This window comes from Solanum dulcamara, chromosome 11, assembly GCF_947179165.1.
Source record: "Solanum dulcamara chromosome 11, daSolDulc1.2, whole genome shotgun sequence".
Lineage (NCBI taxonomy): Eukaryota > Viridiplantae > Streptophyta > Magnoliopsida > Solanales > Solanaceae > Solanum > Solanum dulcamara.
This window is the reverse complement of record NC_077247.1, coordinates 45,349,907-45,421,995: the sequence shown is the minus strand read 5'-3', so window position 1 is coordinate 45,421,995 and position 72,089 is coordinate 45,349,907. Positions and strand designations below refer to the sequence as shown.

At 33.8% G+C, this 72,089-nt stretch overlaps 3 protein-coding genes and 1 long non-coding RNA gene across 6 annotated transcripts in view; 1 reads left to right on the top strand and 3 right to left on the bottom strand.

Annotated features, from left to right (window-relative positions):
* The window catches only part of LOC129874196 (uncharacterized), a 13,873-nt gene extending 11,959 nt beyond the window's left edge, over window positions 1-1,914 (bottom strand). Inside the window, exon 1 of the long non-coding RNA XR_008762845.1 lies at window positions 1,435-1,914. This is a non-coding gene — a long non-coding RNA (uncharacterized LOC129874196). The remainder of the gene's footprint in view (window positions 1-1,434) is intronic.
* Window positions 1,915-18,139: 16,225 nt separating this feature from the next.
* LOC129872619 (uncharacterized) lies at window positions 18,140-29,694 on the bottom strand. The gene is made up of 10 exons (XM_055947559.1): window positions 29,356-29,694; window positions 28,599-28,723; window positions 28,258-28,503; window positions 27,779-28,034; window positions 27,451-27,671; window positions 20,129-20,405; window positions 19,441-19,565; window positions 19,100-19,345; window positions 18,610-18,865; window positions 18,140-18,521 (listed from the first exon to the last, which is right to left on the bottom strand). Exons 1-10 carry the CDS (start codon window positions 29,612-29,614, stop codon window positions 18,298-18,300), a joined length of 2,235 nt encoding a protein of 744 aa, XP_055803534.1. The 5' UTR covers window positions 29,615-29,694; the 3' UTR covers window positions 18,140-18,297.
* Window positions 29,695-34,596: 4,902 nt separating this feature from the next.
* Window positions 34,597-38,049, bottom strand: LOC129875145 (uncharacterized). Of its 2 annotated transcripts, none has more exons than XM_055950580.1 (2): window positions 37,441-38,049; window positions 34,597-35,727 (listed from the first exon to the last, which is right to left on the bottom strand). In XM_055950580.1, the coding sequence occupies exons 1-2, from the start codon at window positions 37,921-37,923 to the stop codon at window positions 35,557-35,559; spliced, it is 654 nt and encodes a 217-aa protein (XP_055806555.1). In that variant the 5' UTR covers window positions 37,924-38,049; the 3' UTR covers window positions 34,597-35,556. The 2 variants fall into 2 exon arrangements, with proteins under 2 accessions (XP_055806555.1, XP_055806557.1); XM_055950582.1 differs by having other exon boundaries at window positions 34,597-35,724.
* Window positions 38,050-45,060: 7,011 nt separating this feature from the next.
* LOC129873249 (alpha,alpha-trehalose-phosphate synthase [UDP-forming] 1-like) lies at window positions 45,061-71,488 on the top strand. Of its 2 annotated transcripts, XM_055948303.1 has the most exons (20): window positions 45,061-45,204; window positions 45,419-45,460; window positions 46,239-46,626; window positions 46,814-46,911; window positions 47,148-47,536; window positions 48,263-48,377; window positions 48,509-48,610; window positions 49,127-49,277; window positions 50,671-50,759; window positions 56,972-57,020; window positions 57,517-57,617; window positions 59,942-60,129; window positions 60,637-60,754; window positions 62,093-62,269; window positions 62,338-62,460; window positions 62,542-62,629; window positions 62,737-62,867; window positions 62,949-63,047; window positions 69,835-70,255; window positions 71,230-71,488. In XM_055948303.1, the coding sequence occupies exons 2-19, from the start codon at window positions 45,419-45,421 to the stop codon at window positions 70,237-70,239; spliced, it is 2,853 nt and encodes a 950-aa protein (XP_055804278.1). In that variant the 5' UTR covers window positions 45,061-45,204; the 3' UTR covers window positions 70,240-70,255; window positions 71,230-71,488. The 2 variants fall into 2 exon arrangements, with proteins under 2 accessions (XP_055804278.1, XP_055804277.1); XM_055948302.1 differs by having other exon boundaries at window positions 45,061-45,460.
* The last annotated feature ends 601 nt before the right edge of the window (window positions 71,489-72,089 follow it).

Below are 72,089 nucleotides of genomic sequence, written 5' to 3'. Positions count from 1 at the left end.
ATATAGCTATAGGATAATCAAACATGACTACATTACACTCCATCACCTCTAAACACCCTCAGATTCTCCTATTATCAGAACTCCTAGTCTAGTCACATATTAGATATAAACGCAGCAGATTGTCAAGATCAAAGCCTAACATCACCTATGCACCACCAATCAGACGGTCAAGGCCAAAAAAATCTAAAGGCAATGCAGATCAGTCCATCAGTGCTAAACACCTCAGATATTCCATTTTAAGTATCTGTGTCCAATTCTCAGTCCTTACGATAACTTCCAGAGCACAATTCAGAAATACCCCTATATCTCTTCAATTATCAGAATCTCTAGTCTCATCACACCTAAATATATCACAAGCTATTAACAATTATATCATATATGCTTAACATACTTTAAACCTTATATCTAAAAGAAAACAAGAGACAGTTCTTACTGTATATTAACCTAATACACAAAAGCTTAAATCTCTCACATTTATCATTCTAGCCACCACAGTTACACCATCAAGCCAAATCTTCAAGTTTCAAGCCTAAGAAGTGGGTCCTTTTGAGCCCACGAATATAGCTCTAGTATAATCAAACATGACTACATTACATTCCATCACCTCTAAACACCCTCAGATTCTCCTATTATCAGAACTCCTAGTCTAGTCACATATCATACATAATCGGAGTAGATTGTCTAGATCGAAGCCTAACATCATCTATGCACCACCAATCAGACAGTCAAGCCCAAAAAAATCTAAAAGCAATGCAGATCAGTCCATCAGTGTTAAACACCTCAGATATCCTATCTTAAGCATCTGTGTCCAATTCTCAGTCCTTACGATAACTTCCCGAGCATAATTCAGAAATACCCCTATATCTGTTCTATTATCAGAATCCTTAGTCTCATCACACTTCAATATATTTCAAGCTACTAAAAATTAGATCATTCTAAGCCCATAATTAGGATTTAATATCATTGAGAAATACGCCTTATATCTCTTTATATATGCTTAACACACTTTAAAGCTCAAACGTTAAATCTTAAACTTTAAACCCCATATAAACAAAAGTCCCAAGGATGTAGCCTCAAAGCACATTCTAGATCCTATGACATCTAAATCTTTCATTATCTTCAGCCAACCAGACACAACATTATAGCCCAAGAAAACTATCAATCTCTCTCTAGAATCCTAAGAGTAGGGCCCTCAAGTACACAAAAGCCTTCCAGTCCAACAAAAACACCAGAGCTTAGAACCTTTTCTTTTCTTTTCGCAACTTGTTTTTAAAAGAACATGCTGAAGTAAACAACACGAACTAGAAACACAAACGAAACTAGAAAACACACAAAGTGCAAACCACATAGACAAATCAATACGGATACTAATAAGAGTTACTGAAAAAGTGAAGCTGAGTCTTTATATAAGAAAGGAACCTGTGTTTACGATACCTGCAGGGCTCTGGCGGTACCGGTGACGATGCCGGTGCCGGTATCGACAATAGCCCTTTGGATTCGAGTCCAAATCTGGACAGTTGGGGATTGAATCTGTTTCTCCGCGAATCGTTCCTTGGATCATCAATTAGGGCACGTCTCAACAACTCCTTTCGCAGTCTCATCTTGTCGGGGAAAACCTTGAAGAGCTTCGTACCGGGATTTGTGACAGAAGCCAGAAAGGAAGCCTCCGTTTCTTCAGTCCAAAAGTAGCATTCATCGTCTTGACAATATACCTTGTTTTTGTTGAACATGCAACAACAAGTATCCATTGTAATAGTGATGGATTGGATTTGGGGAAAACAAGAAACAATGGGAAAAGTGACCAGAGGAGCAAACGGCGGCGCAACCTAATAAAGACCACTAAAGCAGTGGCTTTAGGCCGCCTAAAAATAAGGAAACCGACGACATACCCAAGATGCTAAAAATAAAAATGGAGCAAAGAGGCAAGATTAAACGAAGCAGACAAAAGATACTTATTTTTGTAACAAATCCTATATAAAGAAACCTAAAGATAACAAACAAACAAAAGTATTTAAATTTTCAAATATTACACTTTTAAAGTAAATTATCCTTTCAAATATTATAAAACGTATTTGAATATATTTAATTTAAATATTATATAAAAATAAAAATATAAAGATAATAAATAAATAAATATAGCATTAGTAATAGCAGCATTAATAACAATTAAAAAAATTGATTAGCTTAAAAGTAGAAATCCTGAAGAGTTCTAAATTAACTCTAACTATTTCATAAACTTATTGTTTTAAATTATTATAAATGTATTTGAATGTATTTACTTTAAATATTAAATAAAATTAAAAGTATAATAATAATAATAATAAATAAATAATTATAGCAATAGAAGTAGTAATAATAGTAGTAACAACAATCAACAGTAATAGTAATAATAATAATAATAATAAATAAAAAGATAACATACAAACAAAGGAGAAAGAAGAAAGAAAATAAAATAAACAGAAAAAAAGGGTAAAAGTAGGGAAAGATTAAAATCTTTTTATGTTTTATTGAGCCGAGGGTCTCCCGAAAATAATCGTCCTATCTTGGTAGGATTAAGGTCTGCGTACCATTTACCCTCCCCAGATCCACGTTGTGGGATCAAACTCTGAATTGTTGTTGTTGTTATTTTAAAAAAATTAAGGATAAAGAAGAGTAATTAAAAATCTTCCTTTAAAAATTAATATGCTCTTTGAATTCGTATTTAAATGAAATTAGAGTTGGAATAGAATTCTAACTTTTTAACTTTTCTTATATATACTCCTACAATTATATATAATGTTAAGCTTTTTTTCTTTTTTTTTTGTTACTAATCATCAACTTTATTGATGAATATATTGAGTTGGAGGTGAGGCTTGCCACACAAACTATTCCAAGAATGAAAATTTTAAATATCTTGGGTCCATACTCCAGGGTAGTGGAGATATTAACAATGATGTCATACACCGCATTGGGACGGCAAGAATGAAACGGAGACTTGCTTCTGGAGTTCTGTGTGAGAAGAAGGTTGGGGTACTAGCCTATCAAGAAATCTCCTGTTCAAAAAATGCATGTTGCGGAGATGAGGATGTTAAGATGGATGTGTGGGCATACTAGGAACGACAAAATCATGAAGGAGTTTATCCGGGAGAAGGTAGGAGTGGCCCCTGTGGCAGACAAGATAAGGAAAGCGAAACTTAGATAGTTTGGGCATGTGTAAAGGAGGTGTGCTGATGCGCTAGTGAGGAGATGCGATAGGCTGGTTCTAGGGGGTACTCGAACGGGTAGAGGTAGGCCGAATAAGTATTGGAGAGAGGTGATTAGACAGGACATGGTGCAGCTTTATATTACCGAAGACATGATTCTAGATAGAAAGGAGTGGAGGTCGCGTATTAGGGTAGAAGGTTAGTAAGAGTGGAGTATTATCTTGGAGTGCGTAAGTTTAAGCTCGTTAGTGTCTATCATAGTACTTTTCATACCCGTGTAGTTCTTTTCATATATTGTGTATTGTGTTTAGATTATCTCATATTTCGCTATTATTATTACTTCCTTCTTGTAGACTTTACATTGTTTTCCTTGTTAGCGACTATGTTTTTTTATTGTTTTCTTCTTCATTTACATAAGTTTGATGCACTTGTTTTTTGCCTCCTCAAAGTAATGGTAAGATCTACATACACCCTACTCCCTCAAATCCCGCTTAGTGAAATTATACTCAATATATTGTTATAAAACTTACTTTATACACAATTTCAATAAGGAAAAATTTAATAACTAAGTTTTAGTTAATTTTAAAATTCTAAATATTAGAAAAATTATTTAATGATTAGTTTATCTAATTTGAAAGTTATTTTTGATAAAAAAGACAAACGACATTTCACTTTTTTTTGGGGGGGGGGGGAACAGACCTTACACGAGGCTCCCACCTCTCGTGCGCGGCCAGGGGTTGAGCCGCTCACCCCCAAGCTGTATTATACATAAAAACAGAAAAATACACGGAGGGGGACATAGACCTAACCTCCAATCCTATGGTGGTTCATAAGCCGACCATCCTACTAAGGGTAGCCAACTCATCCCCGATACAAGCACATGAAAAGAAAACCTAGAAACTATGCACCTAAAGGAAATGACTCCTCTCGATACAAAGAAACTAGAAAAGCATAAATAAGGGAGACTCTCCCTTTACATAAAATAAAGGAAAAATCTAAATAAAAATGGGGATGAATCCTCATAAATGCTATATATACAACAAAATTAGCATAGACGATGAACATCAAATAACATGGCTAAGATATAACATGGAAAATCACAAACACTGCAATTGGGTGCTCAATCCAAAGATGCAACACTAAATAGTAGATCATGGAGGCTTTTTAATCCGTTTAGTCTGAAGCTGGGCAGACCGACTCTATCTAGCATGTAGTAACCTCGAGTACCATGAGGTAGCTGCTGGAGGGTGGTGTAGTGGCCTGGAGTGGTAAGAGTGTGACTGTGCTTGGAGAGAGCATCTGCAGTGAAGTTTGCCTCCCTGTATACATGCCTGCAAGAAAAGCGAACAAATAATTTGGAAATACCAACAAGGTCCTGAGTTACCTGGTGAAGGCTCCACGGAGGTTTAGTCTGATGATTGATCCATTTAGTGAGCAACTCCGAGTCAACTTCTAAGATAACGTGATGAAAACCCTGTTGAATGCACTATTTAAGCCCATAAACTGCCGCCTCTAGTTTAGCTTGATTGTTGGTTCCCTCTCCTAACGGTATGGCGTAGGCGAAGATGAATTTACCCATGTGATCTCTTAAGATTCCACCCCCCCCCCCAATTGCCTCCGGATTACCCAACGCGCTGCCGTCAGTGTTCAGCTTGACGAAATCGAGTTGTGGCTTAATCCACGAGACTTGGGTGATCTTCATCTCATGAGTACACTTATCTATGTAGGAGATGGTGTGGATCCAATTCGAGGGACAATGGATATAGGGGTACGCGACTCTAAGAAGATTTGAGATGTCCTTGAAAACTGCAAATTTCACTCTCGCCAAGCAAGAACTCTTCCCCCCGTATTTGCTCGCGCACCTATTCTTCCACAAATTCCAACATATAAATATTGGGGTGGAATGGAGGATAAGTTTGTGAGCTTCTGTGCGGTACTTGCGAAGCCACCAGCTCATAACAAGAGGTTTGAGGGGTGTGGCTTCATGCCTTATGCCTAGGGAATTTGAGAAGTAGTGCCAAATATTCCTAGCGAAATGGCCAGTGCTGAAAATGTGTTCTATGGTGTCCGGACCTGGACTGCGGCAGCAATAGCATGGTGTGGAAACATAGACAAATGCAGTGATCTTTTCCTCTGTTGGCAGCTTGCCTCTAAAAGCCCCCCACAACAAAAAAGAGCATTTAAAGGGGATGTTTTTGTGCTAAGTGTAATGGTCGGAAAGTGTCTTGGTTCGGTGTTCCCTCATAATCTGCCATGCCGAGGAACATGTGAAGTTCCCATTGGTATTCAGCTTCCAAATGGCCTGATCTGGTGTGTTTCCGTGCAGCTGAAGTGTGGAAGAAGTAATGAGAGGAACGAGCTGCGCTGGTGCCAACTGATTTAGCATATCGATGTTCCATTGGCCATCTATACGAAAATCAGCCACCCTCGCATTGTTTGCTCTTCCCAACTCCTGCCTATAGTTGGCTAAGGGTCCGATACCTAGCCAATCGTCCCACCAAAAATAGCACGAACCCGAGTGAAGCCTCCACTGAATGTGAGGTTCGGCAATGTGTTTGTTGTGCATCATGTGTTTCCACACAAGCGATTGGCCAGTATGGAATTTTTTGATGATGGGATTCGCTCTTTGACAGTATTTGGCTCTAAGGAAATCACCCCACAATGTTGGTTTAGCTCTAAAGATCCACCATTGCTTTAACTGGAGAGATTTGCACACATCTGTAGTTCTCCTCAACCCAATACCTCCTTCGTCATAAGGGTAACAAAGTTTCTTCCATGAAGCCCAATGGTATTTTTTCTTGTTATCCTTCCACCCCCAGAAAAAATCAGCGGTGACTCTCTCAATCTGTTTGAGAGTAGTACGGGGGGGAGTAATGTCCGAAAGAAGGTGAATTGGGAGCGACTGAAGTACGTATTTCACGAGTGTAGCTCTACCGCCGTAGCTGAGGATTTTGGAGTGCCATCCTCTAATTCTGTTGACAACCTTAGAGATCATGTCCGTGTAGTACATGACTCTCTGCCTGCCAATGTACAGAGGGCATCCTAAGTAGGTGATGGGACTATGCTTCTGAGTGAAACCCGTAACCTGTTTCACCGTTTCCACATTGTCTTGGAGTGCATTGGGATGCATCATGAAGTGGCTCTTATTCTTGTTTATAAGCTGCCCTGATGTCTTTTCATACAGAGTCAAGGTCTTCATAATAATCTGGAGAATTTCCTTCCTTCCAGAGGAAAAGATGATAACATCATCCGCAAAACTCAAATGATTAATCTGTAGGCCTCTTTTCTCCATATGAAAACCACGGTAGAAGTGGTAATTATGAAGACTATTCAACATTCTGGACAGAACCTCCGCTCCCAAAATGAATAAGGCGGGAGAAAGAGGATCACCTTGTTTGAGCCATCTGGTGGAGTGGAAAAAACCATGTCTAGACCCATTAACGATAACGGAGTACCAATTGTTAGACATGATTTGCCAAATCATATCAATAAAGGTCTCACCGAAGCCATCCTTCTCAGTACTAGACAAGTATAGGACCAGGAGACTCTATCATATGCTTTGGCCATGTCTAACTTGATAACCACGTTTTCGCCAATAACAGGCTTTCGGATATCGTGGATAATCTCTTGTGCTAGCATGATATTTTCGGAGATGCTTCTTCCTTTTACAAACCCGGACTGATTGAGAGAAATAAGACCGGGGAGAATTGGAGCAAGCCTGAGGCAAATGAATTTTGATATGATCTTATTGGTGAAGTTACTGAGACTAATGGGTCTATAGTCAGAGAGTGTGTTGGGGTGATCTACCTTTGGGAGCAAGACCAAACAAGCATGAGAAAAGAACTTAGGCATAGCATACCCTCCGAAGAAAGAAGTAACCACTGCTAGTAGGTCCTCCGAAATAATCTCCCAGCAAGCTTGGAAGAATTTTCCATTCATACCGTCCGGACCAGCTGCAGAGTTAGGATTCATAGAGAAGACTACCTGTTTCAACTCACATTTCACTTTAAAAGTCCTCTATCATGCACCTCTTGAATAATTTAATATTTGTTACGGAGAAAATGTTAGTTGTATTTTGGAATAGTACCCTTTTCCTCCTGCGCCAAACATAAATAATAACTCCACAATAATAATCATAGTCATTATAAACACTTTAGCCCCAGAAGATTTTCCTTTAACACGTACACTCCTCATAAGACTAATTAACACTAACATCAAAACAATTATACTAAAGAAGAAGGAAAAACATTCTGATTATTTGTTATATGTATAAGGCTAATAGTACGTACGACATACACGATGCTCTTAGACTCCCACCAAGTCTAAATCCGTCGAAAAGTGATTTAAAGTACAACTACCTATTAACCTTATATTCTAATCCGTGATCTTCACACTCTTCTATCTAAGATCATATCCTAGTCAAGTTGAATTGTGTCATGTCTTGTCTAATCACCTTTGTCCAATACTTGTTCGGCCTCCTTTATCTTTCCTCATACCCGCACTATATTAAACCTCTCACATCTCCTTACTGGGACATTTACATGTGCATCTCTTCTTCACATGTTCAAATCATCTCAATCTCGCTTTCTTCAACTTATCAAAACATATTGTCACGATCTACGCTAGGCCCTAGGCACGACACGACATTTAGAATCCTAAAAGATTTCAACCAAGTCCCTTAGCATGTCATACATGAACATACATAAGGTAAGTAAGAACAATACAACTAAATCATAAGTGCGGAATAAAGGTCTAGACACAAATGTCTCGATAAAAAAAAACCAACTTCGAAGGAGCATGATAAAATATACTTCATAACAATCTAGTATGCTTCTACTAGTCTAGATGAGGACATCATACAAGCTCCTAGCTCACCTAAAAATGAGAATATAAAGTCATAGGAATAAAAGAAATCATAAATGTCTCACCCTCAAATCATAAGGGCTCACCAACTATAGCAACTCTTGATAGCACTGGATCTAGCCAGTAGAGGAACGAGAGTGTCATGACCTATATTATGAAACAACATAGGCAAAAGTATATTTTAGTACATAGAAAATACTAAGTATGCGAGAAGTATGAATGAACAATGATAATAGGACATGAACAAGATGAATGTATGATGCATGACCAATATCTTGAAAACATTAGTAAAACTCGGAGTAAAATATTTGAATAACATTATAATCATATGGTCAATGCATCACAAACATCATTAAAACTTTTTATCATAACATATACCTTTGTATGGGATAGGACCTTAACCGACACTTAAAATCATGGAGCTATAACATGTAATCCGATGTAACCCTCACATCGAGAAGAGAGAGGCTACTTGCCAAGGTAGACTCCGTGAGAACATTTTTTTTAACTTTGAACTATTTATGGATCCACTAGCTAGGCCATCTTGGCAAATCAATGTAGTTAGGGACTAAATGTTGCTATTAGGGTTTCCTTGGGAAACTACTTTGGCTTCTAGATTGAACCTCACCTAAAAGTCCTCTCGGTACTTAGTCATTATTCCAACGAAATACATCAACATAATCATTAACATCATTATGAAAATAGTCATAAGAATAGCTCATAAACATGGTATGATTCATATAAGAAAACCTTTACTCTTTATGAATTCGTGAGTCGGTAAGAAAATCATTTACCATCCTTAACATGAATGTGTGAGGAAAACCCTTCACAACCTTTATACCTACTTGAACATTATTGAAGCATCATTAAAATCAAGTCGAGCTATTTTTAAAATTCAAAATTAAAAGTCCTTGAATCTATGTCCATTAGCTCACGAATAGTCCAATGTGCAAAAATTCAGAATATAACACTTATGTCAAATTCAATTCAATTATTCTAGGGTTTGTTCAATTTCATATGGGTCAACTTAATTATGTCTTATTTCAATTATAATGATTCATTCATGCATGATTTCAATTCAATTACATGTTTTAAACATATTTTTCAATGACCCGTGCTTTAAGCTATGCATTTCAAGTATGAATTGTGGATTTATGATCATGAATTTTATGAACTCTCAAATATTTTTATGGAGAGATTTAATCAGTGTAGAAATATTAGTTGATATTAAGGATTAATTAATAATGATTGGATTATTAAGTGGAGATTTGGAATTAATTAAGATGAATTAAGTTAATAGTAGGCTGAAAAATGGCCCCCACTGTCATATGGCCAAATCTGATTGGCCCATGCTTTAGTAGGGGACAAGTAGACATCTTGGACATCACATATAGCCACTTTGTTGACCAAATAATCAGCACAATACACTCCCAACTCCAGAAGGTTCTTCAAGAAGAGAGAAGCTCTCATGTTCATCAAATATAGATAAAGAGAGAGAGAGAGAGAGCCACGGCCAGCCATGGCAGCTCCACCAAGCACGGCCAGATCTTCTACTTTCTTTACACCATTAAATCCCTGAAGTGTTCTACATATTCACCATTATGTTTCAATTGAAGATTAAACCACAAACATGTCATAGATGCTCTTGAAAGCTCACGACCATGGCTGACCATGGAGAGCTCCAAGCTTGGTGATCAAAATTAGTTTTCTTCAAATATTTTAACTAATTGGAAGGTCTACAGTGACGTGAAGCGGCCATTAGAGCAACCAAAATTATTTATCTTTTCAATTCAAAAATTTTAGCAAATTAAGGAGTCAAGGTTTTAAGGTAAGAGTTGATCATTTTCTATACGTTTTAGGGTGAGTTTAGACGTGTTATGAGTGTATAAAGATGAATTGGATGAATGAAATCATGTGTATTGATGCTGAAATATTGGTGAAGCCGTGATGTTGTTTTATGTAAAAATGGTAAACTCATTTTTCTTAGTATTTTGATTGTTATTGTCATGGATTTTATGATGAGAATGAAGGTATTTGATGGTTAAAGTTGAAGTTAAATTGGTTTGTGGGCTATTGTAAGGATTATAGTGATAATAATATAGTTTACTTGCATATGAATAGGTGATACAGTTGTCTTTTGGCTGTTGTTATGTCTTACAAAAATTAGATGAAAAAATAGTACGATATAAGGTGTAAAAATCGTATGTGATTTTCTTGGTGTGTTCACAAGTATTCGCAAGGTTTTTGAGTATCCTTATGTTGTTAGTTAGGGACTGTTTTGATATGTTGTTGTTGTTCTTGTTGAGTTTGAAAGATTAATAATAGTTAAGAATATATGTTGTATTGTATGTTGGTTGGGTTGTTGTAGGGTTGTTTTAATTAAAACCTTAAGAATATGGATTATTAAAGATAACTTGAAGATGTAGTAGTTGTATGCGGATTTGGATTGTTGTCGGATGTTATGAATGAGGGTTGTCTTAATCTAGAAATGATGTTATAATGAAGAGATTAACTTGTATTAAATGGAATTGGAAGTAAGTTCATGATTAGTGTTGGTGTTGAAATAGACAGAATTGGAGTTGCTTGAATTAGATTGGGTTGATTGTTGTTGTTGTTATTATTGCTATGGATTATATGTCACGCCCCGAGAGGGTACCCTAGGCGTGGCCGACACTCAGAAACCATCTCTGGCCTCTGAGAGAACCACTTGGTCTCATCACTTATTCATTCATCAGCGGAAGACTTAATAAAAAAAATTATATGGGCTCTCCATTAACAATATCTAATGAAAGAAGAAATATTTTTTTTAGAAGAAGTAGTTTCAAAGGAGAACTACTCCAATTACATCATTAAACTCTGTCTATGAAGCCTCTAATACTCTTAGATGGTGCCAATGACATATCCATAGCTACCTTAAAAGAAACATAATACTCAACAATACTTAAAGGATAAAAAGTTCCTCCTAATATAAGAAGGACTCACCAAATAGCTGAAAAATAATGATCTTCAATGAAGCGCTTGTTGAGGATCTCTAACACCTATATCTGCATCATAAAACGATGCAGGTCGAATGACGTCAGTACGTGGAATGTACGAGTATGTAAAATGGCAGGAAGATAAGGACAAATATCAAGAAAACTCCTCTCAAGAAAACTCAGCTCAGAACTCAACATCATCTCAACATCAATATGTAATGCAAGTTTAAAATATAATAATAAAAATAATAGTAATAAGCAATGCTTACTCAGTTGGGAGTTTCTCTAACCGACAACCATCACTTATGAGCTAGCGATGATACAACGAAGCGATGTCGTTGCCATATCCATCCAATACCTTGCCAGGGTAAAGGACATCACCATCTTGGATCCACTCATCAAAGTCCTCTTTTTGGGACTTAAGAGGCATAGCCTCCATCCTACGCTGGTTACGTAGTTCTGGGGTTTGAGTCAATTAAACTCTTACCCAACTCGGTGCTCAATACTACTCCCAAAATATGTGCTCATATTAAACTCATCATCTAGTCTCATTGGACTTTAATTTAAATCATCAAACTCATCTCATTTCATGTTCATCAATCATTATACTTCCAAAAAAACATCATTTACATCTCAAAAACATCTTGCTCAAAATATCATTTGCTCAAATTCATTCAAACTCAACTCTTTTGCTCTTTTAAAACTCAATAAAATACATATATAGTATTAATTCATATAACTTTCTTTTTATCAATGAAAATAATAAAAAGCCAACATCTTTACTCAAAACATATGTAAAAATATTCATGAACATCAAATCAATTAGGATTCATGGGAAAGTAGCCATGAATAATAATTCCAATAATATGAGAGATAACAATAATAATATTAATGCATAAATATCAAACTCAATAGAAGAAGAATTAATTTATTTAGAATTCAAGATTTGGATAAAACTCAACTATAACTCAATTATAATGAATTTAAATATTGGGCGCATAGACGAACTTAATCCAATGCTATGAAAGCCTTACATACCTTAAATCAAAAGCTTTACTTCGAATTGGAACACTCTTGGACCCCTAGCCTTTTTTTCTCGCCGGTTTATTTTGTGTACTACCCGGAGTATAAGAATCATTAGAGTAGTATCTTTATACTACTAAAACTAAAACTATATTTGAGAAGGAGTAAAGAAGTATATAGAGAGAAGAGTTGCTTAAGAAAGTTTGGTGAATAAAATGAGGAAATAAGGTGGGTATTTATAGGTGTGGAGGAGGGACTTAATAATAAATAAACATAATCATAAAGGATGATCTTGAAAATTCAATGGAGAATTTTGATGTCATGGATGATGTCAAATGGTTCTAGATCTTTCTATGGTAGGTGAGATGAAATCTCTTTTAACGGAATATCTGTTTTCGAAGCTACGTTTGAATAAGATAAATTCCTTATTAGGATTTGGTGTTTCATAAGAATTGTAGATATAGAATTCTAGTTTCCGTTAGTTCAAGAATCATCCAATTTGGAGCATTGTACATCGAGATATGAATTTTATCCTACAAATACTCCATTCTGTCACAGCACTATGTCTTGCAAAGATCAATTTATTTGATCTACTTACAATCTGAATCCTAAGATATGTTCTTTATGAAAGTTGTAGGTAATGATGTTGTGGTTACTCAGAAATTTGAATCACCTAATTTGGACTATCCTATGAAAAGTTATGTCCAAATTACTTTAGGCATGAGAGAATATAATATAATCAAAATACTTTAGTCATTAGAGAAATAATTATGATCAAAATACTTTTAGAATATGATCAAAATACTTTAGAACATGATCAAAATACTTTAGTCATGAGAGAACATAATATAATCAAAATACTTTAGTCATAAGAGAAATAATTATGATCAAAATACTTTAGACATGAGAGATCATAATATAATCAAAATATTTTAGTCATTAGAGAATATAATTATGATCAAAATACTTTAGTAATGAGAGATCATAATATGATAAAAATATTTTTAGGCATGAGAGATCATAATATAATCAAAATACTTTAGTAATGAGAGAAATAATTATGATCAAAATACTTTAGAACATGATCAAAATACTTTAGTCATGAGAGAACATAATATAATCAAAATACTTTAGTCATGAGAGAAATAATTATGATCAAAATACTTTAGACATGAGAGATCATAATATAATTAAAATACTTTAGTCATTAGAGAATATAATTATGATCAAAATACTTTAGTAATGAGAGATCATAATATGATAAAAATATTTTTAGGCATGAGAGATCATAATATAATCAAAATATTTTAGTAATGAGAGAAATAATTATGATCAAAATACTTTAGGCATGAGAGATCATAATATAATCAAAATACTTTAAAACATTTTTATGTCTTCATATAAGGACCTTTCATTAATCAAAAAAAAAATTAATGCATTTAAGAGCCAACATAAACTAACATAAGATAGGTGATTAAACTTCAAATATTTAATAATCTATGCAATTAGAATCATGATATGAAAATCCATAAAGTTTCATGCTTGAATTAAATAGTTTTTTTGATAATTTATTTGGACTTCAGGAATGAAAGGATCCATGAATCAATAACATTTTAAGGGGTGTTACATTATATGTTAAAGTTGATGGGATTATATGTGTTAATGTTAAATCTCTGTTTGGGCCGTGTTGGAGATGTTCTAATCTAAAAATCGTGGATAAATTTCGATTAATGTGGTGGTTGTTATTGTGGCTGATTATATAATGAAAATGAAAGAATTTGATATGTCAAGTTGGAGTTATAATTGTTCTAAGGGTGGTTGTAATGTGTGGCTGCTTGTGTTGAATTGAAAGATTAAGTGTAGTTACGATTATGTATTGTATGGCTATAATTATTGGGCTATTATAAATCATTTCGATAGAGTGTGATGGCTGCAACCTATTAGGAGTAATTCGATAGTATCCTAATCATCATGTTGATAATTAACGAAAGTTAAATGTTATGAGGGATGTTCGGAGTATTCTCGAATCTCGTCTTGGCTAATCTTAACATGGCATTTGAACGTGTAATTATTGATGTTGCTTAGTGATTGTATGGCTTCTTGAGAGGTGGGGAGAGTGAGCGATATAGGGAAGGTGCTGCCCAATTTTCTAGAAATAACCTACAAACGATAAAGTACATTTTATGCCTTTCCATAACTTAATCATAATGCTTAACATCTTAATATAGGTTGAGACGTTATTGGGAAGCATATACGTGTTGTGTACGAATAAATGCTAAAGGTATGTAAAGCTAACATTTCTTTCTTTTGGCATGATTCATATGAAACAAACGGACGACGAATGTATAAATTTCAAAGAAACTCTTATTCTTAGATATACTAGGATGGCTAATGTTCTGGATTTTGAGAAATTATATCATTATGTTTTGATACATGTGTATGATTTCAGCTGTTCTATTTTGGTATAATTCATATTTCGATAGAATTCATATTTGATATAATTCATAATGACATTTAAAGGGTACTTGAGATGACTATTGTCTTGATTTTCAAATGATGGTTTATTTTGATTATTCTATTGAGTCTCAGATGATGATCTAATTGTATATGGTTGCTCATGATATTCTACTCGTGCATACTGTTATTCTATTATTTATCGAGTTTCGGGTTGATTATGTTATCGTGCATAATGTCACTACATTATTTATCGAGTCCCATGATGGGCCGGGTACCATATATGTGTACACGATTTTATTCATCGAGTCCCTTACTAGAGGGTCGGGTACGTTATATGATGATATAATGTTATGATGATGTGATTATGGCACCGATTCCTATAATGGGCCAGGTACAGTATATGTAATGATATACGTGATTTTATTTCGTAAGGAACAGGTACAGTGATTTCTTGATTATATTTCAGATGTGATCTCCTTTAGAGTATTTTATGCTTATATACTCAGTACATATTTCGTACTGATCCCTCTCTTCGGGGGGTTGCATTTCATGCCCACAGGTACATATATTTCTTTTGGGGATCTGTCAGCTTAGGATTTCCACTCAACTGTTTTGGAGTGCTCCATTGTCTCGGAGCCTAGATTTTCGGTACTGATCCTTTTGATGTATATATTTGTTATCCAGGGGTACGGCGAGGCCCTGTCCCGTCATATACTATTGTTAATATTCTTAAGGTCTGTAGACATGTATGGGTGTATATATATGTTATCCAGCTGTACTAGTATGACTTATGTTTGAAACGCTCCCATTCGTAGTGGAAGCCTTGTTGGCTTGCGTATGTACATATATATTTTGGAATGTGGTATGTAGTGACATCCTTGTCGGCTTGCGTATATATATATATATAGTTGGGACGTTCACACACGTTATGACAGCCTTGTATGACGAAAAGAGTATTTTTGAGCCAGAATATAGTTTAAGGGTATATGTGCTCTATTTTGAATAGTTGAAGGACAGTTTTGACCCTTTTCCATTCTAAAGATAACAATCACTACATTATTTATGATTTAGATCTATTTTATAATTAAAAGTAAAACAAAATATTATACAAGTTTAAAAATAATACTCTAATTAGTATATTCAATCAAGTGAATTCTTAATTTTATTTTTAAACACTTCTAGAATAGTTTTGATAGTTTATGTAACAATTGACTCAATTGAAGGGGAGCCTTGGAGTAACTGGTAAAGTTGCTGCCATGTGACCAGGAGGTCACGGATTCAAGCCTTGGAAATAGCCTCTGGCAGAAATGCAAGGCAAGGCTGCGTACAATAGACCCTTGTGGTCAGGCCCTTCCCCGGACCCCGCGCATAGCGGGAGCTTTAGTGCACCGGGCTGCCCCTATGTAACAATTGACTCAATTAAAAAGATTTTCATAATTTTAATCAATAAGAACTTAAGTAAGATTTATACATTTGTTGTGTTATATAATATACAATAACTTATATATGTATATTCATGTCTTACAGAATATTACGAGAAATGTTATATTGTCGATTGAATTTTTTTTATTAAATTATTATTAATTATTATGTAATTCTATAATTTATGAGAATAAAATATATATTAAAAAATTGTTAAATAAATATAAGAGATTTTTTCTAAATTTTGCCTTTAATTAACCCATTTTCTAACCCTTGAATTCGAGTCCAAATCTATAATGTGTGAGACAAAAATTAAACTTAGTTCTAATTGTATTATCCAAGGGATTTGGAATCATCAAGCTGAGTAGTGAGATACAGAGAAACACATGTTTACAAGAACGAGACCCGTAGAGCTCTGGTGATGGTTGTTGTACCCGTGGTGGTATCGGCAACAAGCCTTTAAATTCAAGTCCAAATCTGATAAGCTTTAAACCTATTTTTTTGACATATCATTCATGGACTTTGGATCATCTACAACTGCAAGACTTAATAAAAAATTTTGTCTCTTTTTATCGGAAAAAATCATGCCCAGCTTCGTACTGTGCTTCGCAACCGAAACCAGAAAGCATGCCTCCCTTTCTCGACTCGAAAAGTCACATTCTTCCTCACAATGTACAAAACAAAATGAACTATCGTAGTAATTAGTTTTCAAATAAATGTATATTTTAGTCACAATACCTTTTAGTATTTGTTTATGCTATATGAATTCATTCCATGTATTAATTCTTCCGCATTCTCTCCTAGTTTGAGCAATATGTTTCGTGCCAGGTCAAGGGTTAGCTTAGGGCCACTCGTAGGTTCAAGTATCGTGTTACGTCCAGTATTTAGACTCGGAGCGTGACATATTCGAGAATTGTTTTTTGAGAAATACAATATTTGATGTTTTCATGATTGTGAATATTCATACCATACTTTTTATTTTTATTAAATTAAAATGTATATATTCAAATTTTCGACCAATATTATAGTACCTTTTTTTGGAAGAGCTGAAATCTTTGATTGTTACTCCTATTTCTTTTTCTAATCTTGCAAAAATATTGTACCTTTTTTTTTTCTAATTCTACAAAATAATACGTAGAATAAAATAGAAAATATGAAATAATACTATAACATACAATAAAATATAAAATTTATTATATAAAAATAAAAATAAAATTCTTAAACGGAACTTACCCAAACTCATGAGATAAGCTAATTTATTAATAAGGGATATATTGGGTAAATATATGTATATGGAAAGGATAATTAGTCTTGAAAAAAATAATTTTTTATTTCTTTTTGAAGCAATTTTTTTTAACGTATTCCCAAACCGAAAAACTGTTTCTCCTTCCATTTATTCACCATTTTTTTTTCCATTGAATATGACTTGCCCTATGACTTTTTTTGTAAAAATTGGTCAAGCTCCTTTTTTTAGGGGAACTACTGGGACGATTTTTTTTTTATTTTTTTTTTTTAATTTTGAATTATTGTTGACTTATTATTAAGTATTAATCAATAATTATTTTCAACTAATTAATTTAACTCTTTCACTTTTCTTTTATTTGACTAAACATAAAGAATAATTTTGACCTCCTTTTCTTTCTCTTTCTCTTCATACCCTATTGCTCCTTCTTCAAATTTTTCTCCAAGAAAAAACTTCCATTGCCCACTGCTCAGCATCTCAATTCGTCCCCGTCGCCCCTCACCTCTAAAGCAATCCGGCAGCGGCTCAGCTTCGCATCGCTTAGTGTGTATTTCCACCCACAACGTTCTATAGATTGTAAGTTTGTAAGTCTTCAGGTGTTGGTTGTTCACACCATTTGCATGTTGAAGTCTTTTTTGCGGTCATTGATGTGCAACTTCAAGAGCTTAATGATTGTTTTGATGTAGTGAGTAGTAATTTGCTTCTTGGGATGGGTAGCTTGAGTCCAGTTAATTTTGGTTTGATTTAGTTTATAAGTTTAATAAACCGACATAATTGATTTGATTATTTTAATTTTAATGAAAAATCAAACCAAACCGGTCTATGTACACCCCTAATCACAAGATTGATTAATAATAGCTATATCTTGCTAATGTCTCATTTGAATAATCGATGCATAACAATTATCAAGCACTTTGTCAAACTTATATAATTTGCGTTTATAGATTAAACTCAAGCAATTTCAACACAAGGTATACTCATAACAAAATTCTTCATTAAAAAGTGGGGGACTGGAAATACAACATTTTATCAAAAATATTAAACACTTATGATTACATCTTATAGTAATTAAAGATGTCAATTCCACAATAATTAATATTTGTAACGAAGATAGATAGTATTTGATAATTAATCAAACTTGAGCTAGGCGACTAATATCATAAGGATATGCATCAGATGACTTTTGAGCTCTATATGATCTCCTCCCAACAACTATATTTGCAGCTTCAGTTGGATGAAATGCATCCCAAAATAGATATTCATTTCTATTTATGCATGGTCTTTGGAAAGGAAGACACGTAATCTGGCCGTTGTTCCTCCCTACTCCACAACATCCAGCATTCGTCACTCTAAATCCTGAAATTAATAGTAGACTCGGGTAATTAGAAAAATCATACGGAAACAATGATTGATGTAGGGGAAACTTAGAAATGAAAAAGATTACCAAAGGCAGCAGGATTTTCAATTAAATCTTGGAAAATTCCATAAGCATCAATGTAAATGAATTTTGCATCAGGTGTATTTCCATTCAAGTTATCAACAAGTGCCTTGAGTTTGTTGTTGAATAACTGATTTGCTACATTGATTCTTTGTACACAAGTTCTCCCATCTGGGCTGTTTTGGGCCAATGCATTTGGGCTGCACCCTATCTGGCCCACTCCAATCAAGGCAAACTTCCTTGCTCCATTGCTGTATAGAATCTATCACCACAAAACATACAGTTCTTAATTATAGTTTTTCGCTTTTTGTCAGTTTTAACATATAAAAATAATAGTTTTTTTCCTACTTTACTTTAATATTAATTACTTGTTCACCAAATTATTTTTCAAAATCAAAAAATGTTATGGTAAAAATACTCATATTAATGATTTTTTTTAAAGAGCGTGTTCAAAGTGGATAAGTAAAAATGAACAGTCAATTGACATACAACTTACCTTTAGTTGCTGAGTATATTGTTGAATAAGAACATTAGCATATTGATCAGGAGTGAATTGTCTACTAGTGGAGTAAGAAAGAGGCATAAAATAATTATTAAGATAGTCATTGCTACCAAGCCCAACTGAGTAAATGCACTTTTTAAGATAATCAGCTGCTGCATTCTGATTTCCTAATATTTGCACCACTTGTTGCACTGTGTTCCTGTAATTATTCACTTGTCCAGAAAAACTGATCCTTCCTCCCTAAAAAAAATTCATACACAAAACAATTTTTAGTTATACCCAAAAAAAATAATTGAAGAATAAATAAATAGAAAAAAAAATGAAGTACGTCGTACCAGTTGTCTGCCAGTTTCATCTCTAATTCCAGCAGCTGCAGAAGCATAATTGACACCTCTGAGAATGTCTCTGCCCCTAGCAGATGAATAGGGTGGAATATTGCCGTTGAACCCCAGTTGTTCCGCTGTAAATTATAACACATATAATTAATCTCAACTTTTTTATCGGGCAAGAGAGATTGTTCGGACAGTAAGCACCCGTTGGTGAATTCAAACATGTATATATGAAGATGCCTAATGAACAGTAATTAAATATTTGTTATCTCATAAAAGGAGCAAGAAATATTTTTACAGAAAGTACAAGTATAAGAAAATAGATCATTATGATTTGAATTAAATCTTATAATAGTAATAATTAATTAACGTAATTTCACACACATTCGGATTCTAACCACAAATTTGTAATTACAAGTTTTCCTTGTTTAAATTGTTGCTAGCAAACTATATATTTTCAATAACTTGGTACTAAATTAAAATCAGATATTTCATACGTAAAGTAGCAAATTCACCATATAGGTACTAATAAGTGCACGTTTAATTCAATAATGTCATGAAATCAACCTATAGGAAAAATTTCAATAATAATTTTAAATACATACACATCATTAATTAATTAAAAAGTTTATTTCCTATCTTAAAATTCTGAATCAGTCGCTATAAACAAAAGAAAGGAGATATCATGTCTTACCAATGACATCAACTGTAGTTTTTCCATTAGAGAATCTCCCAGTTGGACCACCAGGGAAATCAATACCATAAGGCAAGTAGTTAGCCTTAGCCAATGACTGAATATTGTTGTTATTCCCATTATCCACCAAAGAATCACCAAATATGAAATAACAAGGAACTTGCTGTGCATTTGTTCCAAAATAATCTCCCAAGCTTATCAACCCTAAAACCACCACCAATATATATCTCATCCTCATCTCACTACCCATTTTGAGACTCTTAGCTTTAAAACTAGGCTAAGTACTTAGTAGTTAAAGTGATGAGTAGTGGGGATGAAAGGAGTTAGAAAATGAATGAGTATATATAGATGTTGAAAGTCAAATATAGAGAGACAATATATTTCGTTTAAATAAATTTATGTATATTATAACTTTTACAGATGAGAAGTTGATTAGATAGCATTAAATTTACGCGGAGCTGGTAGATTTTCCCACACTGATTAGACGGCTACGTGTATCTTTTTTTTGGTTATAGCTATTCTGACTTTCTAAGTTTGTCACTGGATCTTTCTGCATGGAGCTAATTAAGTACTTAATTACCTCATACTAATTAAACTTCATGTGTGTTCATATGAAGATTTCTTCTAGGCCTTTTCTCAGCTTGACACCTACTTTAGAACCATCCTTTTCTAAGTACGACAAGCAAAAAACTGTAACATGTATGATTATAGACTGTGATTCTTTGGTGTAGTTTGTGTCTATATATATATATATATATATATATATATATATATGTGATTACACTATTAGACTAAAAAAAAGGTCAGTCCGGTGCACTTAAGCTCCCGCTATGCGCAGGATCCGGGGAAGGGCCCGACCACAAGGGTCTATTGTACGCAGCCTTACCTTGCATTTCTTGGAAATAGCCTCTAGCAGAAATGCAAGGTAAGGCTGCGTACAATAGACCCTTGTGGTCGGGCCCAAAGAATCACAATCTATAATTGTACCTGTTACAGGTTTTTGTTTTTCGTAGAAGAAATCTTCATAAAAATCTTCACTCAGAACTTTACAATATCTAACAAATGACTATGTACTGTAATTAATTAGTCAAGGGTACTAAAAGCTAAAAATGTCATCTTATCGATCCATCATTGTACATTATAAATGATTAATGATCTACTAAGCATGTAGTACATTTTCCCCTTTTCTTATTTAATAAAGCTATTCTGAATCGTGCTTCAGTTGATTAGTTTTTTTTTTAATCAATAGCTGGGAGTTGATAAATTAAGTTCAAATATATCTACTCTCCCCTTGTCATATATATTAGTTGTCTACTTTTTCTCATGCACGTTTATTAAGAAAGCATAAATAAAGACAGTCTTACTAATTTACCCTTTAAGAAACTTATTTGAACTTTACAAACTTGTTTACACTTTTAGAAAAGGAATTAATTGTAAGGATAAAATAAAATAAAAATAATTAATTATATCTTGGTCTTTTAAATTGACAAGTACTCCTTCTAACCATATTAAGTAAATTATAGGGATATGGCGCACCCCTTAACAAAAATATTTTAGGACATAAATAAATGCTACTTTTTACTATTGTCCTTTTGACTATTCCTAACTATTCTCCTAAAAAAAGTAAAGTAGTTAAGAACATTGTTATATCATAAATCCAAATAATTCTCTTGAACTTTGAATAATTCACTTATTTTAGACTATGAAAAAATCTCAATAATTCACTTAATATGACTAAAAGAAATAGTAATTTGGGAAATTAATACGAAACGAAGGAAATAGTTAGAGCAAACATAATTTTAGGAGGGGGGGGGGACAATTAACAGTTTTAGATACCTTTTTTCTTTTTTTAAGGAGGGTGGGGTTGGGGTTGTGTGGTGGTGGTGGGTTGGGACGGGGGATGTAGAGACGTAGCAGTTCGTTATAACCATTTGTATAAACTCATTATTTTTTTTTATAATTATGATGTCCATTCAACTAGTTTTATAAATTCTCTACTCATACAAATAACAGATAATTTAGTTTAGCAAGAATACTCGATCAGCTGAAAAGAAATTACCTAATTGAGTGCACATGTACAAATTCAGTATTAAACTATTTTCTCTTCATATTCATCACAGATCGAAATTGGTCGACATGCAGAAAGTGAATTCATCACAACCTCCCAACTACTAGCTGGTAATTAAGTTCATAAAATGATTTTGCACATTAAAGTCCAAAGTGCATATTGCAAAGTCTCAATCATGAGTTGTCGATGATTCATGAGCAAACCATGAAATGATCAAAGTCTACTGCACTTTGGTTTGACTTTCTTTACACTTTAATTTTCCCCACAAGAAAATGAACCAACAGTAAAGAGCAATGGCCAAGAAGATAGAAAAAAAAGGCGGAACCCAGTGGCCCTTAAAGTTGGTACCAACTTTCACTTAGACACCTTAACTAAGCTTTGTTCATTTTAGACATCTCAAGTAAGGTTCTGATGTGTCATTTTGACACTTTGTGCTGACTTGGCACGTTGTGTGTGCTGCACCCATTTTGAGCGCGTGAAGACCACTTTTTTTATTTTTTTATTTTTGTTCTTCTTCTTCTTCATTTTCTCGATGTTTTCCTCCGTAACTTTGGACCTTGATTTGTAATCTCATTGTCATTGTCTAGATCTAGTTCTTATTTTCCTTCTATTGTTAATTAGTAATTGATTTTTTAAAAGTAAAGTAGAAAAAATTATATCTTTGTAAAATAAATTTTTCAAAATAGTTTCTTTTGATAGTGTTTCTTGAGAAGACAATATGGGTGGGAAAAGAGTTGGGGTTGGGGTGGGTGGAGGTGGAGAAGACGACAACGACTGGATGGCGTAGGTAAAGCAGACAACTAGATGGGGGTGGTTGTTTTTTTTCGAAAATCACTTTTTATTAGAAGATGAATTTCTTTTTTTTTTTAATTATTATTTGGGTAAAAAATGACATATGTCATCAAGTTAATGACCACTTTTTTTCTACTCAAAAGTCATTATTTTAAAATTATTTTTGATATATATGTCACATGTTTTCATTTAATTGGCCACTTTGATACATTATCGGCAAGTGTATTACACACACTTTAGATATTTGGGTGATCGTAAAAAAAGTGTCAAAATGACACATCAAAACCTTACTTGAGATATCTAAAATGAACAAAACTTAATTGAGGTGTCTAAGTAAAAGTTGATGCCTACTTCCGAGGCACCGATGGGTTCCCAAAAAAAAAAAAAGTCCCAATCAATACTCATGCTAATATCTAGCTAGCTAGGATATCGACATGCCATTAATGCAAATTTTTGGGAAGACTTAGTCATAGGGTGTACAAATTAAATCTATGAATTAAAAACATATATTTGGTAAGGAGAATGGCCGACTTTATTGTATTTATGAGGGGAAGTGATGGATGTGATTGTTTAAACTACTTGTCAATTTAAAAAATTAAGATAGAAGTAACGAATTTTTTTTATTTTATCCATTTAATTAATTTTTTTAAAAGTGTTAAAAAAAGTTTCATAAAGAGTAAATTAGTAAAACTCTTTTTCTTATTAATATGATTTTTTTCAAGGACAAATAAAAAGGAAAACTGATAATTAATATGAGAGGAACGCGGCTTCTACGATCCGGAAGTTCTCTTGCCAGTCACATGGATTTGAAGAGGAGAGTAGCTAGCTAGGATACATAAAGTTATGGGATCAACATATCCTTGGGCAGTTGGCCAATTTGAATTTGGCATCACAATTGATTATATAATTTTTTTTAATTAAAAAAATAGGGATGAGTTAGTTTTTAAAAATAAAAATTTTACAAATAGCTATTATAAAAATTTTAATAGGCCGAAATAACTATAGTTTAGATAATTACATTTCGTAACTATAGATAGCTATAGCAATTATTTTGTATAATACGATGACAATATACAAATAGGGTAAGCACATAAAATTCTGTATTTATACATTTTAATTTTTTTTGCAGAACTTTACAAATCAAATATATCAATATTATAATTATATACATGGTATGGTAAGCATATACAAAATTTGGATTTATTCAATTAGGAAATTCTGAATTTATACAATTAAGGGCTTAATTATACAAATTCTACGTAACTATAACTATGTATATTAATTACTGAAAAAGATTTACTGCGAGTGGAATTAACTTAAACTATAACTATGTATATTAATTAGGAAAAAATATCGGGGAGAACACTTTTTAATAAATAATTACTGATTTAAGTGATATCTGTCATGTATTAAGAGTGACTTATGTGCTTTAAAATATATTATACTTTTTGGTAAGAAATTGACACAATGTATTATAAATGTATTAAAGTGAGTGATAAATATATTATCCATGAATAAAATTTGTATTAAATGAGTTTTATAAATTATTCTCACTAAATTGTATTATAAATATATTATAAGTGTCCAATTAAAAAAATATTATTGCAGTAAATGATAAATAATTTTTTAATATAATATATTTATGTAAGTTTCCCTATTAATCAATTAGTGTATGTTTCTTAGTTTGTGTCATTTCCCTTTTTAAAATAGTACAAAGCCCACCCAAATAGAAAGTGGATCCTAATTCAATTGGAACTTTAGTAGAATGATCAAGGTGCTTAATTGATAGTCAAATTAAGTGCTGATCAGTTTAGCTTTAAATTAGTTGAGTAGAGGTGTTATGTATGACCTTTTTATTTAACTCGAACCAATATATATAATTTAATGATTTTTCCAATTTTGTTATTTTATACCCTGTTCGGCTTTTTTGAATATGATATTTTTAGCAATATTAAGGACATGTTTGATCATGTGAAATGAAATTATATGAGATAAATTTAAAGTTTTGTTTGGATATGTAATTTAGATTTTTAAGTTATATTTTTTGCCCATAAACATAAAGATTTCATAAGTTATGAAACTATCAAAGTTGCCTCAAGTTTTTATACAATCTTACTAAATAAATAAAAGTTTATAATAAAATTATAATACACTATCACGAAACTATTCTAAAAAAAGATACAACATTTATTGATCGAACTTCAATTCAATATAAAAGTAAAATTCAACATGAGTCATAGTTTACTATTTAGTTTGAGTCATTTATTGGTCAATATCATTAGTAAATATATCATCGTGTTCATATTTTATTACTCCTTTTGTATTCTCACAAAGAATTATGTAGATATAAAATATTAATTTTTTTTCTTACAAAATATAAACATGGGGACACTTTCTGTATTTTAAAAATACGAAATTCTCAAATCAAACTTTTTGAAGAATTTGAGATTTCGTCTCATAATTTAAAATCATGAAATGAAATTATATGTTCAAACACTGATTTCGTCTCATAATTTTAAATCACGAGATAAAATCGCATGTACAAACACCTACTAAAAGTTATCTTAAGAAACATATTATACTTTGATCATCTAGTGATCATGACACATACATATCTAAATTTTAGCTATATAAATTCTTATGTCATAAACGACTAAAATAAATCCTCGTATAGTGAAACATTCAAAGGTCTTTTAATAAATCCTCGTCACGACTAAATCATAACATAAAAATGTATATATAATAGATATTTGAAAAGAATCTATTTTCTTTTTGATCTAGCAAATCAAAGTTGTAAATGTTTTTACTATTATAAAGCATGCAGATCTAAAATTAAATGTTGATAGAATCAAAATGACCCTACAATCTTGATAGACTTTTATGACTTTGATTCATTTTTTTTTATACCATATACTTATTAAAGGTACGTAGCTTATCAATGTTTTGAAAAAATGTTTTTAGAGTGAAGCGCGGTAAAAATGCGTTTGGAGTAAGTTTAGGGGCGGAAATATGGTGAGGTGTAAGTCTCATTATTCAGGGTATACGTTTAGGCGTTGAGCGAGATTTTTTTTGAGGCGTAAATTTAAAAAATTTCCGAGGAATATGATTCTTTTACACTTATAGCAGGCCGGATAAATTTACTTGATACGTTGAAGAAATGAAGAGCTAGTTTATATTTGAAGGTATAACTTCTCCAGTTTAAGTGTTTTCGAACTACCATGACTTCGGATTGAAAAAAAATTGATTTTGGATCGTAACTTCAAAAAATCTCCCCAAATTAGAATTAAAAATTGCTACACAAATCTTTAATTAAGTACCAAAAACATAAAATCAATTTGTAATTACTTTTTTAGAAAAAGTTAAAATCCTAAAGGTTAAAAAAAAAAAAAAGATAAAAATTCTTGGCCCTAATTTAATTCTCTGTCTTCATTTATACCTACACAAAGCAAAAATGTATCATCCTTCATTATTTGCTCTAGTTTGAAGCCTTTGAATGTAGGTTCATTTTTTGCTTTAATTCTTTTCAAGTTATTTTCTTTTCAAGTTGGTTTGCAAATCTTCACCTATTATTTTTTTTCAAAATGTAATTAGTTTTTTTATGAAATAGTTCTAATTATTTTTTAGTCAATTGTTGATTCTAGTTAGCTTTTTAAGAAGCAATTTTATATACACTTTCACTTATTTTTATATTTTCTTTTTAAATTTCTACATAATTTTATCTTATTTTAATGTTTATTTTTATTTTACTAATTTTAAAAATATAAAAAAAAATTAAAGATTCAAAGAACTTATGGCTCACTTTGTCTTTGCGCCGCACCTAGTAGCTACAACAGTTTGTTTGTGAGCTTTAAAATTTTTCGTTGAGATTTTCAAAGAACTTATTAAGGTACGTGTTTCTAAGTAATTTCTTCATATAATACGAAGTTAATCTCTTGAACTTCTCATACATGTATAAGTTATATTCTAGCCACAAATCAGGGCAGAGCTAGGAAGTTTATTTTATGTATATATGTGTGTGTGTTTAATCCCCTTTTGACTTCTTCATGTGTTTGTTTCTTTATATTTCGAACCCTAATGAAAATTTTGTCTCCGCCACTACTACAACAAACACAAAGGAAAGGTCCGCTTCAGGATCATTTAATCTTCAGATCATGAGCCTGATGAGTTGACCAATTCCTCTACCCTGCTTCTTCCCTCAACTCTATTGTCTTCAACACTACCAGCTGCAATGCCACTTAATTAGGGAGTATAAGATAAGAAATTTACACATACAATTATTGATGAAAAGAAGGAACAAAACAAAGTTGTCAAACTCACATATAGGAGAAGCCATAACATCTCTCAAATAATAAAATTAATTAGTAGTAACTCATAATACATTATAGGACAATAATAGAAATTCCACAAGAATATATATATATATTTCAGATTGATCTGATATTAGTCTCACCTCTAATCTTCAGAGTTGAGCTAAATGCTGAATATCAAAGGGGTAAGCATCTGATGATCTTTCAGCTCTGTATGATCTTCTCCCAACAACTATATTTGCAGCTTCACCTGGATGAAATGCATCCCAAAATAGGTATTCATTCCTATTTGGGCATGGATTTTGTAGTGGAAGACATGTTATTTGCCCATTGTTCCTTCCTACTCCGCAACATCCAGCATTCGTCACTCTAAATCCTAAAAGTTGTTTAAAACCCAAATATGTTAGCCAATCAATATTGTACTTTTTTTTAGTCTGTTTTAAGAAGATGTCGTGCACAACATTTGATAGAAGAAATACTTACCAAATGCTGAAGGATTGTCAATTAAATCTTGGAAGATATCATAAGCATTAATGTAGATAAATTTGGCATCTGGTGTATTGCTGTTGAATTCATCCACAAGACCCCTTAGCCTACTGTTGAATAGCTGGTTTGCAGCATTTATATTTTCTGCACAAGTTCTCCCATCAGCACTGTTTTGGGCCAGAGCATTTGGGCTACAACCAATTTGGCCCACTCCAATTAAGACAAACTTCCTTGCTCCATAGTCGTACAAAGTCTGATGCAATACACACAAAATGCAAAAAGCCCAATTAGCCTTGGCGTGTGTGATAGCGCACGATTTTATCTAATATCTTTCGTAATCTTCAAAATACTCTTCCTAAAACATATAAGTAACTTGTAATTATCTCTCTATCCTATTTATATCATTTGTCCTTCTTTTTTTTATGTGATGTTTATCAATTACTTTTAATCAGCTAACCGAAAAGTCTATAACTCACCTTTAATTGTTGGGTGTATTGTTGAATAAGAACATCAGCATATTGCTCAGGATTGAATTGTCTGCTAGTGGAATAATACAGGGGCATAAAATAATTATTGAGATAATCATTGCTGCCCAGTCCAATTGAGTAAATGCACTTGCTTAAATAATTAGCAGCAGAATTTTCATCTCCAAGTATTTGCACCACTTGTTGCACTGTGTCCCTGTAATTATTTACCTGACCACCAAACGTAATCCTCGCTCCCTATAAAGACAATAATTCAGCAATAATATAATTAAGTGAATATAACAAAAGATCAATTAGGCATGTACAAAACTACAAGAAAATTAATTAATTACCAATTGCTGGCCAGTTTCTTCTCTAATTCCAGCAGCAGCAGATGCATAATTAACACCTTTGAGAATGTCTTCACCCCTTGCAGCTGCATAGGGTGGAATATAATCCTCGAACCCCAAAAGTTCAGCTGTAAATTCAAACACAATTAATATATTTTTTTAACTTACTTTTGGCAAAATTAAAAGGAAAAAGTGGAAAAGGAAAGTCGAAGACTTTAATATCCCATTATTACCATTTTTGTCTACTCTATGTCACTCCTTATTTTGAAAATGGAAAGATAAAATTATACCTTTCTTTTTGGGGAAATTCAACGGTCAAGCTTGTCGAAAAAAAATGTGTCTAGTGAATATTCGGTCAGTACTATTGTATGACTTAGGTAGGTAGAATTATGCCTTTAGTTTCAATCTTTAGATATTATTAGGAAGGACTTTCTTTTCAAAATTTAAAATTGGGATTTGTATCATGCTTAGTATCCCCACATGGATTTACAATAACGTATTATACACTTAATTAAGAGAAACAAATAAAATTATCTCTTAATTAATGTAGAAAATGAGAGGTATATGTATATGTACCAATAAGGTAACATAGGAATCTTTTCTATTAACGGAGCAAGTACTGGTGCTTTAGATACATGCAGAATTTATACATATAGCAATATCAATTATACTTCATATATTTATACAAATCTCTCACACTAGCTAGCTATATATAAATGTTATAATTAGAAGACTAATTAATTTAATTTGAGATAATTACCGATGACATCAACAGTAGTTTTGCCATTAGAGAACCTCCCAGTTGGACCACCAGGATAATCTATACCATAAGGCAAGTAATTAGCCCTAGCCAAAGACTGAATATTGTTGTTATTCCCATTATCCACCAAAGAATCACCAAATATAAAATAACAAGGCACTTGTTGTGCTTTTACCCCATAATAATAATATCCCCCTAAAAGCACCACTACTACATACACCACTATCCATCTCCTTACTTCCCCAGTACCCATTATCATAAATCTCAAACAAAAAGAAGCTGAGGGGAAAAAAAGAGTGTAGTAGTAGAAAATAGAGCGTTCCAGACTAGGTAGATTAACAAGTGTCTAATTATATACTATATGTGTTGAGGTCAATGAGACAAAAAGACTTCATGAATTCATTGATAGTCAGTAATTAAATTTAGACAGATGAGAAGTTAGTTGGGTGCATTTAATTTCACGCGGCAGAGAAAGTGTGAGCAGTGATAGATTATCCTAGTCGTCGTGCTTACTAAAAATATAAATGGTTCAAATAATTATCATTTTAAAAAATTAAGATATAATTGAATACATTCTTTCCGTTTATACTTAATTTTAAAAGTAATAAACAATTAACATAGAAAATCGAACTGAACACATACAAATATTTCAATATTATAATTATTTAACTCTCTTTTTATTTATTGAATAATTAAAACTAATAAATAAGGCATTGATCATATATATATAAAAAAAAAACTCATCAGTTTTTAAGGGATGTATGAACTAAAAATATGACTAGTAAAATGATTCTGAGGGAGTGCATGCATACTATTTTGTTATGGTTTCACGGATTTCCAATGTCTCTGAAACTGATGTACATGTGCATGGGAATACTATTATTTCTGAACAACAAAGAGAATCAGTTTTTTATTGGTAGAAATGAACTGTAATTTATTCCATGTTATATAGTTAGCTCATAGCTGCTAAAGAAATCATATTATATTCTCAATGATTGTAAAATACGGGTATGGTATCGCATAATTATTAATCCAATGCCGCCAGGCCAACTCTTTCTTCTCCTTTTATTGTTTCATTTCAATCAATCTGACGTAGTTTGTCTTAATATTCATTGATTCTGATTAGGGCTGTACAGGACAAACCGATAAACCGCATCAAACCGACAAACCGAACCAAACCGGAAAAAAAACCCGACTAGTGGTTTGGTTTGACTTGATTTGGTGTTTGAAAAAAAAACCCGATCATTATAGGGTTGGTTTGGTTTTAACTAAAAAAAGTCAAATCGAACCCAAACCGACCAGATTATAGATATACTACTTTTAAATTATGTTATACATAAAAATATTTATTAAAATGTAATTTATAAATTTTTTTTAAATTTTTTTCATCATTTTTGTTTTCTTTCTTACATTTAGATTTGGACTTGAGTAGCCCATCTAAATTATATACAAAAAAAACTTATCTTATAAAGTTATATTATAAAGTTAAAACTTCAAACAGTGTTGTGACTCCATCTTATATGTTGATATTTTGTACTAGAACTCTTTTTAAGAAGCATTGCTCTGTGCTTTTTATTAGATACTATGAGAAACCCAAAAAAACCCAAAAAACCCGAGAAACCCGAAAACCCCGAAAAACCCCGAAAAACCCGAGAAAAATTGATATAAAAAAACCCGACTTTTATTGGTTTGGTTTGGTTTATAGATTTAATAACTCGACACAAATGGTTTGGTTTGGTTTGTAAAAAATCCGAACCAACCCGGTCCATGTACACCCCTAATTCTGATCCTCTTACATGATCATGAATTAAAATAAAAATCATTCAGTAGAGGATTCAAAATAATTGATGATTACATATATATATATATATTTGTCAATATTTTTTCTCACACACACATATGTATAGTCCGAATTCGAAATGGTGAAATTTGCCGTACGTGAATTGCATATAGTAGTTTAGATCCACCACTGTAGTCCATATATATGTGATTTTAAAATATTTTTACTAATTATATGGAAGTTACGTGTGACGCATAGGATCGTGTGGCACACGTGATAGTGTGGTGCATGCATATATAAATTTAATTGAATATACTTAAAATTTCTTATTTAGCTAGTGTTTTGATTATAAATTTTCATATATTTTTAACAAGTCATTTTTGGGTGAAGTTTCACCATGCATTTGACTATGAATTTTAGGAGAAATATTTGGCTTTTAAAAAAAATGATCTATACCTGTAGTTATAAAAATTATTAAAATTACTCATAAGTTTGTATTATCATTTTATAACGAACATGTTCCGTTTTAAAAAATAACCTTATAACATAATTGATGACAATGATCGACAACAACAAAAACAATAATAGAAACAAGAGCAGTACAATAATCACATATTCAAACTTGTCACTAATTCAAGATAAATTATAATTTATTAAAAATAAGTTATTCTTTTTAATAAATTTGATTGTAGATAAATATTAATAGATGATGAGTGTTTTTATAAAATACAATAATTTTTAAATTTTTAAAAATTTTCAAATACTAGAATTTTTCATTGAATTCTTGTGCAGCAAAAAGTCAAGTTATGCTCAGAACGACTTGGTCACACAAGCATGGAGGGGAGTTGAGAAATGAATTGAGTGTTGGGATATAATTATGAGGGAAAGTTATGAAGATATAGCTTAGGGACCCTTAGCTAGCTAGGGTATTTAATGCACGTAAAATTATCAGTCACATGCATGGTTTTTGAAGATGATGAAATTAAAATGCCGACCTGTATTATCTTTCATTCATAATAATAAGTGTGTTTTCGTCTTTTATTTTGGTAGGTGTTCATAAAATTAAGAAGTCATTGATTCTTTTAATTTTATCTTTATTTAAATAAATAGAATTTTACTTAGTCAAGAAATAATTAAAAAGCTACTTCTAGGAATGGGCATAGTATGGCCATTCGTAAATCCGAACTTTTTGAATATTTTGTTGAATATTTGGATTTTGAATTTATTTTTAAAATTTGTGAATTTAAATTTGATATCGAATTTAGTACTATGAATTTTTAGATATTCAATTTTTTTATGTCTTATATTCAATCTTACCCATATCATATGTGCCTAATGCTAATAAGTCTAATTTTCAAAAGTCCAACAGATAGTACTCTACAATCCTATTCATTATAATATGAAGGTCGATATAGAATTACACGACATGAACGATAGGATGGCCTCAGTCCTTATTAACTATAGAAAATTATACATTCTAAGGACAAACTATTAGGTGAATTGAGGTTGTTAATTGTTATGGATTGCCTTAAGGCTCAAAAATCAAAATTAAAAACAAAATATACGAACCGATAATTCAAAATCTAACGTAAAGAATTCAATCCAATTCAAATTCATTTGAATTGTAATCTCTTCGATCCAAAAATCGAAAATCTTAACCAAAATTTTCAAATCAATAGCAAACTCTGGATTGAATCATTAATAAAATGGGTTAGGCAATGAATATTTTCCTTTTTTCCATTACTGTCGTTCTTTGTTCTTCAGCACTAGGATCATAAAATAGGAAACAGAAGTGGTCTTATACATATTTTTAGGATTAATCAAGATACAAGTTATATCACTTGTTAGATTAATTAGATAATTATGTTGCTTAGTTACATTTCTTACTTTTCTTTCATTATATTCTTGATTTCTTTCCATGCTTTTCTTTAATGTGTTCTTTTCGTTTTATTGGTCGACTAATTCTAAAAGCTTTACAATCTCAAAGTCTATGAAAAGGTCAATACTAAAATGTTTCTGATCTTTCTGGACCTGGCTGCTAAACTCAATCAATAGACAATAGGGCTCTCACTTTCATGTTTTAAGTTACCAATTCCTCTACTATAGTGAGTAATTTTCTTGTACATCCTCCCTTTGTCACATTTTGCTTCACAAAAATCAATTTAACTAATCTTTAAAATTAAATTAAATTAAATTAATATTTAAAAATTTAAAAACTATACAAAAAATAGTATCAGTTACAATCATTCTAATATGAGAGAAGTATTGAAAACACTCCTCAACTTGACACAAATTATTAGTTTCATCCCCGAACTATTAACAGCCTTAAAAACACCCTTTTACTTGACTAATTAAACTTAGATACACCTCCGATCTACCACATGACATATCAAGTGGTCTCAAACTCTTGAAGGAGCATGAAAATCTTAATAAATAGCTGAAAGAAGTGTCGAAAACACTCCTAAACTTGCAAGAATTTAGGGGTTTATTTTACTCATGTTGCAATACCGAAGGTGTATTTAAGTTTAGTTAGTCAAGTTAAGTTTTTTTTACGGTTGTCAATAGTTTGGGAAAGAAACTAATAATTTGCGTTGAGTTTAGGAGTGTTTTCAATACTGTTCTCTTCAAATATTAATACAATGAAAAGATATAGCTTAAAATATTGGCCAAAATCCATACAATTTGACTCTCAAGAAACGAAACATGACAAGTATTAATAAACATAAGAAGTAATTTAATTTAAATGGATGTTTTCACTAGATAAGTTCACACATATATTTGAATTTTTTACTTTATTTTTAAAAAATTAACAGTCAATCGAGCCCAAGTAATTGAGCTCTCTAGAGTAATTCTCCACACTAATTCTTATCCAAATGGGATTTGGCGTTTTACTACCTAATAAAAAGGGTAAATTACACGAGAAGGCAAACATTACTAGTTTATTATTTTATATGGGTATAATTTCATTTTATTACCATTCGTGGGTATATTTTGTTGAGATTTACTATGATTTATTTGTATATTTCGCTATATAATTCGTGTATTGCATTTGTATAATTCACTATACAATAGCGTTTGTATAACTCGCTATACAATTCGTGTACAATATTTATATAATTCGCTATACAATTTGCAGTGTTCGTATATTTCGATATACAAATAATTAGTGGGTACATCGTGTGTATAATTTGCTACAATATTTATATAATTCGCTACAACGCTTGTATAATGGCAAATTTATGTTTGCTATTATAAGTAATTAGGAAACTATACCATATGGAATAATTATGCTTAAAAGGTTCGAGATATATGAAATTTTCCCTAATAGAAGTCATGTGCATGACCTTGACATATCACTCATGGCGTTACTAACTTAATATATGTTATGTGATCTTTCTTGTGCAAATTCAAATAAAACAGTGAATTTCTGGCATATAGCAGTACCTCGAAAGCAGAGAATATGGAAGCCAAAAACTAATCCACAGTAAAGGGGTAGACAAAGTATATATAGTATACAAATAAGAAGAAGCAAAGGAGACTAAATCGATGGCATAAAGCTTTGGTGTGGGTTAGTTTTTCAGGATGGGGCCAAGAGAGGCAGGGAAGGAAGATAGCGTCAATTATGTTTTTGAAGGAGGAGATGCTTGGACAAATCCAGGACTTATTTCAAGCTATTCCACCTCTGCAATAGTTGGGTTACTTGCTAAAAACATCATTACCATTTTGATTTCTCTTGCCCTGGGGTGTGATGATGATCATCCATCATGAATTCCATGCCACTATATGTTGTTCTATGGTGAGACATGCAGCAATTGCTATTAGAGCAACATCACACTTGATAGAACAACCACAATTTGCATTTTCTGTTACAATATAAAAACCTTTTGAAAGTAGGTCACCATGAACAATATGTGGACAAGCACATCGCTGCATTATCCAACATGAGAACTTTCCTCCAAGTCTAAGGCAAGGAGAATTCAGATTGTTCCTGCCTGGAAAGAAAACTGATACCTTCAATTTGGACAAATGTGAAGGAAATAGCATTTTTATTACAAGTACATGACTTAAACATCTACTAGAATTTACATTAAGGTCAGAGAGGACTGCTCAAGGGACCAAACTGACTGCTATAGCTACAGCCCATGTAAGGCAGTTTCTACTAGAGGAGTCCCACCACACTAAAGCAGCTTTCTTTGAGTTCCTTTCACAAGCCTTTCTTTAGTTGAACAAAATCAGCTACTCCTAAACTATAGTAAAAATATTCAGATAGTTTAGGCTCTTAACAAGTCACCCAAAATACAAGCCTGAAAACAGTAAGTTCAGCTTCTTCTACATTGAACTATTACACTTAGTACTTCACTGGAGAGTAACAAAACTTGCTACGGAGTTAACCATAATACCTTGGTTTCAACTTCACTCAGTCACAGGTCTGCCCGGGTAGAGAAAGTAGAGGTATACTTTGAAGAAATATCCTTGAATACCATGATCAGGCCCTTCAAATCAGTAGAACCCAATTCAAGGCAGTCCTTAAGCAAATCACCTTCTAATACTTCCTTCTGAAGTGTCTCTATGACTTCCTTCAGCAGACCCTGCTTCAAATAAATAAATAAAAACAAACTTAGACCAAGTACAAAACAACAGGCTCAACATACATTCAGTCTTCATCCTCGAGCTTTGGTACAGCTCCTAATCACTATCTACTCAGCCCCCACTCTAGAAACTATTTAAAGTTCAATTCTAACATAAAACAGGAATTGTTGGTCCATGATATGTCCCTTTTTTGCCTTCAATTAAGACATTCATGATTCTCTTTTTTGGTAACCAGGAAGGAAATATAAGCACAAAATCATTATATGATATTCATCAGTATCCCGTACTAGTTGAGTTTCCTGTGTGCTTAAGACAAGACTATGGATGTCCCATACTAATTCCATTTTACTGTAAGCTCAATATGAGCATCAATTCAAGCATACAACATAGATAGAGATGGATGTTCCTCAAGTGTATTCAGGTTGGAGATGAACGGAAAAGTTGACCAACTATTACTACAGGTTAGACTTACAGTAATTTCCAAAACATCCAATTTGGAGGCCCAAGAATTGGCAATCTTCAGAGATTTTGATCAAAATGGAGAAATATATTGCACCAATCTTCAGTCTACTTATAATCAATAACCTCTAAACTTTTTGACGAATAACTGAATGAAAGGGGGGGGGGGGCAAAAATTGAACTCTAAACTCCTTTCTTGTCTAATATGACCTTTTGATCTTCAAAAACAGTCAAATTTAAATTTCACATTCCCAACATGTTGGCAATGCTCTCCTCCTTCAAATTTACAACTTTACCTATACGATTACAACACCCTAGAGAACTTCCTTGGTTATGGTTACCATTTCTTGTTTCCTCAATATATATAACTTTGTCATTTAAACATTTCAATCCATTTCGAGGTTTTGGTTTGTAAGTCTTTACTTCAAACAATTATTTGAGCAACTCAACATCTAGACATGACACATGTCAAGTTCTCACTTGATCTTGGGAGTCTATAGTCTATGCTTCTTGCTTCGATGACAATCATTGGTTGTTTGTTTGATTGCTCTCAGAATGTTTGCAACAATCTCTCTTTCAAATTTGCAACTTTTATTTATAAAGTAATCAAAGACTTTATAAATGCTTGCACTAAGCCTGTGCGATAAGACATAACTTCTATACAATGAAGTCAGAACTACCTTAGTTGGGGGTCCACAATGGTCGCCCTTTCATTATTTCCTCAATGTGTAACAGAACATTATCAGTTTAAAGTTTTAACCGTTTTCATCAATTGCATGGGAATTCAATATCTAGTAATATACGGCTAATTAAAGTTGCAGGCTTACAGGAGACGCATCAAATTTTCCCAACCCATAGCTACACATATGTTCTACGACTGATCAAACACCAGCAAATCTTTCACCTAACATTTAGCACGTCAAGGTGGTGGTATTGGATCCTAGATGCAAAGCTGATTCTGATATCCTCCATCCGTCCCAAAATAAGTGTCCCTTTAGGAATTCAAGACAAAAAGTAGTAATTGTTTCCAATTATAACTTATCGTTAATAGTGCTCACTCAATTCTCAAGAAACATCTAATTAGGATAACTTAGTAAACTATAACTAGTATAGTATTTATTATTCTAAAGGACACTTGTTTTGGGAGGCAGTAAGTAATAGTACCAACTAGTGTGTGCTCGAAAGGATGCCATGCTCTGTAAATATGCAAATACTGTTCTACTAATTAACCCAAAGATATAAAAGTAGAAACTTACGGGTTGTCGAAACACCTTCCGAAATTTACCAAAAAGAGATTTTGAAAATGTGAATAGATTTTCATAATTTCGATTCATCCAGTTAACCCTTTCCCTATCTGAACTCACACTCGAAAAGTCGCTTAGACCACGCAGAATTTCATTCAGCTCAGAGAAAGCACCGAACATTTCAAACGACGTAGCATCTCTCCAAGCATAATTCCTTGCATAATCCCAACCCACGTTCCACATGACTTTCCAGAAACCAATACCCATACCATTCTCCAGTTTTTTGGCAATGGATCGAGCTCTGGAGGCGCCGTCGTAGTCTCCGCGAGCTTCCCGGAGATTGGCGACGCGGGAGAATAGCGAGTGTGAAAGAGAGAAGACGGCATGGTAGTTGGAAAATGGGAAAGAAAAAGAGGAACAAGGTGATGGCTTGGAGAGAACAAGGAAGAAGAGGAAGAGAAGAAAGATTGAGGGAGTCGCGCCGGTTCTGCTCATTACGGGGAGCGACGGTTGCCGACTAGCCGGACGGTGGAGAAATGTCGAGATTTTAGCCGGACGGTGGAAAATTCCTAAGTCTTTTATCTAATTAAACGGGTTTAAGTTTTTTTTCTTAGTGGAATGACCCACGGTAAAAAATTCTAATTTAATTGTGATTTAGAATTTAATTATTATGTTAGATTAGTACTCATCTTTTATGAACTACAAATTGATTCAAAATCAACAATAAAAAATAAAAATAAGAAAAATCCTCCAAAATCTCTTTCAACGTCTTTTTTTCTACTTTCTTCTATTGTTCTTCTTCCACTCTCAATCTATCCTCTGTGCATATGATTGTGTATTATTGAGGTTCTAAAACTCTTTCCTTTTAAGTGAAGTTGGTTTTAACAAGCTATATTTGGAGAAAGATGATGTTAAAGTTTTAAAGAAATAGTCAAGCTCAATTTAAATCCGATTAACACTATTTTAGAGTAGCATTAGCTCGGACTTATGTTAAAACATTATATCAAGACCTCAGTTTGAAGGTACACAAATGAATTTTATATATTTGTAGAATTATTATGCAGATGGAATCTGGTCTGCAATGGACCGATTGACCATCGATCTGACCGATTATATATCAGTCCTCTATGTTATTCAATAGCTGATCGATCATAGTAATTAGTCCGACAGATTCATTATAGATTTTTTTATTTTTTATTTTCATGTTTGCAATAATGTTTCATTTTACTAGTTTCTAATAACGTTACATTATTTATTGTAGATAGGTACAAAATCATGACAGGAGTTGTCTTACTTGTTGATTATTTTGGAAAGTGAGTAGATGACAAGAAATCGTGGAGATGGAATTCTCAAAATGATACAGTTCGAACAATGCTCGTGAGCAGTGATGTTACCTTTGATAAATTCATGAAAACTATCATTAGAAGAGGTGAATTGAGTTGTGGACATGATCTTGTTTGTGTCAAGTATATGACTAATGCAAGTGCTTTTTCGAGGGACAAATATCCGATATAAACAGTTGGTGAAGGTGTTAAAAAGCGAAACAAATGTTCTCTCTGCAAGCAAGTCGGCCACAAGAAGACTACTTGTCCCGATAAACGTACTTGAACTCTAAATATGCAGTTAGTGTTAAATTTTCTTATTGTAATTTAGGACTACAAGTGTTAAATTCTCTTATTGTAATTTAAGATTACAAGTGTTAAATTTTTTTATTCTTTATTGTTTTAACTCACATAGATCATGTATATGTCGGATAAATCAACAATTTGTTAGTGAACATACTCGAACGCTCATGCTAAGTATTTTTTGAATTTTTCATTAGTTTTACTCCTTATTCATCAACTCTCAAGTCAATACGAAATATCAACATATAACTAATAAGGAATAAGACGATAAAGAGCGATCGATACCACATCTGGCGGACCAAAGCATCTGCTGTAAGCCTGTAACAGACAGATCATGTATCTGTCGGACAGATGCTCAATTTATCAGCATTTATACGAGAGAAAATTTGATGTTACATTCTCTTTTTTTGTGAAAAAAAAAGAACAATATTACAAACTAAAGCGCAACTTGGATGTACAAGTAAGAAAATAAATATCCGATATCACATCTAACAGACAGATCATGTATCTGTCGGACAGTTCATAAATTTTTCAATGACTATAAATGAAATAAATGATGATAGAAAATCTACACTGCAAAATTATTAATGAAATTAAAATAAGTCGAATATTTCCATCAGTGAGAACAAAAGTGGCATAATATAAATACGCTAATTTTTTAAACTTAAATATAATTCAAGACAAATTTTAATTAAACCGATTGATCCATACTCTATCCGACAGATTCAAAAAATATCATAACAGAATTACTAACTATCACCGTCAATCTTTCTCCTTTTATAAGTTTTCATATTCTTCGAAGCCTCCCAAATTTTCTTTTGTCTGAGATCTGTTGCAAAAGGGGAATCATATTTTGGATTAGTTTTTTTTGTTCTTTTCACCCTTGTAGTACATACTCCCGCAAATTTGGTAGCTTCATCTTTGTCAACCATGTTGCTTCCTTCCTCTTCAAACTCACCAATTACCTTCTTTTCCAACATATCTGGTTGTTCATCACCCACCTTAAAATTTTCATCATCATACTTTTTTTTTGCTTAATTTTTCTATCTGGACATGCAAATCACCCACTATACCACTCAAGTGGTCTACTTTAGCATCGAGACCATCCATTCTTTCATTCAACTTCTTGTTCATATCCTTCATCTCATTAAACATATTTGCACATAATTCAATAAGTTGAGAAAGTTTATCTGATGAATCACTCAAATTAATATTTTCAGTAACTCCCTTTGATGGTTGTCTTCTAATATCAGTTTCACGTTCGTCGTGATCCATAGCTATCGGAATCTCATGCCTTTCGAGAGAAGAGTTAACTAATCGTGTCACACCACTAACTACTTTTGTCAACCGATCTATATTCTCATCCACCTCATCTTTTGAATCCTCCCAATTAATCAAATATAATATTTTTGACTCAACATTAGTATGAACCAAAGTAGGATGCACCACAACCTATAAGAAAATAAATTATTAAATAAAACTACAATAATAAAAACTTCTAAAATGAAATATCGCACCAAACAAGCTTAAGTATTCACCTCTTTATTTTGCATTGTTAATAACACTGTTTTATAATCTGAGAGTGTCTTCTTTTTATCGTACCATTGGAGCAATCTTGAAAGTGGCAAGGAAGATTCTATCAATGGCTGCCCAAAAGCCTCTCCTAGTATAGGAATTGCTTCGAAAGCCCACACCTATATTGAAAACAAAAAAGTACTAAATAAATATTAGTATATAAGTTTCAGATCGATACATAACTTGTTATGACCAATTAAATTTCAGATCGATACATAACTTGTTCAATATTTATCTCACCATAAATTATTTAATCTTACCATAAAAGCCCAAGAAAATCCTTGCAAGCTATAACCTTTAGATGTGGAATTATTTTTCTTTCATTCTGCAGACTTTTTCTTTAAGTTAACATTTATAAGAAATTCAACTGCCATCTCAAAAGAACGCCTACCCCAAGGATATGCATTAAAGTAATCAAAGTTTGTCATCAATTTCATATTCTTTATATCAACAGTCCGTTTTTGATCACCAACCCATAAAAAAGACTCAACAAACCACACCATAGCGATCTTCAACTTTGTTTGCGCATCAAATCTGTCACTCTTTAATATTTCCTTTAAATCATTTTTTGTTAGACTACTCTTTTTGTTCAACACTAGATCTAAAAAATCTTTTGCCTTGGGTGGAAATTCTCCAATAGATTCTACAGATTCAGATTTGGATGCCCCTTCATCATATAAAGCCTTATCAGTGTGAATTTTTTCACAATTCAGTCCGTTAATCATAGCAAACTCCTTCATACAAAATCGAATTGGCTTACCATCAATTATGAACCAAATCTCCTTTTTCTTTAAGCTTACAATACGTCGTTGTAAAAGATAGTGTACGATTTGGCCACAAAAAAAATTGTTCCAATTCTCTAGGTTCACTTTTAATAAGCAGCCAAAACAACTATACATAAATTGGTTGTACACTTTTTTCTTCTCCAAGTAATATTGTATAATTTTAACAACATCCCACCTTGATAAAATGCTCACAAGTCCATCAAAGTGATCCTCGTCCTCCAATTTCTTACGCAAATTATATTGGGAGAGGTCTACTGAGGTTTCACGTTCTGGTATCAATAATATATCATTCTCCTCAGCAGATTCATCCCCGTTACTAGATGTCTCAGTAGATTCATCCCATTACTAGATGTCTCAAAAGACTCATTCCCATCACTAACGATTTTAGAAGACTCATCCTCCTCGCTAGATATATCATATTCCTGAAGATATTCTAACAAATGTAATATCAATTAGACAAATAAGAAAAACTAAAGATTGGTGTCAATATTTTAAAGGACTGATTATAAATGTATTTGACAAACTATTAATCGATCTATTATATATTTAGAAAATCAGCCTGATTTTTACATTATTCAGATTAATGTACTATCAATCGCCTGATTTGGTAAACAAAATATTTTAGCCTTTTGGATGATTTTATAAAGCAGATCGATGGTTGATTGAGTAGATCAATTAATAATTGGTCACGTAAATCGTGACAGATTTTTACTTAGTCGAATCAATTTATTATCTGTCACTTTAATTATAGCAATAATGATTCCTTTCTCACTGAGATGAGAAATTTAAGTTGAAAAGCTAAAAATGAAGGTGCACCTGATTCTCCTCTAGCTCGCGATCAACATTTTTAGGATCGACTCGCACCATAAATTCTTCAAAGAACAAGTAAAAGTTATGATCAAGAAACAACACCCACAAAGAAAATGCAATTACTTTAATATAACTTCATATAAATTTTAATTGCATATCTATTACTATAATATTTTTCTTTACAAAATAAGGTTGATGGGTAGAGTTAAGGGAGAGTAGAAAACTTACAATTTAGTAATTCAAGAAAAATACTCAAAAAGAGAGTTTAAAAGATGAGTAAATTGAATAAGCAATCTGTCTTTAGCAAGAAGGGAGGAGAAAGAGATAATGTGCCGCTGCAATGAGAAAATTTGGCTGAGCCAAGTAATTTTTTTTTGAATGTGCAGTCAATGTCACTTCTATTAGGTTTATATATTTAATTTATTTATAAATAGGTCCCTAGTTTATCTAATATTTTAATTATATTTTAATTATTCATTAAGTGCCTTTTCTCATTTATTTTGATATATTTTAAATTGAGTAAATAATAGAAGACCATTTTGTTAATTGAGGACTTGAATGGGTCTCTCAGCCAAATTTTCTCCATTGTTATATATATAGCACTTGATTTGGGAAAAGTAAAACAAAAAAGGAAATGAAATTGAGACTTTTGAGTTTCCTTAGCGCTTTTATGTTTAACGTATCGTTGACGGCCTACCCAATCCAACTCAGTTTTAGCGGGTTGGAGACTTTGGAAGGGCTTCGAAAAAGAGCATCGTATATAATTGTACGGGTAAAAAAAAAAAAATTATATTATCTCTGTATATACATATTTGATTAATTCAAATCTCTTTTAAGCAGTTTCAATTTTTAAATATGAGCTCATCTTAAAATTTTGAGTTTTTTAAATATATTATTCATTTAAAATAATTTATATTTGAGGCACGTTGATTATTCACTCAGTTTTAGCGGATTGGAGATTGTGGAAGGACTTCGAAAAGAGCATCTTATATAGTCATATAGGTAAAAATAAAATAAAAATTATATATATATATATATATTTTAATTTCGACCAATTTAAATCTGCTCTAAACAATCTTCAATTTTAAATACAAATTCATCTCAAAGTTTCAAGTTTTTTGACATATTATTTACTTAAAATAATTTATATTTTCGGTACGTCAATTTTTAAGGAAGCTTTAATGGCTGAAAGGAACAAAGAATAAGCATAAAAACATAGAAGAAAAGAACAAGCAGGAGAACTAAAGAAGTAAGAGTAGAAGATTAGTATAGCAAAAAGTACTCCCACTGAAAAAAATAATGTATTGAGCGATCATTTACAATAATTAATGGTAATTGGATTATTTTAATTAGAAATTTTGACATATTAGATATTTTATCTAATTTATCCGCCCGTAAATGTTAGTCCGACTCAATTCTAAGTGAACTGTGGACTAGCACAAGGTCTGGTCTACCAAATTTCATTAACAACATTTTATAAATAGCTACAATTTAGAGAGAAATTACGTAACATAGCTACAATGTATATATTACGAACCATAGTTATGATTATTGTATAAGGCGAGTATCAATGAAAAGACGGTATCAACTATGTCAATGTATATCATAGCATGAAATAGTTGTATGAATGCATGTTATTTTCTACAAAATTCAAAATGTAGTTATATTTTGTATTTTAAAAAATATAATTATATATCGTAAGTACAATTTAAATGTTTGCCACATCACACAATTATGAGTGTAATGGATATGGTAGGAAATATAATCATTTACAACTTAACACTTTATTTATGACATTCTCAAGTGGATATTTATCAATTGATTCAATATCGTGTTGGGAATGCATACAAGCTCCCATAATAGTAGATGAAAAAATTGAAAAGCTATATATAAGGTATGTGAATTCTCAACAATGCGAGGTATTTTAGAAAAAGTCATGTGATTTTGATCCAAATTAGACAATAACACACATTATTAAGAAGATTTTTTAGTTGGAACAACACAATAACTAGTATTACAGTCTAGGTTCAATAGAATGAGTATGACAAAGGCAGATGACAATGTGTGGCTCGATTCTTCCCATATGAGTTTATAGACACTCACATAAAAAAACATGCTAGTCGAGGACTTTTGTTGCCTAAAATACTCAAGTTATATGGGTGTCACACAGTGAATTTCAGAATTGACTCGTGGATCATAATAATGGACCACGTGGAACTCAATTTGAGGGGGAGATTATCGGGTGTGTGAATAAAATTTCACATTGATAGTTGAAAAAATTGAAAAGTTACAAATACGATGTATGATCTTTTAATGGTATAAGGCTTTTTAGGAAAATTCATGTAGTTTTTATCCAAAACAGACAATATCACATCTTATTAAGAATATTTTTGAGCTGAAACAGCCTAACAATATTAATTAGTAACTGGATAAAAATAATAATTAACTTACCATCCCAATAAAGTGAAAAAAGTTTACATTACCATTTAATACTTTTACTATCACAAATTATGCAACACTCTTTTCTTTTTAGTTAGTATAATATAGAATGACACGTATAGTAGTAATATTTTAACGTTAAACTTTTTATTTTATCTCTTGATAAGATGATTCTAGCCACATAAATATCTTTGCCTTATTTTATTTCATAAATTTCAATTTTTTTTCTTTTTTAATTCTTAAGGTATGTATCCAATCAAATACTATCACTTAAATTGAGACGAAAGAATAGAAAAATTGGTGTAGAGCTATTGAGTGATTAATGATAAGTTTTGGGGGGCAAAAATGGGTTTGTTGAGAGTTGGGTATTTGCTCATTAAAAAACAATAATTTGAAAAACAAAATTTGTGTAGTAGCGTTGGTGCCAAAGGGTCACAAGGAAAGGCTTTGAAGAGGTGCGCATCTTGCATGGCGAGGATACCCGTGTTGCTCTCAAACGCTTTCTTCTATCTCTCACTCTCTTCAAAGGGTTTGGATTTTCTGTAATTTGCCGAAACCCCTTTGTTCCTTTCCTCCATTTTTTCCTTTTCCTTTCTGTATTTTCAGATTTTTCCTCTCTACATACGTACAAATTGTTGACAACTTGCTTCTCCTGTCTCTATATGGACTGCCTGCTTTCCACTTCTAAATCCCAATTTCTCATTTGGGTCTTTATTATTCTTCTTCTTCTTGTTGTTGGAATTGACGCTGCTCAAGATGGAGTCGATTGAAGATATCCACATTTCTCAGAACAATTTGGTACTCCAAATCTTTAATTTTTTTTCCAGTTTGTCGATTCTTGTGGTTGTGCATTGAGTTTTTATGGGGTGTTCTTGGTTTCTTTAGTGTTTCTGAGTTTTTATGGGTTGTTCTTGATTTTTTGTTTTTGTATAATATAGAAAACTTCACTTTTAGGAAATTGAGATAGAGATGTTGTGCATTACCTAAGAAGACCATGTTATGAGTTAGTAATATTGTGTGAACATGTATCAGTATTTCACTACTAAAGGAAACAAATTATTGTATAGATTAGTTCTATTTTTTTCTTTTCTTGGATAGCTATTCCAGGCAAAAAACTTGCTCTAATAAATTGTACTCAAAAGTTTCTGCTTTATATCCTTATCCCTGTCTTTCTGGTTGATTGGTTTGTATATTCTTTTTTTTTTTAAAGAAAAATTGTTTTCCTTTATTTTTTAACTTCAGTTAACAATTGGTTCTTGTGTGAAGAACTTAAGTTAGTTTTAATGGTAAATTCATTAAAGCTCACAACTTGAGTTAGTTTCTTTATAATTGAATGAGTTTCGTACCTGTCACTGTTGACTCTAGATGTAATATGCTATAACTTGTCACATTGTCCTGTTTGGTGAATATGGAATTTGTTCATTCTTTTAAGTGACAGAAAAAAGATATTTTTCTCCTAAGTGCATCGTTTGACAGAGGTGTTGTGATTTTTAAATTTTCTTGAAGATGACCTGCTTTGTGAATAAATAAATGCATCATATGATTCATTATTTATACTAATTCAATTCAAATACAGATCCTACAAACGCCTGGAATCAAGAATAGTTATGATTCTACTGTTCCATCTAGATTGGAAAGGCTTTTAAGAAAAAGGGAACTAAGAAAGTCAAGCAAGTCTCAAAATGCAAATGAAGGCATAAGAGATGGCAATAGAGACTCAGATGTTTTTGGAAATGGACTTGAACTCTGTCTATCAGACGGAGATAAAAGGGCCCGAGAGGGAGAGCTTATTGAAGGACTTGCAGCATCATCCCTTTCTAATGGCTTTGAGAGGCAAGATGGACGGTCACAAAAACAAAGATTATTGGTTGTGGCAAATCGGTTGCCTGTTTCGGCTGTTAGGAAAGGCGAGGATTCATGGAATCTAGAAGTTAGTGTAGGAGGTCTAGTTAGTGCTCTGTTGGGTAAGCCAAAAAACATAATGCTTTATATTAAAAAAATGACTAGCAAATTTTAGCTGTTGGTATTTCTTTTTCTCTGTAGGCATTGTTCATTTCCTTATCTTCTTAACTTATCTACTACATTTGAGCTTCAGTGGGGTTCTTATCATCTGGTATGTGGGCTAATTGACGCCTTCTTATTTTGTTAAAGGTGTCAATGAGTTTGAAGCAAATTGGATCGGGTGGGCTGGGGTGAATGTGACTGATGAAATTGGTCAGAGATCACTTACTGAAGCTCTAGCTGAAAAGGTTTGTAATATAGGCCCCATTTTAAATTCTTGATGTAGCACTTGTCAACAAAGTGATATGTCAAGAGCCTCTATATCCGTATACCACCTGTATATGGGGTTATCACAACAGCATTAATAAAACACTTAACTTCATCTAAACGATCTTACCTTAATGCACTATCAAACTTATGATCTATATAACGACTATGATAAAAGGTTGATCTTTGATGTGCTTTATTGCTTACATGACTACAGAGGTGCATTCCAGTTTTTCTCGATCAAGAAATTGTTCACCAATATTACAATGGTTATTGTAATAACATTCTATGGCCTCTTTTCCATTATCTCCCACTTCCACAAGAAGACCGTCTTGCAACGACCCGCAGCTTCCAGTCTCAGTTTGCTGCATACAAGGAGGCAAACCAGATGTTTGCTGATGTCGTCAATGAGCATTATCAAGAGGGTGATGTCGTGTGGTGCCATGATTACCACCTGATGTTTCTACCAAAATGCCTTAAAGAGTATAATAGTGAAATGAAAGTTGGTTGGTTTCTTCACACACCTTTTCCTTCATCCGAAATTCACAGGACACTGCCATCTAGATCGGAGCTGCTAAGAGCAGTACTTGCTGCTGATTTAGTTGGGTCAGTCACTCATCTCAATTCTCAATACTTCTAACATGTCATAAATTTCTGAGATATTGCAAACAATTATAACTTTAAAATTATGATAAGGAAGATGATGGGTGTAATGAAGTGGACAAGCCAACCTAGAAAAACAAAAGAGATGCTTACCTCTTAAACCAAGTAATGTTCTCAGTGCTGTTGTACCAAAATATGTTAAGACCTTAACTGTATCTCCAGGAAAAGAATATGAGCAGTCTTAAGGATGCAGAGCATAACAAGATTGTCGGTGAACAGTCTAGATTAGTGTAAGCAGCCATTTTAGTCAATGCTTCTTATCGGGGGAAGTGTTCAACATATTGTGAGCAAACACTGGTAAATTAAACAAGCAACAAAGTAATGAGAATGAAAGGCATTTTTAATGAAAAGCAAACTGTCCATGTATTTTTGCCTCAAGGGGTTTAGGATGGGAAATTCTTATTGTTGTGATAGTGATGCATAAATGGGGGTGTGAGAAGCATTCCACAGGGAAACAAAGGGCTTTTGTTTTCAAATACACTGGTAAATTTAGTAAGTGGATAAGTGCCTCATTAGCAGCACGAATTCAGCTTATTTAGAATCCATGACTATTTTGTCAACTATGATGCTTTCTGTACTTCATAATCTTGCTTTAAGAGGATTGGAGTGTTCTTCCTTATGTTAAGAGTTTAGTTGACTCAGGCTTTGTAATTTTGATTTTGTCTCCAGCTTCCACACTTACGATTATGCAAGACATTTTGTTAGTGCTTGCACTCGCATTCTTGGGCTTGAGGGCACACCTGAAGGAGTGGAGGACCAAGGACAGCTAACACGTGTAGCTGCGGTATTTGAATCATTTATTAATAGCCTTAAATCTTTTATCTTTTTTCTTTTTCATCACTTGCACTTGAGTCTAGTTTCCTCTTTTGCAAAAGGTTATGGTTGACACATTGACTGGATCCTTTGGATGAACAGTTTCCTATCGGGATAGATTCTGATCGGTTCATTAGAGCTCTTGAGCTTCCTGCTGTCAAATACCATATCAAAGAACTGCAAGAAAGATTTGCTGGAAGAAAGGTTTGTTCCAGTATAAATTCTTAGATTACCATGATTCTGAATGATCTACAACATTCCATCAGTATAGCTCGAAATGTGGGATGCCTTAATTATTTCACCCCTGAAATTTTCTGTCACCCTCAGTGCAACACTTTTGATGTATGCTTCCTTGTGAAAACTCCAACAAAACAAATATTAAAAGGAAATATAGAAAATAGGTCAAAACAAATATATTATCCCATTGTGTCTTAGTTTGGTTATTATCACAAACAGTGCTTACACCTTGATTGTGCAGATGAAGGTTGTCTTTTATTTTACTTAAAGCGATCTTTGTGCAACTAATATTGTAATTTTTTTTCGAATTTCTTGGTTTAATGATGTGTACTTGTATAAAGTAGAAAAAAACAAAAGTTAGATGACCATCTATTAAAATTGATGGGAAGACAGAATAAAGGAAGAAAATTAAAGAGAAGCAAAAATGGCAACCTAAATTAACTGTCTTTACCGATTTTTGATTAACTATTCATTAATTGACAGGTCATGCTGGGCGTAGACCGTTTGGATATGATTAAGGGAATTCCCCAAAAAATATTGGCATTTGAGAAGTTTCTTGAAGAGAACCCAGACTGGCGTGACAAGGTAGTTTTGCTACAAATTGCAGTACCAACCAGGACAGATGTCCCCGAGTGTATGTTCCTTGTCATCATACTTATCTCTGTTGTTTAATTGCAGTACAGAATTCATGTCTACTATTTGATCATGTATTAAGTATCCCTAACTAGGACAAGAAACATATGGATTTTACAGATCAATTTGAGCTGTTGGTTTAAGTTCCTGATTTTAGTGACTTGTAGATTTTGTGAAGGAAAATACTGCTAGTTGTTGATGTTTTTGGATTGTGATATGCAAGCACATAATCCTGAGATTGAGACCAGTTCAATGGATTCGAACTTTACCAACTGCAACAGAGGTCCTTAAAAACTTCTAAATGCAGAAGCTCCTCCTCTCTAGAATCCCGATGGTCCTATTAGAGGCGTTGTATCTTTCTAATCTTCTCTAAGACTATGCCCCCTTAATCTCTCTCTTATCCTCTCCACTCTCCCATTTCTCCCTGATCTAGATTGCAACCTTCTGCCAATTCTAACAATATCTTCTTAGCTCTTTCACCTTCTGTTTTCTTCTCATGTGAAGAGATCTTCTGATCTGACATCTTTTGTCTAGAGGAAAAAGATACTGGTTTTAGTAAATTAACCCTAGTTTAACAGTGATGAAGTACAGAATCTGATGTTTCACGCCTGTGAGAAATCCTTTGGATATTCGAAGACTCACATGATAGATTTGAGTTGACGGAATGAAGGAGAAGATCTGTTTTTACAGGAGTAATGTTGATGGCAAGATACATAATGAGTTTGAATTCTGGTGGTAAACCAAGTATAGTACTTAAGAGGAGCAGGATAGGGATTAACCTATTATTTGCTGAGGTTTCAAAGTTGGAAATAGTGGATTTCTACAACAATTGCTATGCCTCAGTTACAAACAAGTTGGGATCCGCTATAGGAATCCTCAGTGAACATGTTACCCCATTTAAACTCATCTCATGCTGAGTATGTCCTAACGATGTCTGTATTGCGAGGATTCATAATGAAACTGACTCCTAGCCTACCCCAATCCTCCTCTTTTATCTGGGATTAGGACCGACAACATGAGTAAGCTCACATAGACGGAGTTAAATAGTGAATTTCTGATTATTTTTTTAATTATTAATTCTAAGTAGAAAAATTAACATCTCTAAAGACAATTGTTAGTAAAATTTCAAGATTTTTTTGTATTGAATCATTTATTGTTAGTGAGAGTTTCTAAAGTTATTATGTATAAAGTACTGTCAAATTATCATTGAAAAAGATTATTCCAAACTTCTGATATTTAAACTTAACTTTGTAAAGCTACACATCAAAACCAGTGTACTGGGATTAAGAGATAGTACTGCCCTTGAAGCCTTGTAATTGATTAAAATTTGGACATCCATGATGGGATTACTCTCTCTGATTGTTAGTGGTTTCCTCTTTTAACCTGTTGGGCAGATCAAAAGCTTACGTGCCAAGTACATGAAATTGTGGGACGCATCAATGGAAGATTTGGAACTCTAACAGCTGTCCCAATCCATCATTTGGTCTGTCTCTTGTTACTTAATAATGTGAATATAATTGTTGATATTAATGGATATGTATAAGTTATAACTTTTTTCTTCATGCCAGGCTCTAATGATTTACATATCGTGTCTGTTGATACTTCCCGTAAAGCCCTAAGTTGGTGCAGCTTGTTTTAGTTTGTTATTTTCATATGATTCTTCTGCATTTGAGAATTACTCTTTTTTAGAAATTTAAGTTTTTGGGCACTTAATTTCTGGAAGTTGTGCAGTTTCGTAAAATGTTTAATGGGTGTAATTTAGTTCATTCTATGTCAAGTGTGACTTCACAGTTACTTGAGTCTTAAAGTAGCTTAATAGTTTATTGGTTATTCCCAATTTTTTTTTTAAAAAGCCGCCTTGTAGTGGGCGAGGGTTTGGCTAAGACCCTACCTTGTAAATTAATATCCAAAAAAGTGAATACATTCATGAGGGGGACATAAAACCTAACCTCCTCAAAAAACTTGGTTGATATGGACAAGCCCATATCTTTACTCCTCGGGAAATCCATAATATTACAGGAGCAATCAAGATGAGTGAGAGGATTCCTCTCCATTTAGCTTGATAATATAGCACACTGAAAGTACAAATAAAAATAATAGTGCTACCCATTGTCCTCATACATGAAATTGTTTTTGATTGCCTTACCCTGAAGTTCACAAATTGGTCTGTATTCATAAGGCTCAATCCTTTGGCTTGCTTGGGCAATTCATGTAAATTCTGATACCATTTGACCTTGCGTCTTCTAGATCCAATATTAGCGAGGAAATCCTCTACCCTGTTTTAAATCCTCTCTTGTTTATATTTTTATCTTTACAAGAAATGATCAAGTCTCTTATTCCCATTTTAACACTAAATCATAATGATCAAATGATAAAGGCTCAAAGAAAAATAAAGAAAATAAAAAAATAAATAAAAGATCTAATATTAAAGGTCTTGGGAGAGAAACTATTTTGAATCCTTTGATGCAAATGCAATGTCTTTCAAGGAGCATCGTAGAGTTAGAAGAATTTCATCAGCAAAATATTCAACGTTTTGTACTTTCCAACAGATCTTAATAATTTTACAACGTGATCCTGAAACAATACAATTGAGAAACTAATCACTTGCCCCAAATGTCGAGTAATTAGTTAATAAGGGTAAAGTAGGAGATTGGTTTCCTTGAAGCAGATCTCTTTCCCTTTATCCCTTCCCACTTCCTCTAGTACCAGGCTATGTTGCTCGGACTCTTCAAAAATGTCAATGGGTGCGTGTCGGATTCTCCAAAAGTAGTGTATTTTTGGAGAATCCGACACTGGTGCGGCGTCGAAAGTGAAGAGTCCGCGCAGCTTAGGTACCAGGTTACTCACACTGAATTTGGACCGCCATACCCCTAATTCATTTATTTTCCCTTCTTTCTTTTAGTCAATCCATCCCACCTACCTCTTCCCTTTACCCATGCTAAAAAATTGTAATTGTTTCCTTTTTCCCTTACGGGGTTGACATGACTCAATTTAATTTTGGGGCAAAAACTTGCATTTTTTACATTAAATAGTTGGAAGTTAGGGATCAAATCATATAAAGATAAGAACAAGGTGTGAAGGGCAAACGTGCACACTACGAGCGCATCAAACTCAACATCTAATGGCCATCTTTTTACCTGTACTCTTATTTTCCATTTGTCTCTAAATTCACGTTTTCAACTTATACTTTCTGCATACCAGTATGTAAGTTCTTCTCCATAACCTTACGATTTCGGAAACTTCTAAGAATTTTCGAGATGTTATTGGCATTAATACTCACCTAGTTAGCATGAATATTTATGTATGTCTAGGGTAAAATGTACAGTTGTGCAACACCAAAGGGTTCTAATGAAGTGGGTGAAAATCATAGGAGACCAGACAAAAGACGTTAGGTGATTTCTTCGCATCTATTTAAGCCTCGGTGAATATAGTTAACGGGTGCTTGTGCTAGTAGAAGTAGTTGATAGGTGGTATAGTCGAGGTGTGCACAAGCTGACATGGATACCACCGTTATAAAAAAATGTAGAGTTGGACATAAAAGATTGGAATTTTGAATGTTAAGGCGGAAAGCACCATGGCAACTTTACTTTTGCGGAAACTATAATAACCGAAATATAAAAGACATAATGAAGATCTTCATCATTTATTACTCAACTCGTATAATTTTTAGAAGAAATGACCTAGAGGAAATGCTGGGTTGGTTAGGGTAAATATATGATATCTGAGCCTAACTCAACCCTAAAAGTTAATTCACAATGGGAGAATTGCCCAAGTCCATATAAATAGATCACCCGTCCTTCCCCAATCCATGTGAGACTCTAACACCCTTTCACGCCCTAGAGCGTAGACTGAGAGCCCAAACAGAGATGGACCTGATCCTCATACCATGTAAAGATATGACACCTGAGTCTAACTCAACCCCAAAAGCTAGCTCATGAAGGGAGGATTGCTTAAGTCCATATAAGTAGACCATCTGCTCATTCCTCAACCAATGTAAGACTCTAATCTACTCTAATAGTTAGAAAGACCCTACTCCTACCAGAGGTAATACACTTTCATGCTTAACCATAGTCTGGGGTTCGAGTAATTCGAGTAATGGGTTTGGAGTGCTCTATTTAACCCCTCGGTACTAAATCCTGATTAGTTGGATCCTAAAACGGGTATCCCACATTCTGGTGGAAAAACAAAACAAATAGTTCTTGCGATCATCAGGTCAATATAGAAACTAAATTGAACCTTGAGCATGAGAACGGGTGGACATTCACTTGGAAAATTTAGTATTTTATTATACTAAAGATGAAATAAATATTGTGGCAGATGCGAAAGGATACTGTTTAACTCTTGAGAAGTCATTCAAGTAATTTAGGATAAATCATGTATAAAGATTTATTGTTATATAGGAATAGCTCCGAGTACAGTCATTTGTCTTCTTCTAAATTGTAGTTAATGTGCATATTTAAAGTAAATGACAAAACTATGAATTTGCTTACCTTCAAGACTTAACTCTTGTGAGCTCTTCTGCGTGCAATCTTTGTTGGACTAAACTAAAAATTAATACACACAATGTGTGGTAGGTTGAAGATTAAGTAGCTTGTTTGCAAACCTTGTAATGCTACAACTTTCTGCTAGATAAATACACTCACAAGCTCTATCCGGTAATGCTGCATTACCAAATCCTCAAAGTATAGTTTCCGTGCTTCAAATGCTAGCTACATTGAGGTAGTGGCGGAAGAAAGATTTTTTATCAAGGGGTTTCAAAATATAAATTAAGTACAAAAAAGATTGCATGATGATAAATGGGGTGAGGCAGCGAATGACAAGTCTAATCTTAACCTGCCAAACTTTACTTCGCCTTGTCATTTGCCTTTTAACATTTCTTCCTACTTTTGCGTTGCTCTAACGATCGTTTTTAAAATTCCTTGTTTTTTTAAAGGCATAATATATAAATATGACCGTTAACTTGGCTTCAGCTAGCAACTATGACCTCTAACTTTATTAGTGCACAAGTAGGCACTTTAACTATCCAAAACTTGAACAAATAGACACATTCGTCCTACATGACAATTTTGTGTCCTACGTGGCATCCTACGTGTATTGTGCCACGTAGGACACGTGTGTTTACTTGTTCAATTTTATACAAGTTTAAGTGCCTACTTGTGCACACCCAAAGTTAGAGGGCATAAATGTGAAATGAAGCCAAGTTAAAGGCCATATTTATGTATTTATGCCTTTTTTAAACAAGGGTACTTTCGGAAAAAAATTTAATACTTGATTTCTTAATGATTACTTATTTTGAAACACATTTAAAATGCTAGAAAATCACTTAAAAAGGAAAGGTGGGCTTATAAAATCAGCAAAAACCACAACATACCCAGTGAAATCTCACAAGTAGGGTCTGGGGAGGGTACAATGTACGCAGACCTTATACCACCTCGTGGAGTAAAGAGGATGTTTTCGAAAGATCGTCGACTCTAGTGCAACAAATTCAAGTACAAAGAAGAAGAATACAATGGAAAAAAACATAGCAACTAACAAGGGAGGACCAAGAACAACAAAATACTGCGATAATCGAAATAAAATAAAGAACAGACGATGATAGATATCACAATCAAGAACTACAATAACACCGCTAGTACAACGATAAAACATCAAGAAGCCTAAACTCTCGGAAAGCAAGACAATGCTCCACTATTTACTAACCTTCTACCCTAATATCATAGGCATGAAAGTACAAAATTTTTCATAAGAAATCTTAGATCTTCCCATAAATATCTATAGCAATATCTATGTCCTTCACATAATGTTAGTTAAATTTGTGGGGAACGCCCCAAAAGAAAAAGGAAGAAAGAGTTCACAACTTTGTCCTCTCTTTTGAAACCGAGTCTAAAGCTAATTGCAGGATATAAAGTGATATATATGGAATTCATATCTACTTTTGGCATGTCCAAAGTATTTTATTGATCGAAAGGTGTTGTCTATTTAAAGTTGGTTAGTTAAGTAAGCGAGAAGCTAATAAAAAGACACATTACGATTTTAGGATAATATTAGTAGGCGACATAATAACAACTAATTAGAACTTATAGATAATTTTTTTGAATTACATGTTCCTTGTCAAAAGTTAAATGAGAATGAGAGGTTCTTTTTAAGACAATATCCCTTTTCTGACAATTGTCATCTAACTTGTGTAACAAGGAATTTAGGTCAAGATAGGCAGGAAATATTAAGATTTTGATTCTGATTTGAATTATAATTTATACAGTAAATAAAAAGAAAAAGTAAATAATTGGTGGGCAATCATTATATACTACAGTGACCAAGAAGATGGGAAATATAGTGCAGATCGAGAATTGATCCGGTGACCTTGGGGGAATTTTGAACCCTCTTGACCACTGAGCCAAGCTTTTGAGTTGTGTCAAGGTGGTTCATTTCGGAATATATACTCAAAAAATCAAATTTGACCCTATGTATACAGGGTAATTTTCCGGCAAAGGGGGTTCAGATGAACCTCCTCCTGCCACCTTAAATCTGCCACTGCATTGAGGCATCAGGTCGTTACTGTCTACTTGATTTCTGAAATGGATGCAAAAAAGAAGAAAATATTACTCCTAATTTTTATACTGCATGGCTAAGGAAAGCCCCACACTTTGACATTACTTTACTTATCAAAAAGATTAAAAAAAAGCCCAAAACTTTGACAAAGTATAGAACACTAACCAGTAACATAAAGTAGGCTGAATTATTTTGTTGATGCAGCATTCTGTGTGAAGGGTTCCATCAATCATATCTTCTTTGAATAGCATTCTCATTTGCTTGCTTTCAATACTTGTTACATCATAATCAAAATGGTTGCATCATTATACTGAAGGTTTAGTTCTTCTGTGTTTTCTTTGGTTTCAATAGTACAATAATTAGAAAATATATTGCTCTTGAACCGGGAAAATCTTTATCTTTCTTTATCTATTCTGCTAGAATTAGAAATCCTCTGAATAGATTTCCCGTGTGTCATTTTCCTAAGAAAGCTTTTCTGTGTTAACGGAATCTGTCAATTACTTTTTCTCCAAGTGTATAAAACTTTAATTAATAGCCTTGTGCCTGAGATTGGTGGTCAGGGAACTGAGTCAATTGACAATATCAACATTAAGTTTTCAATTTCACTGTTGTTGCTTGAATACTTTGAGAGATGGACCTTGAGCCAAACTCTACTCCAAAAGCTATCTCGTGAGGTGTTTAGATGAAGTGGCAAGAGAAAAAGATTTAGAAAATGAAAGGGTAATAGTTGATTTCTATGAGAATTTTTTGTTTTTTCTAGAGGGTATTTTTATTTATTTTAAAAATATTTTTTGGGGTTGAGTCAACTGAAGTTTATTGATATACACCAAGATGGTTTTAGGCTACGGAATCATTGAATACATGTGATGCTATGGCCTCAAGAATCAAGGCAACTATCTATAAAACAAGGATCTTCCTCTTTACACTAAAATAAACTGAAGGGTGAATTTTTGCGTTTAAGAGCGAGTTTGTGAATCCTTCAAAGGTTCTCCTATCCCTTTATCTCCATCCCAGCTAATGGTATTTGATGTTTCGTATTCTAATTTCAGCCCATTCCGCTACTCATTCTCATCATTCTCGTTGTGCTTTATAAGTGATTGCTGTAACCTTGTGAAGATTCTAATCCTGTCAACTCGATACTTACAGGATCGTTCTCTTGATTTTCCTGCACTATGCGCACTTTATGCTGTCACTGGTACTTATTTTTGTTCCTTTACAAGTATATTTTCTATTATCGCCCCTTTACATTATACTGGAAATAAGTTTAATATGGTTAGAAGGTGGAAAGCATAGTTGAGTTCTTCTGATGGTGATAGAGTAGGGGCAGACGTACAGAAGGGGAAAAAGGAAAACATCAATACATCCTCAGGGTGTTGCCTGCTTAACATTTGAACAAACTATGTCCATGTATGATACTACTTGGACTGACACATATGTAGTGGACAAAAGAGAAACTAGATGGGTCACCAAGAAAATTTATCTTTATAAACTAGAAAGGACAAGTTGGTATAGTTCTTGCTTGTGGCACATAATGATTGCATTTTGTACCATTTTAGTTCTATTTAGATTCATACTACCAATTTTTATGATGTTTTTTTTTATAGTAATTGTAAGTTTTAAATGCTACTTGTTCCTCAATTTACTTCTCAGCCCTTTTCTCATTTTTTTTTTCTTTATTTTGGAAATTTTAGATGTTGCTCTAGTTACATCCTTGAGAGATGGGATGAATCTTGTCAGCTACGAGTTTGTCGCCTGCCAAGCATCCAAGAAAGGAGTCCTAATTCTGAGTGAGGTACACAATTCTCTCTTTTACTTTGGAATATGATTTCACTAGTAACATTTTCAGAATCTTACATCGGTTAAGCGTGTGACCTAATTACACCACTTGAGCTAAATTATCGAATTAAGTTAGGTCTTAGGTTTTATTTTTACTACTCAGGAATCTAAGCCAAAACCATCCTTGATCTTGGGTTACCTAAAGTCAAACGTGTTGATACGCCCAAATTACACCATATGAAATGGCATAAGTAGTCGTCGTCAAATATAAAGTGCAAAGGGGTTGAGTATCGAATCCCACAAGGAATACGATGAGAATTCAAACACTATTTTCGTTGAACTTTACTATGGTCTCTATTTTTAAGGTGACAATTTTTAAAATTGATTTGAGTTTTTTTGTTTTGAAGAAGAGTCTCCAAATATTGACAATTAAGAATTAAAAATTGATTTTAAAAGATTATAAATTAGGGAGCTAGGGTTGTGATACCATTTAATATGGGAAATAAAAATGGGTTTAATTCCTAAGTGAAGTGTAGGTGACTGACATGAGTAGTGAGGACTCATGTACTAGTGGAGATTTCTCAATACACCCACTAGATGTCACTAATAGGCTTTCTCAAGCATAATGTGTTGAATTCCTTGATTACCCAATAATACCCTTAGTTAGATCCTTCTATCTCTAATTGGGATTTATTAAATGGGGTTTAAAGCCCCAAGTCCTAATTAATATACCTTTTTCCTAGACTCTAGTTTCATTTCTCAAGTTAACTAGAGTCCATAGGCAATATGAGAGTGTTAACAACCACATCTTATCAATTAAAGTGACAGGTGTTTATATATCACACCCACTACAACATTTTAATAGCATTAAATACTCCATCCATTCACAAAAATCCCAATTAGGACCCACAACCGCAGCTTTTTACTTAGCTACTCATAATAAAACAAATGCAAGACAAAAGAGTAAATGAGGTCATGAATGCTCACAATGGATATCTTGAATTTAATGAGAATCTTTAAGTTTGATGCTTCACAAGTGTCAAAAGGACAAAGGAATAAGTGGAAAAGACTTAAAAAGTGAATATTCTAAGTGATGATGGGACACATCACACAAAATCCTAGAAAACATATTTATAGGGTCCAAAATTGGGGATTGAAACTACAAAAATGCCACTTCGTTCCCACTCTGTGACTGCAGAACTTGTCTGCGGTCCACAAACTAGGATAGGGTTCCCAGAGTGGGCTTCAATCTTCAGAGCTGGAATTTTTGTCCAATTATGCGGTCTTCATGTATGATGGTCCACAAATTGGCTCCAGTGCTCCGCAGAGTGGGAATCTTCTGAACTGAGGTCTTGATCGCAGAGTGGAATGCAGACCACAGATGGTCATCGCATCCTGGGCTTCCAAGATTTCTTCTCCTGTCTCTTTCTGCAGCAAAGTTACCTTTTTGGTGGTCTGCAATCTGGTTTTATGGCCCGCAGATTAGGTACTTTGTGCACTTCTTTATTTTCTGGCACTTTTGTTCACTTTTGCCCATTTTTGGTGTTCCAGTGCAAAATACCTATAAAAAGCAAAATAACATAAGAATGTTATACCAAAATGCATTAAGGAGTAAGGACATGAAAAATCTATGTAATTGGCATTAGAATGTGTCATAATTTCAGGATACATCACATCTTATTTTGCTCCATACTCCAAATGTTCAGCTTTGAGCGAGCGAGGAAGGTACATGGGTTGGTAAAATCCCACTTTGGTGAAGTGCATGATGGTGTAGTGACTGTAGTCTCTTTATATGATTTTGCTTGTTTTTGGGATTAAGTTTGGTCACTATGTCCATCTTCCCAACAATGGTCTTAGGAGCAAAGTAGTTCCAATGGAAATCTCAACGTTATGCATAAGAAGATACAGAGATAGTACTGCAAAAGGTTTGTCTCGTGTTAAGTTGGTCACTATGTCCATCTTCCCAACAATGGTCTTAGAATCAAAGTAGCTCCAGTGGAAATCCTAATGTTATGTCTAAGAAGATACAGAGATAGTACTGCAAAAGGTTCGTCTAGTGTTGATAATAAGTATACTTCAACATGCTAAAAGGGAAATATGATAGTGTCTATTTTGTTGCTTTTATTTCTACTTCAACTTGTTTATGCATGTTTATATTAAATGCTAGAACTAGAAGTCCGTTGGAAATTGATTCAGGAAGGGAAGTGGCATCATATTCCTTTGATAAACTCTTTTCTTCTAAGTATTGTTTTCTAATTATCAGATTGTTATTGGATGAGTAGACATGCTATGCAAATGACTTGAGTGGCACAGTCTTGCATAATATTTTCTTAATTACAGTTTGCAGGTGCAGCACAGTCTCTTGGTGCTGGGGCTATTTTGGTAAACCCATGGAATATTACTGAACTTGCGTCTTCAATTGGTTATGCTCTAACAATGTCTGCACATGAAAGAGAAAAACGACATCAGCATAACTTCTTGCATGTCACCACTCACACTTCCCAGGAATGGGCTGAAACATTTGTAAGGTATGTCCTTAATGTATCAGAGTAGCTCTTCTTATGATTTAGACTCCTTACCATTATATTCTTGATAATAAGGGATCCCTGTTTAGGTTCCACACTATGTACTTTTCATGTTGTTGAAGTGTGTCACCATCTCATCTAAAAGCTTAAGCTGGAGCACACTTTTGTTTACTAATCAACACGCTCCCTCCTAATGTGCGGGCTTGATTTTTTGTTATGAGCCAAGCACATGGAAATTCTTATTGATAATGGATGGCGCTCAAACTAAGGTCTTTGCCTGCTCTGATACCATGTTTAAGTGTTTGACCATCTCATCTAAAAGCTTAAGCTGTTGGAGACCACACAATTTTATTTACCAAATTATGTTTTCAACACACGTTTTTTGAAGTCTAATCAATAACAATATCAAGAAGCGATCACAAGACAACAATTTGTTCAGATGCTCTTTTTACTACTTTTACCCAAGGTCAGTTTTAGTGCAATCTGATGCTACTATTTTTTTCTATGTAGTGAACTCAATGATACAGTTGTTGAAGCTCAACTAAGGACTAGACATATTCCACCTCAACTTCCCTCCGAAGTGGCTATTGAGCGCTACTTGCAATCAAATAATCGATTGCTTATATTGGTATCCTTTTTCTCTTCACCAAAATTAAAAAATGTATATTTGCACTTTTCTTTTGTAAACTCGTAATTTCAACCAGTGATTAAATTATCTTAATGTGTTTTTTTATTTATGGTCCTAGTATTTGGTGTCAACTGAAAAGGATCAACAACCCGGAAATCGGTGCAATATGACACTACTGCTAAATTCTACATTCTATCGAAAGAGGAAATTCATATAATTAGAAAATTCATAAAAACAGAAAAAGGTTGAAATTGATGCGTTAAGCCATTGTGTATTTCCATATACGGGAAGTAGCTCATGCTGAAGCTATTGTAGCTGCTCCTCTGCCAGTTGCTAGGACTCGCTTTGCTCTGACGTTATTTACTCTGCATTTTTACACCATTTGTTTGGCTTTCAATTCATAAATTTCAAAGGGGTAAATGGAATGATTAAACGGATAGATATTTTAACTAGAAACTGATGTCTCTGTATCCAGTCATTTATTCATTATTGCTGCACATGTTCATCTTATCTCTTCTTACTACTATGGCATCCCAATCAATTGGGAATGGAGTCTGTTGTTACTTGTTATTGTCTGAGACATATTTGAACATAAGGTGCTGAGCTGGCTTTTTTCAAAATATGTCTCTTGATAAAATTATGCTGTTATTATGTCCATCAAATATTTGTTATGCTGTTATATATGCATCAAATGTTTGTAATATCAAAAGGATTATGTGGTCTGTAAAAACTATTCCTGTAAGGGTACACACGATGCTGTCCCATAAGATTATGTATTTGAAGAGTTTTTGCATTAGGATGCTTATATTTTCTTTCTCTGTTACCATATCTTACCTACCTATGCAATTAACTGATTTCAAGGTAGTTCTGATGTTTCTGTTTTCTGAAAGTCACACTTTTGCTTTCAAAAATAGCTTCTCTGGCCTTCGTCACACACGAAAAGTTCTATCAGCTTTTGTCATGAAATTATTAGTAAAAAAGTTATTTTTCCTTCAGTGCATTCACTTAATATCTACTATCCCTTTGATTTAAAAGTGGAATAAATGAATTACTTTAGTATGATGCCTAATATCCTTTTATTAATTTATAGATAGTTTATTGAGCCTGTTGGAAGTGGAGAAGAACTGTATCAGAGAGCAGTAATCAAGCTAAATGTCCAACTTACTGTATTTTGTTTGCTATAAGCTATTTATCTTATTTACTGTGTGTTTTGGTTGCTCCTTCTTAGTATAGTTCCAAAAATGTTGAATATATAGATGATGCAGACAGGTGATAAGCTGCTTTGCCGTTCCCCTAATAGGAAATACTTAGTTTTGACCGTCATTTTCTGTAATTTAGGGTTTCAATGCCACATTAACAGAGCCGGTGGATGCCCAGGGAAGAAGGATTGATCAACTAAAAGAAATGGAGCTTAAGTTGCATCCAGATTTAAAAGAACCTCTAAGAACGCTTTGTAATGACCCAAAGACGACAATAGTTGTCCTCAGTGGAAGTGATCGAAACGTTCTTGATGAGGTGTCCTACTTTCATAAGTTAATGTCTTTCTATCAGCATTTTTGTTCGTTGACTGACTTCTTCTACAGAATTTTGGAGAATATAGGATGTGGTTGGCTGCTGAACATGGAATGTTTTTGCGACAAACAGGGGGGAATTGGATGACTACGATGCCTGAAAATCTAAGTATGGATTGGGTTGACAGCGTAAAGGTGAAGCACTGTATATTTGAACTTGAATTGTCTCAAGTTTGTGAAGTTTTTGAAAATCAAAGTCTATTTTCTTTGTTTCAGCATGTATTTGAGTATTTCACTGAGAGGACCCCCCGTTCTCATTTTGAGCTTCGCGAGACCTCGCTTGTTTGGAACTATAAATATACAGGTCATTAATTAATATCCAATTTAGATCCATCTTTAATCAAATAAATAGCCCTATGTTTATCTGTGGTTTCAGTCTCCTAATTCTGTTGGTGGGTTCTGAGCATGCAGATATTGAGTTTGGAAAACTTCAATCGAAAGATCTCTTGCAACATCTGTGGACAGGCCCATTTTCAAATGCTTCTGTAGAGGTAGTCCAGGGTAGTCGATCTGTTGAGGTTCGAGCAATAGGTGTTACTAAGGTCTGTTCTGGTGTTGCTAGAAATTAGAATGTCATTTTGCGTTAAATTGATTATTTTCTTAAGCAGCTTGTTTTTGTATAGGGGGCAGCAATTGATCGTATTTTGGGAGAAATAGTGCACAACAATGACTTGAAGACACCGATTGATTATGTTTTATGTGTAGGGCACTTTCTGGCAAAGGTGTGTTTTTATGTTATCTTGGACTAATCCTGAATTAATATGTGGATGAATTTATGGCCAACTGCATATGCTTTAGCGGCCTGAATACTTGAGCTGTTAAATTGCAGTATAGGAAATCCACTTTGACCTAAAAACTTTGTGCATCATATAACTTGGCATGGTTTATGCTTGGATTATGTGCCAGATTCCATCCTAAGAAGACGTTCTTACATAAATATGCCTGCTTTATATGGAAAGAGAAAATAACATGAAAATGCTTATGTGTTTTCTTCAGTTCTATATAGCTACCTGGACATTGTGGTAGTTATTCAGTTTAATTATTACTTGATCCTATTTTGTTATACTTATGTTCTATTTTAGCTCGTCCAACAAATACACAACCTCTTAAATGTTGGCTTCCACCATAGTAATACTGTGTATTCTTTTTATAATCCTACTTCATTGTTACTTTGTATTTTGATGCAACATCTTGATATCTTCTCACATCTTCCAATTAGTATTTGACATATATACTGAACTCCCTTGTAGTAACTCTCATTCAAATGTTTCTCTTAAACTGCTTAAAAGTCAGTCAGGTCGTAGAAAATGGGATGGAGTGAGTACTAGTTTGGTTATTCAAGTTGTTTGGTAGAGGAAACTTGCTCCTTATCGAGGCCTGGTTTTGGTCTAAAGGCTTAGTGCTTACCAATTGTTTCATGAGGTCCTCAGCTTCATCCAAACTTGCAAGAAATTCTGAAGCTCATCTCAAAATACTGGTTCAAATAACTGAGGAAATTTTTCCTTGCATATTCACATTTCAACCATCGCAGTTTCCGGATGTTTGTTGAAGTCTCAGAAACTATTATGAAATCAGTCTTCTCTTAGGTATCTTCCTTGATGGATCTTATGAACAATTAAGGAATATAAAAGAAGGCATAGCTAAACTAAAGCTTAAAGCTGAAGCGATGCTCCAAAATTGAAATACTGTTACTGGTTGATGTAGCAGACAAATGAAGGAAGTTAAAGGAAAAAGAGAAATTGTAGAGATGGGCCAATGATAGATTCTCAAATCTGAGGTTTCAAAGATGGCGATATCTACCATAAAATTAGGCAAAATGTTCTTTCCTCTCCCCTGAGCTCTTTGATGGCCTTTCTTAGCTCTGGCTTTGTGTTCATTAGTTCTTTCAAGGGAAATTCTGCATCAGTGCCACCCGGTACTTCCATTTGAAATAAAAACAATTTTCTTAATCTCAAGCTTCTATCTTCTCTGCGTTCAGATTCCATATATTCAATCCATGTCCACTCAGTGGCCTAGTGTACTTTGACTTGAAATAGGCCACTGGGAATATCTTTATGACATCTGTCAACTGTCATGATACTTTTCTTTCACTTTGTCACCTTGAGAGAAACAACGATGGGGTGAAACTCCATCCTAGGTGAGTTGAATCCTAGGCACTTTTGAGCGAAATCAACAAAACCACCCTGCAGAGCCTTCTAAAGTTCGGTGATCCTTACACAGCTCTTTCTTCAGTTCTCTTTAATACACTGATCAAGCAGCTGTAATTTCAACCTTCGAGCAATTACAAAGATTGTTGAGTCCCTTCCGATCTCTTTGACTTTCTCCACTGCCTTGCCTCATGTTGTCTAGGTGTATTTACTGTCCATATTAAGGTAACGGAATATTTCATCATAGTCACCTTCCTTGGCTTCCATATCCACTACAAATCTTTAAAAGAGATCTGGTATATATGATAGCAGCTGCTTGCCCACCACTTACAAGTGAAGTTTGCTTCAACAGAACAGCAGGCGAACCTCCATTCCAGATGGCTACCACTTAGGAGGGTTCAGGGAAAGCGGATGAAGACATCTTTAGCTCCTCATTAGAGATGCTGCTAAATGCTCCAGTTTTCCATTCTCATATGAGGAAGGAAAGTGTATTGACAACAGGTCGGCACAACGTGATTCATCATGCTATCCCGATGGGCCTTCGATTTGCCCTTATTTCGATCTATAATCCACTCATCTTCCCCAGTATCTGAAATCCCTCCAGGGACCTAGCCCTCTTTCTCCAAGATCCACATCCTTGTCACCTCCAGAAATGCAGAGACTTCATTGCTCCAGGGAATGTCTTCTTATGCTTCAATAGAATGCTAAGCCAAGGAGGAATAGAAGACAGTCTTATGATTCTTCTGAACATGGCCTGAGAACTGGGGTCCCTATTGGAATGTTGCCAGCCTTAGCTTTCTTACGAAGAGGTCTTCCTCCAACAGTGGTTGACCTTATATGGCTCCATTTATTTCTCTTAAAGCTTTGAACCATGCATCACATCTAGGAGCCACGGATTTGATGCAACCTCCCCCATTGGGACTTCGCAAAAACAGCCTCAATAATGCCAGTGGCACTGGTCTTTCAATTCCTTAAGGGTGCAGGTATGACATAGTGTTGGAGGCTGTCCTCCACTATTACTGTGACTATACAAACAGTCTATCTTAGAGCGAATTACTTTCATTTCCGTTTTCACTACCCAAGTGATCTGATATTCCAAGTTGTTGAATTCACTCTTGACTGTGTTTCAGAAGGCAGTTGTAAAGACAAACAGCCACTACTACTGGGTTTATTGGGAAAAATTAATTAAAATCAAAATCTTCAGGTTAGGTGATTGGTGAATCTTAGTAAAGGTCAAATCATAAGTTTGGTTCTCTATGGAAAAAGATGACTGAATAAGTTCATTCATATTTTTCTATGTCATAAACATGGCTTTATATACATACGAGATTGTGGAATAGAATCACCTAAATCCCATGAAATCTGGGATCATATATTCTACATAAGGAGAAAGAATCATAGATATGATAATCTAGATTACAACAATTATTCTAAGATCTTAGAAGATCAGATTTTGATATGAAGAATATCTTCCCATCTTAGAGGATCAGATCTTGAGATGAAGAATATCTTCTTGGAAATCCTCTATCAGCCAACACTCCCCCTCAAGCGGGTGAATGGATATCTTCCATTCCTAGCTTGCTTATTAGATCTTGAAACACATTGTTTGGCAGTCCTTTTGTTAAAACATTGGCCATCTGATCTTTTGTAGATGCAAATAGCGTACATACGAGTTCACTATCTAATTTCTCTTTAATGAAATGTCTATCTACCTCAATATGCTTAGTGCGATAGTGTTGTACAGGATTATGCGCTATACTTATTGCTGATTTATTGTCACAATATTGTCTCATAGGTCCTTCCCATTCTTATCTTCAAATCATCAAGGATTATCTTTAACCATAACAACTCACAAACTCGCATAGCCATAGATCTAAACTCGGATTCTGCACTTGATCTGGCTACTACATTTTGTTTATTACTCCTCCAAGTCACCAGATTTCCTCCTAAGAAAGTGCAATATCCAGAACTTGACCTTTGATCTACTAATGAACCAGCATAGTCCACATCAGTATAAGCCTCTAAAACCATGTCTTCTCCTCTTTTGAATAGTTTTCCTTTTCCTGGACTTCCTTTAAGAAATCGTAGAATCCTGTTGAGAGCTTGAAGATGCATTTCTCTAGGATCATGCATAAATTGGCTAACAACACTTACAACAAAAGCAATGTCTGGCCTTGTATGGGACAAGTAAATTAATTTCCCTACAAGCCTTTATCTACCACAAAATCTTCTGGACGATTGCACAATCTATGATTATATTCAATTGGTGTAGCCACTAGTTTACACCCTAATTTTCCTGTTTCTTTCAGCAAATCAAACACATATTTTTGTTGGAAATAAATATTCCTTGTTTCAAGTGTGTCACTTCGATTTCCAAAAAAACCTTTAATTTCCCAAGCTCTTTGATGTCAAATTCCTTGAGTAAACACTTCTTCAAATTTTGTATTTTCTCTGAATCATCACCTGTTACTATGATATCATCCACATAAACTAATAATGCCGTCACCTTTCCTGTTTTTGAATGTTGTATGAACAAGGTGTGGTCTCCTTGACTTTGTCAATACCTTAGCTTGATCATAACCTTTGTGAATCTTCCAAACCATGCACAAGGTGATTGCCTTATTCCATAGAGTGCCTTCTTCAGTCTACACACCATTCCCTTCTTACTTTCAAAACCAGGTGGCACCTCCATATAGATCTCATCTTCTAAGTTTCCATGTAAAAAAATCATTTTTTAAATCAAATTGTTGTAGGTTCCAATTAAAAACCGCAACCAATGATAAAAAGATTCTCACTGTATTCATTTTTGCCACTGGGGCAAAAGTCTCCAAATAATTAATTCCACAGGTCTATGTATAACCCTTTGCTACCAAACAAGCTTTAAATCTTTCTATGAACCCATCTGACTTATATTTCACAGTAAACACCAATCTGCACCCGACCAACTTTTTCCCTTTTGGTGGTTCCACAATTTCCCTAGTTTTGTTATTCTCCAATGCTTCCATTTCTACCTTCATAGCTTTCTCCCATTCTCTGTTTCCTAATGCTTCAGATAAATTTCTGGGGATCGGAATTGTGTGGAGGTTACAGGGAAAAACATTATGACTTGGAGATAGATTTTGATGTCACGGAAAGCTCAAAGGGTGTTATCTGCAAGTTCTGGTTCCTTTTCCGAGTGCAGTTTGAAGGTCAAGGTCATTAGATTGGTTAGGTTCTTCTTCATGATCAGTTTGGTTTGGTGTTTCTGATGGTTCAACAGGTTCAGGATGGGTATTAGGAGCAGTAACCTGAGGAGATGATTGCAGCTGACTAGTTTTGATCAGTTTGTCTCTTTCTTCTTTCTTCTGGAATAAACCTGCAATGGTAGATTATTTTCTAGAATTCCATTATCTATATAGGTATTAGGAGACACAGTGGGTTCATTTGAATTTAGAGACTCAGGTGACCGAAGAAATGGTGACTCAGGCAAAGATTTGGCACGATTAGAAATAGACAAATCAAATAGTGACAAGTCTAGAGGTCTCTCTTCCTTCAATGAACCCCCTTGATTGTAAGAATGATTAAATGTGCACTCTCATCAAATGTGACATCAGCTGAAACAAAGATTTTTTTTTATGATGGTTGATAACACTCGTTGCCTATTTGAGTAGGAGAATATCCTATGAGAACACATTTAAGAGCACGTGGGTCTAATATGCCTCTTTTTTGAGAATGAATATGAACATAGCCAGCACTCCCGAAGATTCTAGGAACCAATTTATTGGAAATTTTAAAATTCGGAAAGAAATTCCTACGAGTATCAAGTGGACTTTTAAATTTCAGAATTCTTGATATCATTCTGTTACTAAGATGTGCAGCAGTTAGGACAGCTTTCTCCCAATACTGTTTTGGCACCCTTTTGTGAAACAATAGTGATCTAGTAATGTCAAGTAACAGACCGTTTCTTCTCTCTGCTATCCATTTTGTTGAGGAGTATTGACACATGAAGATTCATGAATAATTCCCTCGTTCTGAAAGAAAATAGAGAGGTTTTGATTGAAGTAGTCCTTGGCATTATCAGATTGGAATCTTTTAATTGGCTGGCACATCATATTGGGTTTTGATCAGATTAAAAAAGGTAGGAAGAATTTGACTAACATCTGATTTTGCTTTAGCAAATAATTCCATATGGTACTGCACGGACTTCTCTCTGGACGCCTATAATGCCTGCAAATTATGTCCAAGCCTGTTGTAGCCTTTGGGAGCCTCGGTGTGCCTTCAGTTACATCATCAGCCTGTTTGTCTATCTGCTGTAGTAATTTGCTGTTTCTCACTCCCTCAGATTTGGTCTTTTTCATTACCTGGTATTGTCCTCATTAGTTGTTGAAGTATGAACCTACAGTAACGGTACACGTGCATGCCATATTATTGTCCAGTTCGATTGACCTCACAGATTTATTCATTTGGTTTAGAGCCCAAAGGTGTGCTTTTTACAAGTTGGTTTCAACCTTACTCTTATAGCGCAAATAGCTACAAGGTCATGGAGCTTGAAGAGAAAAGAGAGAAATAAAGAGCATGCTTCTTTGATGTAAGCTCATAATTCATGACATTAAAAAATACCAACATTTATTTAGTAGTATAAAATGATGAAATGTCCTTGGGGGTTATCTCAATTGGCAAAGGTTGAGGGACTTGTGTCTCTGGTCACAAGTTCGAGCTTTGCGCCAAGCGAAATAAGTCCAGTGCTTAAGTAGAGAAGAGTAGAGGGGTGGACTCATCATCCTTGAGTTTCGAAAGATGCGGTTGGCCCAAATGGTTAGTTCCAGACAGATGTCTTGGTCATAAAAAAAGTCAAATTTCAGTTAATTTAATATCTAATATACAATAATGGTGATACTAATTCAGCTCCTGAATTTGAGATTCAAAGAACCGACTGCTTGTTGGGATCATTTGGGCGTCATTGTTTGAGCCGCAAACTTCTATGAAGCCCATGGCTTCACCATGAAGCGATAATCCCCCGCTTCGCCTCGCCCCATCGATTTAAGTGACCAAGTGATGGTTTTTAATAACACCCCTCTTATAGTCACGGACCTTCCTCTCCTTGGGACTCTAGGCAACTTGCAAGGTTAAATTTTTGTCGACTGCTCGCTGGCGATAACTGTGCAAGGCCCTTTATTTCCATCCGCTTCTCCAGAAGCTTTTTCAAGGGCCTCACCAAACCTCACCGCTAGTAGCTTTATTTTTCTTCATCTTTGAGTGTTGCTAATGAAAAATTGTCATATATCACTCATTCATTTAGTTACAACTCGTGGTTCTTGTCTTCTTTCTTATGTAGTTCATTTCTTTATGGACACTTAGCTTGCAATAAACTGTTTTCTTTCAGGATGAAGATATTTATGCATTCTTTGACCCAGACCTTTCTCAAGTACAAGCACCAACTACGAGAACCAAGATAGCTAGCCATCTTAATAGAAGTACGTCAAATCATTCAGCTGGTAAAAGTGGGCATCGGCCAGCTAGTTACAAAGTTGGCCAGCAGGCTTCAACCATAGACAAGAAAACTGCCAGTAATGAAAATGGAAATTGGTGGTCCTTGTTTCGTGATAGAATGACAGTTCATGAAGGGTCATCAGTTCTTGACCTCAAGGCTGATAACTACTTCTCTTGTGCAGTTGGTAGAAACTGCTCTCATGCCAGATACCTTCTTGGTTCATCAGCTGATGTTGTGTCCCTATTGAAAGATATGGCCTACAATTCATCTTTCAGAGCTGTTTCTTTGTACAAGTAGAAGTCTACTATTTGAGGTACATTCATATTTACTCACTTTAGGTACTGTGTAGTGTACATTCAATATTTTGGGCTTATTTAGTATATTATAAAACTAGTCCATTAGGCAAAGTTGCTAATCCTACAGCCACTACAAGCCTTACCAAGTTGAGTCTGATGGTTGGGCTCTCTCTTGGTTTTTGTACTCCAGCAACAAATCCTACCTTCAAGAATTACAGTTTCTAACACAGCCTGTGTATCAAGCTAGATAGGACAAACAATGAAACTGCTAATATGGCCATTTTCTTTTTGGTAGTTTTGTTACTTACACACAACTGTAAGATTGTTGATCCTTTATTCCATATTAGTTCACCTACTTTCTCTATGTCTGTCACAATTTAGTTGATCCACTGCCCTCCAAACTGGATAACTTTTTAATTGTGGTAATTAAAGCAAAATGTTCTAAAGCTACTGCATATTATCTTGATGTAACATCTTTTTAGTAAAAGACAATTTATTTAACATCATAATCAAATGAATCAGAATAGTGCAGGATGGATATAGAGGATTCATATAGCTTACCCCCCAACTAGTATGGGATTGAGGTACCATTGATTGGATTGACTCCACGTTTAGTCATTTTAGATTAGTTTAACAATTTATTGATCATATTGATATATGAAAGTACATTCAAGAAACCTGCATTCTAGCTACACTAGGTTGACTAATTTGAGAATTTGTTATCTGATTAAAGAAAGATCTCCAATATGTTGTGATAGGATACAGTTCAGCCTTAAATTTGAGTATTTAACAGAGAACAAATGGTCACACATCTGATCTGCTGATACAGCCAAATTAATACTGCACCACTACATTTTTTAGACCCTTCTTGCTGAGTTGAGCTTATGGTTGGTCAATATGTTTCTAAAGTATTGGGACATGGTTGGCACTATCTACGACTATGTATCTGGCCTTTTGATCTTAGCTCATCTGATACCCTAAAACTCTGTAGGGTTTCAAGCCGTGGCTAAGGTGACTGCTGATGCTGCTTCACATTTAGGTGCAAACAAACACAGGGAGGGATATAGTACGAGCGCCTTCATTCACAACTGAGGGACCATGTTTGTACTTGCAAAGAGTTAAGCATATGAATAAACGAAATGTTCTTGTAGGAACTTTAGTGTAATAAATGTCCCAGGATTCATGGGATTTGCTTGTAATAAACGCTTTCCTTCGGTTGATTAAATAGAACCATATGCCTCGCCTTTTAATTTTCTTTGTATAGTGTTTCCTTCAAGGTAATTGTTCTTTCCAGAGTTGGTTTTTATGCACAATGCATGCATCTGACTGACTTATTTTCATAGAGACAATTCCTTTGACTGAATTATAAGATGAGATCTCGTCATAAACACTCAGGAAGCATAAAATGCATTACTATATTCGGAGTTCTTTTACATTTTAGTTTTTATGCCATATTTCCTATATAAGTTTGTAAACTGATAATAGTGATGTGTTTACCATTTAAGTGACTTTTTTTGAAGAATTACTGGACTAGCTAGGTTCTTGTACTTGGTTAATTACAATGTGAATCCTTCTGTCTTGTTTCGAGATGATAAAAGCAATGAATTCCTAATTTTATGTTAGCATTCTCCTTATGTTAGACCTTGGTTTATGCTCCAAGGATACCACCTAGTGGTCCATGAAGTTGGCTAAGAACTGTGATACCTCTGACTTTTCTGAAATCGATATATGCAAATAGACATTATTAGCCTGTTTGGATGGATTTATTTTAATCAGCTTATAAGTTGAAAACTGCTTATAAATTTTTTAAAAATAAGTAGGTGCACCCAACTTATTTTTTTTAATTATAAG

Coding starts and splice junctions, on each gene's coding strand:
- LOC129873249 (XM_055948303.1), top strand. CDS start 45,419: ATGGAGTCGATTGAAGATATCCACATTTCTCAGAACAATTTG. Junction 47,537..48,262: donor CTTGCTGCTGATTTAGTTGG/GTCAGTCACTCA, acceptor TTTTGTCTCCAG/CTTCCACACTTACGATTATG. Junction 62,630..62,736: donor TTGGAACTATAAATATACAG/GTCATTAATTAA, acceptor CTGAGCATGCAG/ATATTGAGTTTGGAAAACTT.
- LOC129875145 (XM_055950580.1), bottom strand. CDS start 37,923: ATGAGCAGAACCGGCGCGACTCCCTCAATCTTTCTTCTCTTCCTCTTC. Junction 35,728..37,440: donor GGAAGGTGTTTCGACAACCC/GTAAGTTTCTAC, acceptor ATTTATTTGAAG/CAGGGTCTGCTGAAGGAAGT.
- LOC129872619 (XM_055947559.1), bottom strand. CDS start 29,614: ATGATAATGGGTACTGGGGAAGTAAGGAGATGGATAGTGGTGTATGTA. Junction 28,035..28,257: donor AATACACCCAACAATTAAAG/GTGAGTTATAGA, acceptor GTATTGCATCAG/ACTTTGTACGACTATGGAGC. Junction 18,522..18,609: donor TGAAAATCCTGCTGCCTTTG/GTAATCTTTTTC, acceptor TATTAATTTCAG/GATTTAGAGTGACGAATGCT.